The 72,089-nt window shown below is 45.0% G+C and overlaps 1 long non-coding RNA gene across 2 annotated transcripts; it reads right to left on the reverse strand.

The window, feature by feature from the left end:
* Positions 1–23,521: 23,521 nt before the first annotated feature.
* LOC115835080 lies at positions 23,522–34,827 on the reverse strand. Of its 2 annotated transcripts, XR_004029997.1 has the most exons (4): positions 34,731–34,827; positions 30,101–30,227; positions 25,403–25,592; positions 23,522–25,183 (listed from the first exon to the last, which is right to left on the reverse strand). It is a non-coding gene; the product is annotated as an uncharacterized LOC115835080 (long non-coding RNA). The 2 variants fall into 2 exon arrangements; XR_004029998.1 differs by lacking the exon at positions 25,403–25,592.
* Between the last annotated feature and the right edge of the window lie 37,262 nt (positions 34,828–72,089).

Here is a 72,089-nt window from a genome sequence, read left to right on the forward strand (position 1 = left end):
TGCTTCCCTGCCCTGCAGTGACGGTGGCTTCAGTTCCGCTATGAGTCCTGGAGTCCTTGGGCTCCTCCTTCCCTTCTTTTTGTCCATTGCTTCTGATTGTGGATAAAAGGGGAAGTGAAAGAATGATAAGGAAGATTGGGCAGTGGTACAAACTGCTAGGAAAACCATGATTCATCTTCCTGGAGACAGTCCCTCTGGCCTGGGTGGGCCAGCCACAGATCCATGATGATGTCGCCATGCCAATCATGCCAGTTCAGCCTTCCCTTCAGATGCATAGTCCTCAAGTGTTTTCTAACAAAACACACATATGTATGTTTTTCTACTTTGTCATCTCCTGTGAATTTCTAAGAAAATGTAATTCTTTTTTTTTTTAGACAGGGTTTTGCTCTGTTACCCTGGCTGGAGTGCAGTGGCATGATTGTGGCTCACTGTAGCCTCTGGCTCCTGGGCTCCAGCCATCCTTTGGCTTCAGCCTCCTGAGTACTTGGGACCACAGGTGCACCCAGCCACACTCGGCTTCTTTTTGTTTTAATTAAAAAATTTTTAAAATTGTTTATTTATTTATTTTGAGATGGAGTCTGGCTCTGTTGCCAACACTGGAGTGCTGTGGCACGATCTCGGTTCACTGCAACCTTCACCTCTCGGGTTCAAGCGATTCTTGTGCCTCAGCCTTCCGAACAGCTGGGATTACAGGTGCATGCAACAACTCTCAGCTAATTTTTGTAGTCTTTTGTAAAGACAGGGTTTTGCCATGTTGCCCAGGCTGGTCTCGAACTCCTGACCTCAGGTGAGCCACTCACCTCAGCCTCTCAAAGTGCTGGGATTACAGGTGTGAGCAACCATTCCCGAGCTTTTTTTTTTAAAAAAATTTATTTTAATTTATTATTTAGTATTTTGTAGAGACAAGGTCTCACTATGTTGACCAGGCTTGTCTACAACTTCTGGCCTCAAGCAATCCTCCTGCCGCAGCCTCCCAAAGTGCTGGGATTATAGGCATGAACCACTGCACCTGGCTGAAAATGTAATTCTTATGGCCTTGAGTCTTTGTGTTAAGCTCCTCAAACTGTGTGTTTTAAAGAGCTTTTAAAATTTTAGGCTAAAAAATAATCATGACCTGTTTGTTCTTGGCAGACCGGGTGTGTCTGTACCTACGTATATAGCATGCATATCCTCTATTACTGCGGTGTAAAGATTTGCCCAAGTGTCATTAGTTTTACAGTTCTATACAAAGTTTACCGGTTTTAGCTCCAGGGCTAGGTTGTTGAAGGCTTGACTGAAGAGTCTTTCCAAATGGCACACTCATGAGCCATTACCAGAAGCTTTTATGGGTTGAGGTGGGCCGATCACTTGAGGCCAGGAGTTTGTGACCAGCCTGGCCAACATGGCGAAACCCCATCTCTACTAAAAATACAAAAATTAACTGGGCTTGGTAGCACACGCCTGTAGTCTCAGCTATTTGGGAGGCTGAGGCAGGAGAATCACTTGAACCCGGGAGGCGGAGGTTACAGTGAGCCAAGATTGTGCCACTGCACTCCAGCCTTGGTGACAGAGCGAGACTCCGAAAAAGAAGCTTTGATGGAAGGGAAAACAAGCAGGCATACAAAATGATCCCCTGAAACACTGCATTTGCAGAGGATGGATTCTAAGTCAAATAACAGGGACTTTCCTTCTTAAAAATTATCATGACTCCTGCAAACATGCCCATGGGTTGCTATGCAACAGGCACATCCAGTCAATACAGGGCACATAAATAAGCAATAAACGTGAGGGCGAAATTGCTTTCTGATTTGTTCCACCCGAAACCTTCTGGAAATGTTCAAACACTTCCTGCATATCTGTGCCACGCCTGGAAAAGTGTCCCTCTCTGTTCAGTGGGCACCAGCTCCTAAGAGCATTTAAAGATCTTGACTTTGAAAGTTTGGCTGCTTGTCCTAGGCTGCTCATTCATCCCTGGGTTGCTGTCCTCACCAACTAGACCGTGTATGGGAGAAGAGTGAACCAGGTCTCTTCCAGAATGCAATGCCAGGACTTTAAAATTTCTATCCTTTGTCCCCTTTGTGTTCATTATCTTAATGACCCATTACTTACCTCATCTTACCCTCTTCCTCTTATCCTTAGCATTTTTGCAGTGTGCTTACTTTGTCTTTTAATTAGGTCTGATTCATTGGGTAGCCAAGGTGATGCGCTCGTCCTGCTGAGAAAGCATTCATCCATGTGGTTCATCCAGGGCATCTGGCTAAAACCCAACACACAAACCACTGCTAAACCTCAGCCTTCCTTGCATGGGAAAGCAGCAGAAAGTTCTCTCTCTTTTTTTTTTATTTCCACAAAATCTACATCCCCAAAGCACGCAGAGAAGCAAATGCTGGCTAGAAGTGTCATTGTTTACTCAAGACACTGTACAAAAAAAGAGGAAGGAGCAGACGTTTGGCCATCAAAGCGAAATCTGAAGGAATCTTCGAAGGAGGAAGAGTCTAAGAATCTAAGAGGAGGCCATGATGACACGACCATTTTTTGCATCTTTAGGCAAGTCCTGATACTTAATATCCCTTATTTAAGCCTTTTATGCACAGACGTCTTGTCACCTCCACATCACAGCTAGTCCCAGCAAGGAGAGAAACTGGCCAAGATAGGCGTTTTCAGGGAGTTTCCTAGGGAAATGAGGAAAAGTGTGAGTAGAAGGAAGGAGCCATGCAGGCTTGGTGGACACTCTGGCAATGCTCATGCCAACCCATGTGGGGAGCCCTTTCTGAATTCATCCCTCCAGTCCCCCAAGTACCACTCCTGTTACCATGCCACACAGCACAGAAATCCCAGCTTGGGAAATAGTGTCCTCAACTATTAAAGAATTGATTTTTTTTCAAAGACTTCCGGAAGAGGAGACTCCATAGCCTCCCATTCCAGTATGAAAATCATGACTTATATCCAAATAGTCTCTTTCCAAATGCTCATTAATTTTACTTCCTGGGAAATCTCCTCTTTCAACCTAAACTAGGATAGTCGCAGATAGTTCCTATAAAAACTCTCTCTAGATCTACTGCAAACTTGGCCCCCAGAACCAAATACAGACTTGAAGTCATTGTATTCTCTCTCTCTCTCATCTGCCACTTCGCCTTGGTGCACCATGTTATCCCATCTAACGCCACACAACCTTGGAAAAACTATAGATGAAAAATTTCCATTTTAGTTTTGATATTACAAGCCTGTTTTGTAACTCTGAATTTTTAGCCCTAAAAATGGTACTATCTAATAGATGTTTTGATACTTTTCTGTCTAATGGACCAAGATGGCTGTAAATACAATGCAAATAGACCAATTAACTCCACATTTCCTCAGAAGTCAGGGTAATAGTGAAAAACTGCTTTAATGGATAGAATCCATTATCATCGAGGGCCATAAACTTGAGTCTTTGAAAAAATAATGAATCAGATAGTTTCATACTAATATTGCTCCTTTTTCTTGCCTTTTAAGGTACCTTCTAATATTACCCGAATCTCTTGATAACGAAAGAATTGAACAATTAGATTCATCATGAAAGGTTTTACAGTACCTTTTCCTCATTATACCTATTATAAGGGCCTTGTCTAATTTGAAGGACCTAGATTTTTAAAATTGGTATTATTGTTTCTAGCTGTCTGATTTGTACCAATATTCAGATATCACTGATAATTCTGATGGTGAGTGTTTATCTAGATGTCTTTGAGAAAGGCATTTTTCTTGCCACTGTCTGTTTCTCTCTCCACTCCTTTTTTTAGTACCTATGCTGCTAACAGGAGCACTATCTATTCCTCTTTTATGTTCAGATCCTTGGTACATGGTGCAAATCACCTGTCTTAACAGATGTTGGCATTTTGGTGACTTTCTCATTCCGTTTTGGGACCATTCTTGCTGGTGCTTGGTTCATCCTTCCCTTCTCATATACAAAGGACTTGAACACTTTCAGTGGACAAAGTTTATCAACTATATTTGCATAAACCCCTCGTTTTGTCTTTCAAGCTACAAGACCTAGGTTTCTCTGCTTAACATTTGCTTCATTTTACTAAGCCTGACCACATATTGTATTGAATGCGACTTGCTTGTTTCTGAGTGATACCACGTCCTCAGGGCCTACTTATGAGGCTGGCTACATAATTTGTAAGGCCCAGTGAGAAACAGAACTTCAGAGCTCCTTGTTAAAACATTATTAAGAATTTCAAGTTGGCGACAACAGGGCATCAGACCAAGAGTGGTGCCCTGTGTAACTGCCCAAGTCACACCTCCATGGAGCCAGCTCTTCATACATGTATAACTTCATATGAGTAACACTAGGCATGATCTGCAACTTAGCCTTAGTTTCTTTACTATTTTTAGTTTGTAGACTAAGATCATTGCTTATTTCTCAGTGCTTTGAAAATATTCCACTGACTTCTGACTTCTATTGTTGTCATCGAAAAGTCTGCCATCCAAAAGAAACTATCAACAGAGTGAATAGATAACCTATAGAATGGGAGAAAATATTTGCAAACTATGCATCTGACAAAGGCTTAATATCCAGCATCTATAAGGAACTTAAATGTATAAGACAAAAACAACCCTATTAGAAAGTGGGCAAAGAACATTAACAGACATTTTTCAAAAAAAGACACACATGCAGTCAACAAGCATATGCAAAAAACTCAACGTTACTGGTCATTAGAGAAATGCAAATTGAAACCACAATGAGATACCATCTCATACTGGTTAGAATGGCTATTATTAAAAATAAACAAAAACAGATGCTGGCAAGGTTGCAGAGAAAAAGGAACACTTATACACTGTTGGTAGGAGTGTAAATTAGTTCAACCACTGTGGAAAGCAGTATGGCAATTCCTCAAAGAGCTAAAAACAGAACTACCATTTGACCCAGGAGTCCCATTACTGGGTATATATCTAGAGGAATATAAATCATTCTACAGTAAAGACTCATGCACGTGAATGTTCATTGCAGCACTATTCACAATAGCAAAGATGTGGAATCAACCTAAAGGCCCATCAATGACAGACTGAATAAAGAAAATGTGATATATATACATCATATAATACTATGCAGCCATAAAAAAGGAATGAGATCATGTCCTTTGTGGGACCGTGAATGGAGCTGGAGGCTATTATCCTAAGCAAACTAATGCAAGAACAGAAAACCAAATGCCACACATTCTCGCATATAAGTGGGAGCTAAATGATGAGAACTCATGAACACAAAGAAGGGAGTAACAGACACTGGGGTCTACTTGACGGTGGAGGGTGGGAGGAGGGAGAGGAGCAGAAAATACAACTAATGGATACTGGGCTTGATACCTGGGTGATGAAATAGTCTGTACAACAAACCCCCGTGACACAAATTTCCCTATATAACGAACTTTCACATGTACCCCTGAACCTAAAATAAAAGTTTTTTTTTTAAAAGTCTGCTGTCAAGCTGTTGTTTCTTTGAAAGTAATCTTTTCTTTTTTTTTTTTTTTCTAATTGATTTTGCCCTTTGGCAGCTTTTCCTTATAATGCCTCTAGATTTTTATATCACGTTTTGAACTAATTATGCTACCTGAATCTGATTTTCATCTTGTTCTAGAAAACTGTCAGACACTATCTTAAAATATTGCCTCTTACCCCATTCTTTCTTTCTGGAGCTCCTATGTAATGCATGCTAGAGCTTCTCATTTCATCTTCCATGTATTTAAGTTCTCTTTCATGTAAGAAATATCTTTATCTTTCTGTGTTGTATTCTAGGTAATTTGCTTCCAAATCACTTCCTGGATTATCAATTCTCTCTTTGGCAGTCTTTGCCCCATTTACTAAGTTTTTATTTTTAATGTTACACATTTCATTTCTAGAGGTAACATATGGTCCTTTTTCAAATATGCCTGGTCTTTTAAGTTTATTTTCTCAAAATTTTGATTTCTCTTTTTACATTTCAGTTATTTTAACAACAATTCGTATCCTCCTTCTGATAGTTCCATTAGCTGATGTTCTGGGGGTTCAGGGGACTCATTACCTGTGCTGCCCATTGTGTCTGTTTATTCTTGTTTGTAGTGCACTCTTGCTCATGTCTCTAAACGCATTTTGTAATTTTCGATTGTGAGCTTCTATTTCAAAGAATATGCTCACTATGGGAATCTTGTGTGGCAGAGGTTGAAGATTGGTTTCTATAGAGAAGTTTTTTATTTGTTTTGGCAAGTGCCCTTGTGATATTGGGACTCCTTTTATGTTAATTAATTGACGTGGCTTTCCTAGACCATACAGGTGAGTAAACTTAAGCTCCAAACCCATGTGAAGTGTGGTCTGTGGTTATGAAGCTTGAGGTGACCTTGTTTTCCCTCAGTGGATCTCCCACTGCTCAGGCAGCCGAGTGTCAGCACTTTTTCTCGTGCTCAGGCCTTCTTTATACTCAGTCTCTGGGATTTCCTTCACTCATTTCACCTGTGCTTTTAACACCACACTTATTATTTTTGTACAGCATATTTAGGCGTTTTTGTGGCCAGAAGCTTTTCAGATTCTCCTCTAAGATATTGCCAAAATGATAGTTCTTGTCATCCTGAATTTCTGAACACAGAAAAAGTTTTCCCATGATGATTACAGATTTTGAGATCTCTCTAGATGCTAGGGACATCTTTAGAAAGCAGGCCAAGAGCCTTGACCAAACTTATGGCAATTCTATTGTACTGATTAGAAAATATCATTTACTTTTGCATGTAGATTTTATTTAGATGAGAGTTAGGTTTTGTTCTGCAAAGAAAACAGCTAATGCATTCTTTGCTAAGAATGACGGTGATACACAGAGGTTGGATTTATTTAATAAAATGTGAGATGTTTCAAAAAAATCTTAGGAATTTGAAGACACTGAGAGTGTTCAATGCAAAAAAAAAAAAAAAAAAACAAAGGGCAGAGAGAGAGGGTGTTTCAGTTGCCTGCACCGTACATACTCGCTGGTTCCTAATAATGCAAGGATTTCTCTCTTCTGTTCCGCTCTTTTGATGTTGAGTTTCCTGCCCCTTAAATATCTGCTTTACCAGAAAATGAGAAAGCCTTCACCCCAAAAAACAGCACAGAAGTGAAGCCAAGTGACTGTAAGAGGTTTCACAGCCTGGTCAACAGGGAGGCAGCTGGCGGTCACTTCCTGCCTCACCCTGGAGGAAGGAGCTACTAAGGAAAGGGACGTCTAAGCTGAAACAACTTCAGGTGGTTCCTGTCCCTCTCTAGAGACTTGAAAGTCTCACTGCATGGAATGCCCTTGATATCCAGACTGGGAAAATCTAAGCCTGTGGACCAGGAAGAAAAGTCATTCATTTATTCATTAATTTATCACTCTTACTACTCATGAGAGTCAAGTGAGGGCTGTCTGGGGACTTTGGGTGGGAAACTTTCAATATGGCTAGATATATGCACTTAACTATTTCTTTTTCTTTTAGATTGACAGTCTTATTTCCTCTGAATACAGGGCATTCATAATGCTCATTGTTGCTGCTACTATTCTGTGAACACATGTTTAGAAAAAAACGTGGTGCAACGGCATGGGAATTCTGAGTCCATTTGTTCATCCATTTTTTTCTTCAAATAACATTTATCCAGTGGTATGTTATACAGAGCTTTGTACTGGGTGGTGTGGGGCTAAAAAGATGAATGATAAATAGTTCCTACCCTTAGGAATCTCAGTCTAATACCATGTGGGGGATGGGGCAGTATATTTACAGAAAGAAATGCTACATGGGGCATATTTAACCCACAAATAATCTAACTGAGGAATCAGAATAAATATTTCCATACATTTTAATTGTGGTAAAATATACACAATATAAAACTCACCATTTGAAGCTTTTTTTTTTTTTTTTTTTGGAGACAGAATCTTGCTCTGTTGCCCAGGCTGGAGTGCAATGGCACGATCTTGGCTCACCGCAACCTCTGCCTCCCAGGTTCAAGCAATTCTCCTGCCTCAGCCTCCTGAGTAGTGGGGATTACAGGCGTGCACCATCATGCCCAGCTAATTTTGTATTTTTAGTAGACAGGGTTTCTCCATGTTGGTTAGGCTGGTCTCGAACTCCTGATCTCAGGTGAACTGCCCACCTAAGCCTCCCAAAGTGCTGGGATTACAGGCATGAGCCACTGCACCTGACCTATTTGAAACATTTTTAAGTGTACCATTTGGTGGCATTCATTAAGTACATTCACATTATGGTGCAAACATCACCATCATCCCGGAACCCTTTGCATCTTCCCAAACTGAAACTGTACCCATTAAACACGAACTTCTCATTCCCCTTCCCCTAGTCCCTGGCACCCACCATTCTACTTTCTGTCTCTCTGACTTTGACTCCTCTAGGTGCCTCATATAAGTGCAATCATTCAGCAGTTGTCTTTTTGCATATTGCCTGTCCAAAACTTTTTGAATGGAAAGAAATATGTTTTACAGAAACAGGAAAGTCCCAGCCTTGTCTCTGACTCTTCACCCCTTGGTTCAGCCCAGTGAAAGCTGGTCAACTTTCCTTAATGCTCTGAGATCCGTAATAGCACAACCATTTTAGTGTCTTTCTCTGAAGACTGCAGCACGGTGTCATGATATTAGTCAACTCAAGTCAACTGACATTATTATAGTGCTTATGAGGCTGCTCCTGCCTGAAAGCCCTTCACTGCCTCCCTGGGGTGTGGGTGGAGGATGAGATACGCAGCTCACAAGTGGGACAGAGCCCTGGCTCTGTGGAAAGCCCAGCTGGCTGCCACGGGTGGCATGTTTCTCGGGGCTTCCTGTGTGAGCACATAGACAGCCCTGCTAGTCCCTCAGCCCAGATGCCTGCCAGAAACCCAAGCCCCGAGGACGCCCCTCCAGATGTGTGCTGTGAACTGAGCTTTCTGAAATCCTTCTCCTGGGGCCAGACACTCATCAAAGTGCCAACCCTATCACAGACTGCATTTGAGTCACCTGTTATGTTTGAGATCTGCCCTGTGTTGGGAGCTGAAACCTGTTGGCTGTCTTGCTGGGGTTAGGGAAGGGCCTGAAGTCTGGAAGAGGACTAGGTCAAGTTTCCTGCTGTACTTCTGAGGTCCTGGACGCGAAGTCCAAATGCTGCAGCTCACAGCCAGTGTGGTCAGCCGAATGGGAGTCAGCTCTGGGTGGCTTATTGCCATGAACAAAGGAGCTCAGTTGCTGGGGTTCACCTCCTATACCATCAGAATATAAGCTGCACTGGGTCTAGACGTCCATGGCTGTATCCTCAGCACCTAGAAGAGAGTCTGGGACCAAGTGTGAACATCTATAAACCGGAGGAAACATCTGTTGGCAGGATATTTAGTATAGCAATATCTTTGGATAAAATAATCAACAAACAAAATTATGTTGTTGGAAACCAGAAAACGACACCACTGATGAATGTACTTAGGCTACTTAATCAAGAAATAGTCCCAGTGATTCTACTTCTGTCTTCTTTTTTTAAAAAAATTTAATTAGTTGTTTTATTTTAAAATAGCATTACTGATTACCTTTCTTCCCTGGAAATTAACACATTTCATAGAGACTTAAGGATGCATCAATGAAATACTTAGAATTGAAAGAGGAAATGAATTACTTGATTTCTCAGGATGTGTGTGTCTATTGGTTCTCTAGTACAGTTAAATGCTAATATTGCCACTGAAAACTGATGCAACTTTTGTGAAGCAACAGCTGTAACAGGGCCTCTGTGTAACACTTCCTTGTGTAGAATTAAAAAAAAAAAAAAAGCTTAGGTTTTGGAAAATATCAGAAAAGCGCCTCTTTATAGGCTTACCACATAAGTACATTGTTTTCATCCCCCAGTAGACTGCAACTGGCGTTGACTGGGGAGTTCCTCATTTGTCTCTGGGGTTGGGGCCCACTTCTGTTTTCTGACCACTGACCAGCTATGCTGTCTTCATAGAAGTTAGGCAGTGGGCAGTGACCCGGTTCTTACTAACTCTTGTGACACCTCACACAATGTGATGTCTGTCACCAGCATGCTCTCCTCTCCTGAGAGGGTGTTAGAAAATTGTGTGGTCTGGGAGTGCAGGGGTTAATGAACAGTTTGGAGATTAATGCTTCCTCTCCTTGTGGCCCCAGATGTCATCTGGGAATGCTTGAATCCTCTCTGTTTGCATCTTTTTCCTTATTTGTAGGGTTACCTGTCACATCCCTTTTGAACTTGCAGGGACCGTGTCTGGACAAGTTAGCCAAAGACTATACCTATGTTTGAAGCAAAATTTAATATTCCTCCAAAATTATGGCTTTCCAATTCTCCATGGCCCATGAAGAGGGCCCCTTACTCTTGGACAACAAATATTTCCGAGCACTGGCCATGTTCCAGGCAGTCTGCTGAGATCTGATGATGCAGTGATGGTAAACACACACAGACCCCACCTCTGCTGTTTTGAAGCCTATACCTGGTGAATGGCAGAACCAATATTTCTCCATGCCTTACACTCAAAGAGTAACAAAGAGGAATCACAGTGTATTGGTGTAGCTCAAAAAATTTTTTGTCAGATCTAGTTTTGCCAATCACTATGACAGGGTCAAATCTATAAAACATTGGAAGCTTTATAGGAGATAAAATATCCTCTAAAATGTAGAGTATTTTTATAGCCCCAATTCCTATCCAGAGTCTCCAGCCCTTTTGGAACTAGACAGCCCCCTCTCGATTCTCAGGGAGCTCATCCCATTCCCCACTGGGCAGTGTGACTAGATAAGGGCCAAGGGCATGAGTCAGTGTGGGAAGTGGCCCCAGCTCAGCTCAGCCACTGTGGCAGGCAAGAAGGATGCCACGAACACCGCCAATGGCCTCAGGGAGGTGGGTGAGTTGAAAGTGCGGTGGGGGTCATGTTTGGTTATGTAAATATGACTCCAGGCAGAGCCAGTGCTGAGTTTGGTGATGGAGGAGGATTGGAGGTAAAGCTAGAGCTCTCAGAGGCATCCCTGGGATAGAGATTCCTGCTGACACTGCTGGCCATGATAGTCTGTCTGGGGAGCCATGCTCACCTTCAGCTCCTGTGCAGAGAAGGGTGGCTGGGGAGGTGTTGCATAGCTGGGGGCAAGCTAGGTGCATTGATGCCACTTGTTTCTCCACTTGGCTTCAGTCCAGAGCCCCACTCTGGGCTGGTGGCTGGGTAAGACCATAGGTAAACAGTAGAATTACAGTATGGTTTGGGGGCTATTTTGCTATGATAATGTGGGCACGGGCTTTAAAGCCTAATGGCCCTGGTATCTTGATGCTACTCTGTATCCTTTGAAACCTAATGGCCTTCTGGCACTGCCTTTTAGTTGTTGCATGACTTAGGGTAACGCTAGTAGCAGTGACAAATAAACCCTCAAATTTCAGGGCCTTTCCACTGATGCTTATGTCTCATTCAAGTCAGTGGGTGGCTTCCCTCCAGGTGGTGACTCAGGGATCCAGGCTCCTTCCAGCATGTGACTCTGCCATCTCCTAAGGCCCTGGAGACTTCTGCATGGAGGTGGAAGGTGGCAGAGAGGGCACGTCTTACCACCTTAGCCCAAAGTGATACATATCACTTCTAGTCATGTGTTGCTGAGGTAAGGCAGTGGCCCCCAAACGTTTTGGGCACCAGTTTCATGGCAGACAATTTTTCCATGGACTGGGGTGGTGAGGGGGATGGTTTCAGGATGATTCAGGTACATTATATTTATTGTATTTATTGTGCACTTTATTTCTATTATGATTACATTATAATACATAATGAAATAGTTACACAACTCACCATAATGTAGAATTAGTGGGAGCCCTGAGCTTATTTTTCTGCAACTAGATGGTCCCATCTGGGGGTGATGGGAGACAGTGACAGATCATCAGGCATTAGATTCTCCTAAGGAGCAATCTGGATCCCTCACATGCGCAGTTCCCAGTAGGGTTCATGCTCCTGTGAGAATCTAATGCTGCTGCTGATCTGACAGGACGCAGAGCTTAGGTGGTAATGCGAGCCACGGGGAGCAGCTGTAAATACCAACGAAGCTTCACTTGCTCACCTGCTGCTCACCTCCTGCTGTGTGGTCTGGTTCCTAACAAGCCAAGGACTGGTACCAGTCTGTGGCTCGGGGTTTTCGGACCCCTGAGATAGGGGACCAGAATGTGAAATCTCACAATTTCTACACTATGGAAAGAGCCACGTGAGTGTTGCTGAACAGTTAGCTTCTCTGCCTTGATAATGGGGTAAACTTCCAAAGCCTCAGTTTCCTCAACTGTAAAACAGAGAAAATAGAAGCTCTCACCAGCACCTCTGAGAGTTATTGTGAGGATCAGAGCTAATGTAGGTGATGTGACTAATCTAGTGCCGCCATGGTGGACAGTCGACTCATGGCTGTGATTACTGCCAGCAAGAGGGGCTCTCTTATTCACAGCAAGGGGGATCTAGTCTCATCCTCTCCTCCAGCTCCTTTAAGTACTCCAGATCCATGCCTGTGCTTCTGCCTACATAGGTTTTATAATGACTATTAAGCAATACGCGTCCTGTATGATGATTATTATGTAAATCTAAGTATATTTCATGATTACTATGTAATATATATTATCTATTGTGATTATTATGTAAATGTAAATGAGCATCTCACTCCAACATATGTTTCACAGACTAAATATTCCTGGGGCATTGACATAAGCTTTTAAATATTGCTCCATTGTTTGCTATCATTCAAAAAGGCTTTTGTTATAAAAGCAATAGAGGTCACTGCAAAAATTATGAAGGCACAGACAGCTATAAACTGGAGCTTAAAATCTGCCTGTCTACCCTTGGGTCCTCCTCCCCAATGAGCCCTACTTGGATAAGTAATTTTCATGAACAGTTTTGATAAATCTTTCCAGAAATACTCTATGTTTACATACAAGCATATGTAAATGCTTTTATTTTGCACAAAAGCAAATCATGCTAAAATGTTATTCTGCAACTCCTTTTTTTCTTTTTCCCTATTTCCATGTTTGGTCTAACTCATACTTTTTAATAGCCACACAGTATCCCATCGTAGGAATGAGCTACAGTTTATTAAACTAGAGGTGAGAGCTTTCGTGGTGAGTAGAAAGGCATCAGATTCTTCTTTCCTCCATGGGAGTAGATGGCTCATTCTCCAAAGTTACCTTCCTACCAGGCACCCCAAAAATCGCAGGCCCATATGGGTGCATCCAGAGTCCATGTGCTTCTTGCCCCTCATTGTCCAGGCAGTGGACAAGCTTGATTCAAAAGCCCCTGCTTGTTTGATCAGGGATGAGGTCATGGGATGGAATAAAGGGTCAAAAGCCTGCAGGAACCCCTTCTCTGTGCCTGCAGCCTCAAGCTCGTCCAAAACAGCAAAAATATATTATACTTGTTGCCCTCCAGGTCACTAGGGCGCTTGGTTCAACTTCAAAAATATGGGCCCTGAGCCTGTTGATTATAAAAGGAATCTCCTTCTGTTGCACAGTTTATTGTGGTTAAGTCTTCTTCTTCCTTCTTCCTTCTTCTTTCCCCTCCTCCTCCCCCTCCCCTCCCCTCCCCTCCGCTCCCCTCCCTCTCCTCCTCTCCCCTTCCTCTCCCCTGCCCCTCCCCTCCCCTCCCCCTCCCCTGCCCCTCCCCTCTCCCCCTCCCCTCTCCTCCCCTCCCCTCCCCCTCTCCTTCTCCTCCTCCTTCTTCTCCTTCTCCTTCTCCTCCTTCTCCTCCTCCTCCTCCTCCTTCTCCTCCTCCTCCTCCTCCTTCTCCTTCTTCTTCTTCTTCTTCTTGTTCTTGTTCTTCTTCTTCTTCCCAGTCAAATGTAGCAGTGGCTGACTGGGGGGTTGAACACCAACTTTAGTGACACTAATGTTAATAAGTTCTGAGAACCCACTACCATTGGACCAGCCCATTTGGGTTAAGACTTCTTAATGTGGTAAGAAACCAGGTAGATCTTGCAACATTGCTGAGGCCCCAGACTGTCAGTAAGTCTACTGGGACTATGAAAATGATTTTGTGTACCACATCACTGGCCCAAGCCATGAGAACCCATCTGGCTTCATCCCTAAGAATAGTATCTCCCAACTTTTAGCAATTCATGTGCTATCTTCTGATTTCATTTTACATCTTTGCATGCCACTTTTATCACTTTTATTTAGTACTTATACACTTGCACAATTGCACTTGTAAACTTAGAACATATTTTAGATCTATCCTAATTCTAACCAACTTGGAGTCACAGGTTGGGTACGCTAGCTATGATTTTCTTAATGCATAATACACATTACCATAAATACAGCTATTACCAAAAATTTATTCACTTATGTGCCTCTTAAAATCCTTGCCTATATCATACTTTGGGAATTGCCACCCTGCTACCTTCAAGGAAGATGTATCCCTTTGAACCATTTAACAGGAGATCCTTTAGAAATCTTTAAAACACCCAGGATTTGTGCTATGAGAGAGCAATCTCTGATTTTTTTCTCCTTCACCAGCACAGGATGGTATTTTTGGCCACAATAATCTTCACGGAGTGTTTTTCTCTTTTTCCGGAAAGAAAATAAATGCCTCCATTCCCAATTACCACTGAGGATAAGTAGTAAAGAGTGAGGAAGGGCCCAGGGGCTCTTACACCAGCAGATGCAGGGATCTTTTTATTGCTGACATGCACTGAGCCAGGCTCACATTAGTCCTATTTTTAGACTTTTGGGTTGACTTGGTGAATTTGGCCTCCTTTTCAACAGATCATATTAATGAACTGCAGATGGGTCCATAATTGATTCCTTTCTATCACAATTATTTCACAGGCAGGCAAATGTACTCAATGTCTCCTTGGTGAGTAGTTACCGAGTTTCTAAAACTCCTGCTAGGTCTGGGAACAGGTTTTCTTTTTGGCTTGGACGTCAGAGGACAGATTATTCAAGATGGATTCACTGAAGTACTTGGACGCACATTCAGTGTCCTTGGTAGTTATAGTAGGAATTTGGAGATCTTGGTGGCTCTGCATTCAGCATCGAGAGATGCTGATATTTATTATTTTGGTGGATGGAGGCAAGGGCTATATTACTGAGTGACATTTAGCAACATTTCCATCAAGTATCAACATACTCACAAGTGCTGTTATGCTGGTAATCTACCCAAATACATCCTCTCCTTTCTTGGCCACACCTGGAAGTATTGCCATGTGTCTGGGGGCTCTGAAGGAACTTTTATTTTATGCTCAGTGGACTTTCCCTTAAGATGCTCTCCATTTCCCCTTTTGCCCTATGTGAAATCTCAGGCCAGCTCGTTTAGCGCTACCAAGCACTGCAGGGGGTGGTGGCTGTGGGTTAGTATTGTGTCCTAATATAAAATAATGGGACATGCATTTACATACACAACAATGCAAGGTACTGTCCATCCAGACCTCAGAGAGCCACAGATGTTGTTGACAAAGAATTGCTGCCCTCCTTATACTGCAGAGGAAGTGGCTGGGTCAGGCTGGGCATTTACTCACTTTAATACAGAGAACCAAATGGAGTGATAGAAAGAGAAGACAGCACTTTCCTGAATGAGGTTCCAAATGAACATCTGTCCATTTCCTGATGAGTTGGTGGACTCCGGACTCTGGCGAGTATGTTAAATCTGTTTGGGTAGATCTAAATCTTGCCAGGAATACAGCTGGGATTGATCCACATTCTCCAACTTGGTGCATTTTCCAGGAAGCCATTTTTTCCTCTGGAGCAGAAGTCTCACTGCCACCCAGAATGCATGTGATCAACTCCTTTCCACATCAGCCTTTTTGTACCAGGAAACAATTTCCATGCTTCTCTAGATAAAAATATAATTTGAAAGCCATAGCTTCTGTATAAATTATTGCAACTTTATTTTCAGGTGAGAAAAATTTTACTGTCTCTAAACAGTACTGGGTTATTTGAGCTCCTATGCATGGTTGTAGATGACGGACGGTTACTTCTATTATTTCCATGTGTGCTGTTCAGCAATGATATTGAACTCAGGTAATTTCAACCTTTTGGAGTCAAGAACTCAGGTAGCCCAAATATGTTCTGGGATATCCTTCAGAAAGGGCCAAATCTCTGCTGTCTCACAATTCACTTGATCTCTTACAACAACTCCAAACTGACCGATTGCACAAAGCACGGTAGTAATGTGTCTTGCTGGCTCGGAGATGAAAAGACAAATGGGCAATGCAGTCTGGGGTTGTCCTGGTCTGTGGGACAGTTCAGCCTGGCTGCCCTCTTCAGGGGTGGTGGAGATGCAGGTGGAATTGCCAGCCATCTCCCTGCTTCTTGATCGTGGCTTCCAAGCCCACTTATGTTGGTCTTCATCATTATAGAGTCTTTTTCCAAAGGAAATGCCAGGCTCTACCAAGAAGTGAATGGCTATTTTCATTTTCCCTGAATTAGATTATTGGTGTCCCCAGCAGTTAAGTGTCAAGTGACTTTTGGACTCATGGTCATCAGGATATTGTGTTTGTTTACATTAAGTCAGTCCAGGCACTAGCATCTCTAAAGTAGTCCTACAATAAGACTCCAGGCAAGCCACTTGGCCACCCTAGGGCCCCACTTTCATCATCTCTAAAGGATGATGCTTATTGGGCTAACGTTCTGTGGTTTGGTCTAGTTAGGGGGTTTCTAATCTCTGAAGATAAAATAGTTTCTTTTTCTAGCACCTGATTTTGAGAGCTTACTGGCTCGAGAATTATAGTTGACCTTAGTAGACCTAAGACAATACTAGTTAAGAGAAAATGGGTAGGAGATAGTGAGGATGGGCTTTAATTATTGATTTATAAATACTTAATGATAGGCTCAATTCCTACCATTTATCCTTATTTATTTATTTTACAGCTCACTATTGGCTTCCATTTATTTGAAGTGAACGACGATGTCCCTGTATTTGAAAAGACCTTTCTTCCTCACCTATCCTTCCTTCAACCTGCTGTTGGAATCAGGTCTCTTAACTACAGAGAATTCAATGGTACCCCAATCCCATACACATCAAACTTTGATTAAAGAATGTCTTACTCTGACCAAGGATCTCAGAGCACCCAGATGAACCTCAAGGCATGGTTGGCCATTTTTCTTTACCATTTGTGGGATAAAAAAGCTGAAAATAGCCAGGTGCAGTGGCTCACACCTGTAGTTCCAGCACTTTGGGAGGCTGAGGCAGGTGGATCGTGTGAGCTCAGACATTCAAGATCAGCCTGGGCAACATGGTGCAACCCTGTTTCTATAACAAGTACAAACATAAGCCAGGCATGGTGGCATGTGCCTTTAGTCCCAGCTACTTGGGAGGCTGAAGTGGGAGGATTGCTTGAGCCTGGGGGTTTGAGGCTGCGGTGAGCTGTTTTCAAGCCACTGTACTCCAACCTGGGAGACAAAGCAAGACCTTGTCAAGGAAAAAAAAAAAAAGAGAGAGACCTGGTTTGGTGGCTCACACATGTAATCCCAGTGTTTTGAGAGGCTGAGGTGTGAGGATCCCTTGAGCCCAGGAGTTTGAGACTAGCCTAGGCAACATAGCAAGATCCCATCTGTATTATTAAAAAAGAAGAAGAAGAAGAAGAAAAAGCCTAAGGGTAAGTGAGCAAAGGGCCAAAGGCTTCTGGGTTTGTGGACTCTACACTTGGAAGACTGAAAGGAGCTTTGCAGATTAGGATCAGCATTCAACATTGCTTCTAGAAGTTTCTGAGTAGGTAGAAATTAGGAAGAGAGGCTTGCAGAAGTCTGAGTCCACTAGACTGTGGTCAGAATCCCAGTTTGACCTCTTATTAGCTGTTTGACATTAGGTAAATTTCTTACATTTACTTGAGCCTCAGTTTCTTCATCTGAAAACTGGGACATGATCATGCCTGTCTCATTTGTTGTTGTCAGCCAAAATGAGATAAAGTATGAAAATGCACTTTGCACAATGGCTGGAGTATTATCAGAATGCTAAAATATTCCCAGGTGCTGTGGTCTGAATGTCTGTGTCTCCTCTCTGAAATTCCCATGTTGAAAGCTAACCCTGATGTGATGGTTGGTATTAGGAAGTGAAGCCTTTGGGAGGTGATGAGGTCATGAGGGTGGAGCCCTCACGTTGGTGATTAGTGCCCTCATAAGTAAGGGGCTAGTGAGGACGAAGCAGGAAGCAGGCTGTCTGGAAGAGGCCGCTCCAGAACCCGACCATGCTGGCACCTTCATCTCAGACTTCCGGCCTCCAGAACTGTGGGAAAGATTTGTTATTTATAAGCTAGAAGCTTCCAGAGCTGTGAAAAACAAATGTCTGTTATTTATAAGATACACTCTATGGTATTTTGTTATCTCAGCCCAAATGGACTAAGACAACCAGTAAATGTTAGTTCATTCCCCTCTTTGCATGCAAAGGGAAAACTGCTTGACCATGATTTCACATCAAGAGCTGTGTCCACTCTTAGTAGGTTCATATGGCAAGCTTTGTTTGGGTAGAGACCAGCAGAACTAAAGCAGCACCCTGTCTCTGAAAATAGTTGTTCAGATCTAAAGACGCCACCCCAGAGCCGTGCTGCTTTATAGCCCCTGACAAGTCAACATCCTGATTACGGTGGTGTTAGGGGCCTGACCTTGATCTACTTTTCCTGTGGTCAGGAGAGGTTGACTGAACTGTCCCCAACGTGCCCATAGGAGCTGTCAAAACAAAGTTCAGAGAATAGGCTTGGTCCTTGAGCAATCTCTCTGTGCACCTCCTGTATCCATAGCAGTAATGATCAATCAACAAACAGATAAATACAATTCTTCTTCTCCTTCTTCTTCTTCTTCTTCTTCTTCTTCTTCTTCTTCTTCTTCTTCTTCTTCTTCTTCTTCTTCTTTTCTTCTCCTTCTCCTTCTCCTTCTCCTTCTTCTTCTTCCCCTTCTTCTTCTTCCCAGTCAAATGTAGCAGTGCCTCAGTGGGGGGTTGAACACTAACTTTAGTGACACTAATGTTAATAAGTTCTGATAACCCACTACCATTGGACCAGCCCATTTGGGTTAAGACTTCTTAATGTGGTAAGAAACCAGGTAGATCTTGCAACATTGCTGAGGTCCCAGACTGTCAGTAAGTCTACAATTACGATGTTTTCTATGTGCCAGGCACTATGTTACATGCTTTCCATGTATTAATTCATTTCATCTTAACTCAACAGTAGGTGCTCAATAAGAATATGACAACTTACAAATTTCTACAGCAGCCCGAGTTTAGGGCTGTTTCCATCCTCATCACACAGATGAGGACACAGTCATGTGTAATGCACTTTGTAGTTTACAAAGCATTGAAATAAAGTGCACATTTTCTGAGTATAAAAGCAGCACATAATAATAGTAAGAAACATGGAAAATTAACAGAATTAAAGAAGAAAAATAACAATCACCCTTAATCCCATCACTCACTGAAGCAGCTGCACCTGATTTTTAAATGGGCTCCCTGGATAGAGATGATGATGATATTGATATATTTTGTAGAAACAGAAACCAAAGCTTTGAGAGAGAAGTTGCACAGTGTGGAGCAGATCTGAGGCTTGAACCCAGCCATTCCCCATATTTCCCTACAACTCTGATGGGTTGCAATTTTTGAAGTCTGTCTCGATTGGATTTGCAGATTCCTCTTCCACCTTGGGGAAAGCTCTGAAGCACTCGGTCTGAGTGGAGTGGGGCTGGTTTAACCTGTGATGATAAATCACTCATTCTCAAGTTTCCGACCTGGGAGCCTTAGATCCCTGGGGTAGAGGGGCAGCCAGAGTTATTACAAGAGACCTGAGAATGCATGTGCCCTGCAAGTATTGCCTGAGTAGACTGAATAAATAGCACCTCCCATCCATGTGAGCTGTTATTTGTTGAATCTGTGTAGATGGCTATAATTAATAAAATGCGTGTTTATTCAAAAGCATAGCTAAATTCATTATAGACTTTTGTCATGTATTTTCTTAATCAAGAAATATTAAACATACAACCGCTATCACATGAGAGTCTGCCGTATTTTGGGGGTTTCAAAAGGATTCACAAATATGAGAATACAGGCGCTGCTACTAGAGAGGAAAGCCAAGGAAAGCTGAGGCTGCGTCCAGGGCTTGTGCAGAGCAAGGGGACAGTAGAAATGGGGATGGGCATCTCTCTGGAGGGACTTGGAAGCAGCCACTCATTTAGTAAGCTCCATGGTGTGGTATCGTGTTAATGAAATACTCACTCCGTTTGTTAATTTTTAAAATGGCTTTAACAAAATCTAAATCCATTTCATGTTGCGTAGACCTAGTCTGAGTTTGGAAGGGTAGCCCAATAGAAATGAAGGTGCTGACTTATTTTATGGCTCTAGTCTTTCAAGAAAAAAGAGTGACATTGCCTTGTGTGATTCTGGGAAGTAGCCTCCCACGTCCCTTCTCTGGGCGAGCGAAAAGGCCAATCTAGGTGCGTAGTGGGGCACCATGCCTGCTTCACACCACCTCTCACCTGTCACCTGGGACCCTTCCTCTCTGCCTTGTGGTTTACAGTCTCATGCCCATTTTCTCTGCTTTGTGGGTCCAGGACTATGCCTGCTTTTTTTTTTTTTTTTTTTTGAGACAGTGTTTTGCTCTGTTGCCCTGGCTGGAGTGCAGTGATGCGATCATAGCTCACTGCAGCCCCGACTTCCCAGGCTCAATTGATCCTCCCACCTCAGTCTCCTCAGTAGCTGAAACCTGGCTAACGTTTTTTATTTTTTGAAAAGACTGGGTCTTGCTGTGTTGCCCATGCTGGTCTTGAACTCCTGGCCACAGGTGATCCAACCATCTCGGTGGCTGTAAGTGCTGGGATTATAGGCGTGAGCCACCACACCTGGCCCTACATCTGCCTTGTTAACAGCCTTATCTCCAGGATCCAGCACAGAACGTGTTGAGAAATGTTTGTTGAACAAATAAGTCAGTGGCTGGATGAATACATGAATAGTTAGGTGTGTCTTTAATTTTACAAAGTAGAGATGAAAATGTTTGAAGGAGATTTAAAAAGTACAGATCACTATTAAATATGCCTTTTTCTTTTTTCCCCTGCATGGATTTCTAGGTCAGAGTGTTGAATGGAAAACCCATTTTTCCCCTTGATTATAGAAATAATATATGCTTGTTCTAAAAACAAAATAAAATGAAAAAGATAAGGAAAAAGCTGACCCTCCCTCCTAATCGCGTCTCCATGCACCTCTGGAGCACACCCTCCTGGTTCTCCTGAGTGTGTTCTGTGTAAGTATCCATTGCCCTTGCCATGGAGCCATCCTTTGCCTTCCGCTGTGCCTGGGAAGCTGACCCCCTCGGGGAATAACGCAGGTTCCTTTGGCCCCTGGCTTCCTGTGAGTTCAGCTGATGAGCAGCGCCTGCAGGAGTCAAGCCTGTGGGCAGAGAGAAATCCTGAGACAGCCGCTCCCTGTGTCCACGTTCTTCTCTGTGTCTGTGCTTGTCTGTCTGTCCGTGCTCATCTCTGCGGCTGCTTGTCCTTCCTGGCTTCAGTTTCCACCACTGCCCCCAACCCTGCATGGTTCCAGTCCTAGCTAGGCCCAAGAAACTCTCTCCACCTGCTTTGTTCTTCATGGGCATGGGGTCCTGAGGGCCCCGCCTTGCTAGCCTGGGTGTCGCCATCCTGTCTGTTCATTTCGCTCTGCACACAGCTCTTGAAGGGGTCCTTTCACTAAAGCTTCTTCCTATGGACCCTATTTGATAAATTCTTCTTTTAGCCAGGACCCTGATTGGAACAAGATGCATCTATAGTCACATAATTGGAGTTGCCCTATATATTCTATTTTATAATCCGCTTTTTAAAGTTAACTATACACTATTATAGGACTCTTTTAAATCCAGCAAATTTAACTACAGGTCCTCATTATTTTACTTGGTAAGATTTTCAACAGGATTTAATGAAATCCCACAAATATTGATTGAGCACCTGTCACGTACAGGATGTAGTCCTGCCCTTAGGCGGGGTACAGAGCCACATGGGCATTAAGACAGATGTGGAAATAATGTGGATGGAAAATACAAGGTGTCATCAGGGAGATGCTAGCTAAGAACCATGGAGTTCAAAGGATAGAGAGAGAGAGAGAGAGAATGGAGGCATCAAGCAAGGCTTCCTGCAGGAGGTATTGTCTGTGATACAACAGGAGGGTGTGGAAGACTTAAAACAAAGCGACCTGGAGCAGGAAGACACCCCAGGCAGAGACAGAAGAGCCAGCACCCGGAGCTGAAAACCTATGGTTGTTTGATTAGTGAAGAGTTGACTTTCTTCCATTGTCCTTTATTCATCTCCTTGAATGCAGTTTTCTGGAATCAATACCGTTTTTCTGTTACCTCTCTAGATTATAATCTGTGGGAGGCCAGGGATGATTCCTTCACATCTTGCTGGAAACCTCCCAGCTAGCCTATGGTAGGGATTCCAAGGACAGGTTTGTTGAGAGAATTTGAATGGCCAACCTATGGCAGGCATGGAGATTTGTTGCCATCTTGGGGTAGGTGTTGAGGGCCAGGCTGAGTGGTTTGTGGGAAACTCTCTGAACCTGGTTCCTTCTGATGATGTCCCCTCTCTCTTTTCAAAGACTTCCTGCTCTTTCAGGCTGAGATGGAATCATAGACGTGAAAATGATTTGACAACAGGGAGGCTATCTCCTGAGAAAATGGGTCCCTTTTTCCCATCAATTCTTTTAAGTGTGGATCGGGAGTGGGAAGGCCACCCCTCTTCATGGAAATGATTCAGGAGGAAACTCAGATGCTCTGGTTTCTTGGCTGGTGTTCACTGGGGAACCCAACAGCAAATGGTTCTGCAGGATCAGGCTGGTCTTTGAGACAGAGGGTAAAACCAGAACTGAGTTGGGCTCTTCTACCAAAGTTAAAAGTTCGGGGAGCTCCTCTTTTCCTGCTGCCCCTCCCTCTCCTCTGGCCAACCCAAGAACAGCCAGAGACCACCAAATTTCGCCTTGAACTCCTCCTTTCTCTCTTGCCCTCCACATCCTACCTATTTCATTGTACTTGGTGGCTCAGGGTCCTGGCAGTTGGGCAAGGGATTATGGCAGAGTTTGGGATACCTGTACAGCGCTCATGTGTTTAGTAACTAGGTACAGCTGCTGATGGTGCAGCAGCAGCAACAACACGGAAGCAGAAGAGGGTATGCCCAGGCATGCACGTGTGCTCTGCCGCACACTGACTGTGTAGATGCCTTTGCCATTCGGCAGCTTCCTGCTGTTAGTTTTAGTGTCCCCTCTGTAAACTGGAGATGGGAACATCTAGCGACCCTCACAGTGTTATTGTGCAAACAAGGGAGAGAAAAGGCAAGTGGAAGCATATAGGACAACACTCCACATGGAGACTTAGCAGATTTTATTATTTTTCTCCTTACACACAAGTACTCTATGTTTTAAAATTCCAAACTCCTGTGGGAATGAAATGTGTTTCTTTGTGAATGGGTATCTGTTACTATCACATGCAGCGCAAATTCTCATGGAGGTAGGGATAGCAGACATCCAGTTTGGGAAGAGGTGTTATAGTTGGGGAGGAATCAGGTTTATGTAGCATTTATTTATTACTCATTCATTTATTCATTTATTTGAGACAGGGTCTTCCTGCTCTGTTGCCCAGGCTGGAGAGCAGTGGTGCCATCCTAGCTCACTGCAGCCTTGACCTCCTGGCTCGAGTGATCGTCCCACGTCAGTCTCCAGAGTAGCTGAGATTATACGTGCATGCAACCATGCCAGGCTATCTGGCTTTCAAAGCAGGTCTATGGAGACTTGCTCTGATGCTATCACCAGTTTCTAAAGTAAAATTAAAATGAAGAAAGGAAAAAAAAAGAAAAAAGAAAATGAAAGTCTTGAGTGTGTGGCTTCCATTTCTAAATCCAGTCATTCTCTTGTCTTGAGAGCTGCAAAATGTGCCATATGTGGTTGCATGACCCTCCCCAAGCCTGTGATACGCTTTTCAGGGAGGAGAGCTGCTCTGAATGCAACCAAGTGGCGTGGATGGAACCCCAGGGTGTCCTGTTATGACAGTCTTGTAAACATCTAGGAAAACCTGTTGGTGGCTGAAAAATTCAGACTCTAAATACTGTTTACTCCTGAATAATTTGTAATTCCTTTCCCAGCTCAAATAACTATAAACCTCTCCAAAGTGCTTTATAAACACTCATTAGAGTCTTACAAAAGTCTTTTGAGTGCCATATGATTATCTCCATTTGGCAAATGAGTAAACTGAGTCACAAAAGTTGAAAGATCTGCTCAAAGTTATGCCAGAAGCAAAGGCAGGGCTGGGCTGGAACCCAGACTTCCCGGCTCCTTGGCTGGTGAACAGCTCCACAGAATGTGCTGGAACTAGGCACGTCCAGGCTCCTGATCTTCCTGGGGCCCCATGGTGCCTCTTGCTTCTGCTAGTGACCCTTCATTCAGTTCACTGGGACTGGCCGAGGTCCCCTGGCTCCTGAGACCTCACTGCCCAAAAGCAAAGACTCCAACTCTGAATAGTCAACTGAGCCACATGCCTGACAACCACCTCTATCTTTTCCTCCTGAACAGGATTCAATTAAACCCCACAGCTGCATGTGGGGCTCTTCTCCAAAGCCTGCTTAGAAGGGCTCACAGAAGGATAAGCAGATAGAGCAGTCAAATTTGGGGTTTTCTGCTTTTCTGTTTGTTGATCAGCTGAAAATAGCCAGGATTAGGTGAGTGAGCTAAATATTTCCTGGTTTTTTGGCTGCCTTGCATTTGAACCCACTTCTCATATTGGGACTCTGCCATCCACCAGGGAAACAGGAAAGGCTGGCTACTAGCTCTCCGAGACCCCTGGCAGTGGGGTGTGGACACAGGACCCAAGCTTGGCCAGCTGGACCAAATGAGCAGTGAGTGAGGAGAATCAGCCCGGGGACACTGGAGACTTGAGCTGAAGGTGGGCGGTGGAGGTCCCAGCATCCCACACCTGTTAGCAGTGGTGCCATGGGGCTGGCAGGGTGGCCAGGGTCTCAGGGAAGTACCTCATCATCAGGTTGGACAGTGCAAGACCTCAGCTGCGGTGAAAGCTGACAACCCCTGGTGTGCTTTGCTTCCTGTTCATTTCCAGAAACTTCCGGGTTGACTTGTGAGTTACTGGTTAGTCTTCCAACTAATTTTTTTCTTGGTGACATTCACAAGAGTCAGGAGTTTTGTTTATTTGTATCTTCATGGGTACGAGTTGGAAAATGAGAAAGATTTTCTTTTTCCATCCTCTCTCAACATATTATTGAGAGATGAGCGCCCAGAGCTAGGATGTGACCGTTGATAAACAGAGATGGTGAAAATGCTGTTAAGAAAGAAAGGCAGTAAAGTTTAGGATGTGAGGTTAGAGGATGGTCTAGCTCATTGTTCTCCTGCAGGCCTGAACCCACATCAACAATATCGGTTGGCAAGCCACTATCACATCACATTGAGACCACCTGTACCACTGTCATCAGGACCAGCAGCACTGCCCGGCACCGTAACCATGACGGTCATGACTAAGTCAGCGTCTCTGTGTACTCACCTCCTGTCTTCCTCTAAGCTCCTCTCAACAGATTCTCTTTGTCCAGGGTTCTTAGCCAGCTTGGATGTGAAGCTGAGGTGGGACTGCTTACAGCCGTAAGTAGGGAGCAAAGACTATGCCCGCGCCCGAGCCCTGGATGTGGCTGTATCCACGCTGCGTGGGCATGTGATGGTGCTGTCCATCTGGAAATCTTAGAAAATGGTGTTTTTACCTGTGCTCATGGCCGTGGGCAAAAGGCCTCTTATAGACTCTTAGAAGAAGATAACATAATAAAAGCTAATATTTTTTGAGTGCTTATTATGTAAAATCTCCTTTAATTTTTCCACCATCCTTATGAGAAAGGTGTTATTATTATCCCTATTTTACCCAGTCTCGGTGGTGAAGACAGCCCGCCTCTGCTGCTACCTTGCTGCAGCGCCCTTGCAGGAGCCTACAGGCTCCTGGGTGGTTTCCAAAGCTGACTCTACATCAAAATTCCACAAAAAGACGAGACAACTGCAGATTTCCAGGGTCCACGCCCAAAGATTTTAATTCAGTAAACCTTGAGAGGGTGAGGGTGAGGGCTTGGAGATGGAATTATTGCAAGCATCCCAAGGGATTCTGAAGGAATCTGCCCATGGACAAGCCCCCGGGAACACTGGCTGACACAAGCACATATGTGGCCATTCCCGTTCTGTGCGTTTGGCTGAGAAGGTGTGTAGGTCACAGTATTCTTTCCTGCTAAGCCTCGACTTGGCCTCAGAATCTGTCTCAGTGCAGGCAGTGACTAGCAATCATTTGCAGGTGGCTTCAAGACAAAACCAATTTGTCATCCTCAGCCTAGAGCCTCCAGAAAGGGTACTGAAGAAGCTGAGTTTTATCAGCCCACCAATTCAACAAAGAAAATGACAGAGTATCTCTGCACCTCTGGCTTCTTTCTACTGTGTTATGGGGGGGAGAAGATCATCAAACTTTTCACCTTCCTGGAGAGGGCGGATTCTTATCTCTAAATTACTCTATTAGTTAGGGAATGCTGGCTATTATAACATTTTATAACATGTTATAGCTGTCATTGAAACTGTTCTGTGGTTAGTTTTTTTTTTTTTTTAAGCAATCAAATGATCAGGTTCTACCCCATGAATTGGATTAGCTTGCACATGTTGGACCCATTAGTTAGGATGGCTCTCAACACCAAATCAGTCACATTTAATCAGCAGCAGGGAATGGGGAAGGGGTCCTGTTCCATCCAGCCCGTCAGGTTCCAGGCAGATGAAGGCTCTGTCGTCCTTAATGTGTGTTTACTTGATCCCCCAGGTGTTGACCTCCAGGAGACAGATGGTAGTGAAAGATAGTGGAGAATTGCCCAGGAAGCTTTTTTATTTTATTTTTATTTTTTAACGGAGTTTCACTCTTATCACCCAGGCAGGAGTGCAGTGGCGAGATGTCGGCTCACTGCAATCTCTGCCTCCCAGATTCAAGCGATTTTCCTGCCACAGCCTCCCAAGTAGCTGGGATTACAGGCATGTGCCACCATACCTGGCTAATTTTGTATTTTTAGTAGAGACGCGGTGTCACCATGTTGACCAGGCTGGTCTTGAACTCCTGACCTCAGGTCATCCACCTGCCTCGGCCTCCCAAAGTGCTGGGATTACAGGTGTGAGCCACCGTGACCGGCCCAGGAAGTTTTACAGATCGTTGGCAGAGGGAAAATTGGCCGGAACCCCGTCACATGGCTATGCTCAACTGTAAATAGTCTAGGAAATAGAGCCCAGCTTGCCCAGGAGGAAAGGGAAGCGGGTTTGATGAGTAGCTAGGAGGAAAGGGAAGCGGGTTTGATGAGTAGCTAGCCAGAGTTCCCTTGGAGCTAGGGGGGTCTGTGGCCATGCCCTAGAAGGAGTGATTGAGTCCCGCAGAATCCACAGTGGGTAGTTCTTGTGTTCGTGACATGTAATCTTGTCACTCTTGAGTTGTTCCCATATTAGACAATTAAAATACATTCAATGGGACGGTTTTCAAATTTTGAGTAGTAAACACATACACGCACACACACACACAAAATCTAAGAACAATAAATACTTTAAAATTCTTTGGCGGGCGGATCACGAGGTCAGGAGATCGAGACCATCCTCGCTAACACGGTGAAACCCCGTCTCTACTAAAAAATACAAAAAAATTAGGCGGGCGTGGTGGCGGGTGCCTGTAGTCGCAGCTACTCAGCAGGCTGAGGCAGGAGAATGGCGTGAACCCGGGAGGCGGAGCTTGCAGTGAGCCGAGATCGCGCCATTGCACTCCAGCCTGGGTGACAGAGCAAGACTCCATCTCAAAAAAAAAAAAAAAAAAAATTCTTCTTCCTCATTTGAACACTCTATAGAAATATTTTTGGAGTTCTGGAATTATCTCTATTATTTAACAATCTCATAACTTTTGTGGAGCTCTTTGCAGTTATCATCATAGAATGCCTGTCCAGCTCACCTCATGGTTTTGTTTTTTTAGCTGTTTGTCTTCCAAACTGTTTTCTTCAGCTCTAAGGGAAGCCTGTCAGAATCTGTCCTGGTCTTCTCCATATTCTTAAATGAAGACTGGAGGGATAAATGGAAGTTTCTGGCTTCTTTGGAAAAATGTTAATCTGGTTCTTTAATCTTGGAAGCAGGTGTCCGTGGTAAGGAAAATGTGTGCTCTGAGGCCACCTCTGGTGTGTGTGTGTGTGTGTTTGGGGCTGGAGGGTGTGGGGTGTCACCTGGCCAGAGCATTGAACCTCTTATTGTTTCCATTTACACAATGAGGATAATAACACCAACCTCACAGATGGTAGTGAGGTGTAGGGGAGGCAGTGCCTGATGTATGGTAGGCATCCAAACTGGTAAGTGTTGTTATTCCTATTGTTAATGCCAGAGTCAAAGCGCTCAGACATGGCTCGGGATGTGTGGGTAGAATTTATACGTAGGGATAAGAATCTGTACATATAGACGCAGAACAAAAGTGTGGTCAGGGATGTTCTCCCGCTGGCCCACCCCCTGAAGGGCTTCTAGTGGGGGTGTCTCCCAGAGCCCTCCCTTATAACAAACCCTGTATGCCCTCCAGCCCTCGCTGCACAGTGACTCAGTTTCCCCTGTGATAAAAGGGGATTCGACTACTTCTAAACTTGCCTGTAAAACACATTGAGAGCCTTGAAATAAAGGTGGTATTTAGTGTGAGTTCAAAGCGTTATGTAATTATTTTATTGCCCCTTTTATTCCTGAGTTTTCTTTCTGTTTGCTCTGCTTACAAACCCAAGCTACAGCCATAAAACCACTTTTATGCCAGCGCCTTTCACACACATTGTGTACTACCCACACACGGCCATCAAGGTGCAAAGTGCTCAGGAGGATGAGCGTGGAGAAGCAGAACAGGAGCGCCGGCAATTTCCGCCTAATTGAGGCCATTACTGTGCACTGTCACTGAAACTGGGTCATGGTTGATGCTTTTTTTTTTTTTTTTTTTTTTTAGCTATCCAAATGACCAGCTTCTGTCTCGTGAATTGGATTAGCTTGCTCATGGGGGACCTGTTAGTGAGGATGGCCCCCAACTTTAAATCAATTCTGTTTCTCAAGCCATCATTCCTTCTTGTAGATTCAGAGCCTATGTCCTGCCACCATTCTTTCCAGAGTCCCATTACCTGAAACCATAGGATTTTGTTTTTGTTTTTGAGACAGAGTCTGTCTCTGTAGCCCAGGCTGGAGTGCAGTGGCACAATCTAGGCTCACCGCAACCTCTGCCCTCCAGGTTCAAGCAATTCTCTTGCCTCAGCCTCCCAAGTAGCTGGGACTACAGGTGCAAGCCACCACACTCAGCTAATTTTTGTATTTTTAGTAGAGACAGGGTTTCACCATGTTGACCAGGCTGGTCTCGAACTCTTGAACTCGACCTTCCAAAGTACTGGGATTACAGGTGTGAGCCACCGTGCCTGGCCTTGAAACTATATGATTAAAGAAGCTTTGAGTTGGAAAAGACCCTAGAGGTCTGCTGACGTCACCGCGCACCCAGGTGGGAGTCCCTTTTACAGCATCCCACGTGGACAGTGGCACAACCTTTGCAGCAAGCACAGGGTCCACCCTCACTATGTGGAGAGGCCTCCCATCCTATCATTGGGTGGATGTGGTTGCAAAATGTTTTTCCTTACACCAACAGAAACGTGACTAGACTCAGGTGAGTCCCATGGAGCAAGAAAGGCTTCGGAAGCTCTGTCAGTCTCAGACCTCTTTAAACCCCTGAGCGGGAACGGAAGAAATTCAGGATCCGAGGGGGCATTTCCATTCTGGTTCTTTCTGAACTTGCTTTTACAAACCCTGGCAAGTGGCAGCCCATTTAAATGAGGCACTGCTTGGGGTGAATTTAACAGGATTGAGCCTTCAAGGGCAGCATCTTTGTTGCTGTTCTGATCTGTGCCTTTCACTTTTAGTTAAAATAAGGAACTGCAAGCCAACATATTATGGAAGAACAAGGGAAGCCTCTCTGGCATCTGCCTAACCCAGCAGGAGCTTAAAGGGAATGATCCAGTCCTCAAATTTATGGACTAAATCATTTATTCAGTTGCATTCAACACATTCCTACTGTGTGAACAGTCCTGCGGGATAAGAGAATTCAGATCCTTACGCTTGAGAAACTTACAAACTCCTTAGGGAGGTGGGAAACTTTAGCTGGACAAGATCACTGTACACCTCGCCCCTACGGAAATCTCACCTTCAGACATTGGAGAAGTGCAGTGGCCATTTGGAGCATCTGTTCTTCCTCCCTCCATTGGTCTTTGGGTCACACACACCCCAGAGAACAACTTCCTTCTGTCAGTCAGCCATCTCACCGCATGGACCTAGAGAGCAAGGAGAATGTGAGTGGGTGTGGCGCTGCAAGGCAAGAAACCTGACTCTGAAGACAGGTCCAGCCAGGGAGAGCTGGTTCTGCGGCCAGACAGTGACAGCCAGACGCTGGGGTTGGTGGTTAGATGCTTTGCAGGGAGCCCATGAAAAAAGCTTTGTAAAATTGTATGGAATAAATGAACACGTGAGGGAGTAAATGAACCTGTAATCTACGCTATGTCTGCCCATGGTCCCAAAGTATTACCCAACTCCATCCTCATTCTTCTGTGCCATATGCTTTAGTCCAGATGGCTCAGGGAAGGAGATTTCTAAAACCAAACAATTCTAGACATCTCTTGCATCTGAGTGCATCCTCACACTCCTTTCCTAAGAGACTTTATAGAGCAGAGGATTCTAGAAGCAAGGTCTTGTGGGATTCTCCCTTTTTTAATCTCTCAACAAAGATAGGCAGAGGAATTTATTATTATCCATTTAAGTTGACTGGTGTCCAAGAAAATCCAGCAGTGAGTGCACTAACGTTTAGGCAGAGCCTTTTAATGTGAGCTCAAAGCACTTGGGAAAAATTTTATATTCATAGTGTTCAAGTGAAGCAAGTAGATGTCAAGAATTATTATCCCATTTAATAGGTGGAAAATCTGAGGCCCTCATTCATAGAATGAGTCAAGAATACAGCTTGGGAGAGATGCCATGTCTTTCTCTGCCTGCACAAGTAGGTGAAATACCACGCAGATATCTCTGTAACATGGGTTTTGGCATATTTGCCTTCTCTGAAGTCGGCTTTCCCTGGTCAGGGTTCCTGCAGGAGCCAGATGGTGGGGGATGGGTGCAAAGTCATCTATACCTTTGCCATGTCAGTCCCTGGGAGGGGAGGATGGTGGGCTTCTCTCCAGGGGGCCTCTGCCAGTGTGTTCCTGCACTGTCTAGAGTCTCTTGGCAATTCATATTTCTTGTACACTCTTCATTCTTGCCCTCTTCCTCCTGGGACACAGGGACATACCTCACCTTCCCCAGTGAGTCCCAAACCCAGCTTATTCTTTTCTGCTGCATCTCCTGGGAATTCTCAGTGTCTTCAGCCTCAGGGTGTCCATTCCTGAGCTAACCACTCACCTTCCTCATTGCCTTCTTTGGTCACACACACGGCTATGCCTACGGCTATGCTCAGAGTCACACAGAATTGTCTCACTTCAAAAATATTGGGCCCAGAAGTCTCCCTCTCTGACTACAAACTCTTTCGCCACTTGCCAAGAAATGTTTCTGACTTTAACCATCCTCTACTCCACTGTAGGCCCATGGCCTACCCATTTCAATAGTGCTTCCTCGAGCCTATGAACCCCCTCCTGCATCTCCTAGAGTCTTTACTGAATATTATGTCAATTCTCAGCCTCAGCTCTAAATGCTCATGGTTTCCAAAAACATACCTACAACCCACATAGGTCCTGAGCACCAAAGCCTGATGTCCAGTTGCCCAGTGGACAGACATCTCCACTGGGACATCTCATAAGCACTAAAAACCTCAATGTACTGAAACCTGAATTTATATTTCTCTCCCCAAATGTGCTCCATTTCCATGTTCCCTTTCTCAACATCCATCCAGTGAAAAGGTTGCTCAAGCCCAAGTCCAGAGCCACCCTCGGCACGCTCATCTTCCTGAGCCCCCCACTTCCATCGGCCACCCAGGTGCTTGTCAGTTTGCCCACTTTCTCCCTCTCCACAGCCCTTTTCCTGGTTCAGATGTTCTGTCTCCCTTGTTGGGATCATGTCAACCTCTTCCTCACTTGACTCTGGCTCTGGGCTTGTGCCTTCAACTGATTCTCCAAACCGTAGCAAGAGGGATGCCTCAAATCACAGATCAGATCCATCTCTCCTTAAAGCCCTGCAGCAGCTTCCTGTGGGCCCTCAGGATAGAATTCAAACACTTCCAGGACCTGGACATCTCCTGTCCCTCCGCAGCCCTGCCTCACCCTTCATTCCAGAGCCACCAAACCACAGTCAGTCCCTTCTATGGTTTTGGGTCTCCTGTCTGGGAACTTTGCACCTGCTGTTCTCTGCTTGAACTCTCACTTTCACCCACGTGACCTGGCTCACTCCTCACTCTCCCGCATGTCTCAGCTTGGAAGTCACCAATTCCTGAAAGCCTTCCCTGACCCTCACGTCCAGGTTAGATCCCCCACCTGGATTCCCACAGCACCATGTTATTCCCCTACCACAACCCTAGTCATGCCCTTTAGCGAAGAGCCAACAGTTATTAAGCACCTGCTGTGTTAGGCTGCTTCTTAGGACTTTGTAAGAATGATCACATTTAATCCTATGAAGTAGGTACTGCTATTATCCTATTTTTTAGATGAACAAACTGAGGCAAGAGCAGTCACACACACATAGAGTCAGTAAGTGGTAAAGTTGGGATAGAAACCAAGACAATCTGACTCATGGATGTTACACCGTGTGTTAGAATTAGCCTTGAAACAAAGACACAAGCTCGTGCCCTGTGCCAAGAAAGTTTCCGATGACAGTGGCAGTGGTGGTGGTAGGATTTAATCCGTTGGCAGAAGTCTGTATTTCTAACAATCTCTGATTCAAATGGGCAGCACCCATGTCCATTTCTGTTTATTGCAATTGTATGATGTTTCTTACCTTCACTCTGCAACAAGCTTGGTGAAGACAGAGAACATGTATCTGAGGACCTTCATCTCCCCTCAGTTCCTAGACCAGCACTAGCTCATAGCCAACCCTCCATCAAGGTAGAGGGAGAGAGTAAGTGGCTTTTACCCTGTGCTTTCTGAACTCCTGGGATGCTAGAAAGAGCCAGATAACCTTGTCCACTGAACCCACAAATTCACTCTCTTCATCCCTTCCTCACTCCACTTCCTTCCCAGTAGTTGTTGGAGTTTTTGAATTTTCCCTCTGTGAGCCCTTGCCCTCCCCTGCCATGTTCTCAGCAAAGGCCCTGGCCTCCAGGTCCATGAGAACAGGATTCCCCAGAGCAAGAGCTCTTCCCTAGCCTCCTCTACTTCCAAAGGGGCTGGAATCTTCACCCCTTGAACCCTTCCCTTTGTAGAGCACAGAAGAAGCGGAGCCCTCCTCCTGCCCTGGGCTCCCCTGCCCCACGTGTTCCTGGAGAGCGCCCTTGTGCCACTGTTGTAACCACAAGGTGACTTGCTTGTTCTCATCCTTCATGACTCCCCCTCCTCCCATGCCCCACTTTGTTAATTTCACTCTCCTCTCAAAACTCCTCACAGTACCAGTGATGGGGTATAAATGCAGCTGGACATCGAGGCTCCCACAGACAGACCCAAACCTATCTTCCAAGTGGTAACTTCTTTTCTCTCCTCTTCTTCAAATAGGTCTCTTCCTTACACATTTCTGCCGTTCCTTTCTCTCTCTGCCTTGCCTCTCCCTTTTCTCCCGCCACAGCCTTATCCAACCTCCCAGCCCAGCTTGGACTCAGCTTTCCTAGGAGGCTCCCAGACAGTCCAGTGGGCTCTCATTTCTTTGAGTGTATTCAGCAGTTGGCTGATGCCGCATCTCCAGCAATTGCCCTAGGTTGTCTTATCTCCCTAATGGCCCGTAAACCCCTTGAGGGCAGGATCTGGACTTTGTACTCTAAAAAGGTCTTCATACTAGAGAATGCTCCACACATGTGTGATGCTTCGGGGAGTCCCATCCTTCATCAGAGATTCCCACTGGTGCCAGCTCATAGCTCATCATGACGTGTCCCAGATGGTAACAGGGAGTAGCCTATGACAAGCAGGAGTTTTTCCCTGAAGTCTTCCTGTTTATTGCACCGGGCTGGCTGCAAGACTTTGAGGATGCTGCCCCAGGGGTCAGCAGAGTAACTGGGGCAGGAACCATGATCGCTGTGCCTGGATGCTGGCCAGTGTGGCCCCACCAGAAGAGGCCGGGAGCCAGAGCTGCATGCTTCTGTCAGCACCAGCCTCCTAAAAACACTCTCGACTTTCTCCAAGCATGGATTGCCTGAGCTCCCCTCCTGCTCCGCAAAGAGTCTGGGGAACAAGTCAGACAGGCTCAGCTGTGGGAGGCTGGAGCAAAAAGACCAATAAAACTGACTTTATTTGTAATGTTCCCAAGTTTGTGATTTTGTTATTTCTACTCTGTTTCCTGGGAGCAATGAAACAAGGAAACGGAACAAAAAATAACAAAACCCTGCTCTAAGTATACATGAACTTTAAGGCCTCCCTCCGGCTCCCTCTCTTCCTCCTTCCTCACCAGGTTTGCCTGGCTGACCCTTCCAGCCAGTGAATTCCTTTCCCAGATTGAGTGTTTTCCATTTTAATTTTTATGGCATTTCCCTGGATTAATGGTTAACGCATTCATTTTCTCCCCTCCACCCTCCATTATCAAAGAGTGCTTTGAATAACCATTAACTCTCTGGTTAACCGAAAGAAACACGTTAATCATCTACAAGTCCTGGGGCAGGAAAATTATTCTTGGTAACCTTCTCCCATTGGCAAGAGAACCACTGTCCCTGAGCAGCTCACCTTCAGCCACACCTGGGTCTAGAAGCTTGCAAAACCCCTCCGGTAATCTTGTTACGAGGACTTAGTAAACCGAGGTCATAAACTGCTGAATGGCTAAGCGCTGTGCTTTTCAACCCAGCCACCACTGGTTCTCTAGGACCCTATAAAGAGACAAGGCTGGGCTGCTTCTTCTTCCCCTCCTTTTTTTTTTTTGATTGTTTTGCCAGTAAAGTCTCATCTATTGTACATTCCTTGTTACTGGGAAACTCAAGTGGCTGTACAGGCTGTTCTTGGAGCTACAGTTAAAAGCGCTTTGACCCAAACACACACGTGGCGTCATCCTGAGCTCTGTTTGCGTGGGGCCGGGACACCGGACTAGGAAACCTCTCCCTGCTCTAGCAACTGAGTGTGGCCAGGATTGAAGGACCACAGGGGGTGGCTCTGGATGCAGCAATCCAAGTCCCCTTTTCAGGGAGGGTGACCTCTTTCTGAAGTTCAGTGGATGGCCCCCTTCCAGGGATAGGCAGACAGGAGGAGGAGGAAGAAGAAAAGGAGGAGGAAAGCTCTCAACAGCCCCCCACCCCCAACCCATCCAGGAGAGAAGGACTGCAGTCCCCGAGACCAGCTGGAGGAGTGGCATGTGCACGGTGTGCCCGCAGGGTAGAGCGCGCCATCTTGGAGAGATGCCTCTTTCATTCACAAAGCGGATCTGTTGCAGAGCCCAGAGCCCCGGGGAGAGCAGGGCGGCGTCCAAGTGCTTGCTGGGTTTGGCTTGCACTCCCTCTCCCTTAAAGAAGACAGAGGCGGAAGGGAGAGGCTGTTCTTTGGAGGGGAGCCTCAGGCACTGCTAGACTTATTAGGAAAGATATTGCTGGGGTCTTGGCAAGCCGTGGGTGCAGCGCTCCTCATCGTCATTCTGGTGCGGCTGGTTACTGTCACCCTGCCTCCTCCCCGCCGGCCTGCGAGCCTCTCTGTTCCAGATCCAAACATTTCCACATTAGGCAGCCTGCATGTGCATTTCCCTGGCAGTGGAGGGAAAGGCACCCCTGTGACCTGGGATGACCGACGACGGGGACTTGCCCTCCTCCCCCACAGGTGCACTTGCTCTTTTCTGGGCCAGCCTTGTGATCTGGTGTCCAGGCACTTGGCAACATTTAGCAAGTGTTCCTCAGTGCTCTGTTTGGTAGTTAACGCTGTTGACACAGACACCTTTAGGAGCACGTGGGAGAAGCTGCTGCCTCCGTTTCCCCCTGTGTTACAGCGCCTGGCGCGGTCTGTTGCCCCCTCAGAAGTGGTGAGCGACTTTATCTCCTCTTTCATCCCTAGCCCTCTCCCTTGAAGCTGTCCTGATCTCTCTTTTGGACCCAGGAACGTGAGCAGAGGTTATTACTCACTATATATACACACTGCATCTAGACCCGTGCATGCCTTCTTGGTGTCAAGGACGCACCGCATTTCAAAGACTTCATGAAAAAGAACGTGAGGTATCTCACATGATGACATGATAAAGCTTTGGACAACGTGGGTTAAGATAAAAATAGGTCATTACAATTAATTGTATCTCTGTCTTTTGACCCTTCAGTGGCTCCTGAAATCCATCACACATGTGGCTCGCAAATATTTTGGTCGGAAAACGCTGCCGTAGATTGTCCCACGGTGAAATGGTTCCCTCTGGGCTTACGGGACTGCTATAGAAGGGTCCTAAGGTTCTGTGCCTCCCTGCTTTCCAAGTGGCTGCAAACTTCTCTGCCTACCGCTTCCTCTCACTGGATGTTTCCTTCCTGCCCTCCTCCCTAAGGAACTCCTAGTCCCTGTTCGGGATGCAGAGCTGGAGCCTCCACTCCAGGAAGCCACTCATGTTGTTGCCAACACAACCCCCTGCACACATGCAGTATTAGGCATTGTTGGTCTGCCTGGCTGTCCCTGGGCTGTGCTGTCCTTGAGGGAAGTTTTTGTGTCTAATTCCCAGAGAGCGCAAGAACACAAGCATGCTCATCCAGACGTTAGTAAGCGGCCCTAAGGGGTGGAGCAGTCAGACTCCGGTTTTATTTATTTTTCCCCTGCGGGGAGCAATCAATTATTAACCGAAGTCATGATACTTTGGTTGCTTTTATCAGCACATGAAAATATCAATCAAGGCTGGGTTTCAGACCTGCCTGGTACTATTCAAAGGAAATTTTTTAGTAATTCGTGTTTTATTAAGGGCACTAGTATATTCAGATCAAGTAAAATTTCACATATAACAGGTTCACTCTTCTATATGAAATGTTTGTGGGAAATCTATCATGCATCAGGTGCTCTCAAAAGGTGGCGAGGTGTAAATGTCAACCTCAAAGCCCGCAGTGTCCAACACGGCGGCTCTTAGCACCTGAAGCATGCCTCGTCCACAATGAGATGTGCTGAAAATGTAATACACATCCAGATTTTGAAGACTTGGTAAAATATCTCACTAGCAATTTTTTATATTGATTACATGAAGAAGTGATAATATTTTGGGTTGGTTAAGTTAAACGTATTATTAAAATTCATCTCACCTGTTTCTTTTTAAAAGTGGCTTCTAGAGAATTTTAAATAACATGTAGTTCACATATTTCTATGAGACAGTGCTGCTCTAAGGTGATTATGCTTTGTTTGTTTTGAGACACTCACAGGTGTATGTGAGCATTTCAACCGGGTTTATAACAGCTTAGGAAACTGGGAACTTTGACTTGGAACTTTCCCGCCAAGTGACAAAACATCCGTCCAGTGATAGAAGTTTTAATTCTACTTCCTCCAGCTAGATCTTGCCTGGAGGACCCACGTTGACTTACTCTCTCCAGAAACGGCCCCACTGGCTCTCTGGGGGAACTCCTAGGTTCTGCAGGGACTTGCTAGGTAGTAATTACAGGTGTGTAGAGACCCTCCTGCTTCATACGCTCAGTCATCATTGTTTACTTTTAGCAGGCACCAGGGGCGTGATGCGAGCTTAGCTGAGAGGAGAGAAGACTCGGCAAGCATATCACCTTGAAGCTGACCTGTCAGCCAGATTTCACAGCACCTGCCTGTTCCAGCCTGAGGGGCTGCGATTCATTCCTTGGGAAAGAGAGCTGCAAATTCCCTCTCTAGGCCACAGTCCAAATCCTTGCTCTTCTCTCTCCGGTTCTGGAAGACAGAATGGAGGCATCTACAGAGCAAGGACATGTTTTCTACCTGAATTAGCTTTTCTGACACCTTCAAACCATCTCTAAGAAATTGATTTTTTAACATACACATATACAGGTAAACATTTAAATCTATGCCATAATGTATTTGCACTTCGAGTCCCCCCGAAGTCCTAAGTCACATGCTTCTCTTCCTAGGGGTTCTGTCTGAAGCAGAGACCCCTGGATTGGAGCAGTGGGAAGAATCCTGATGAATCAAGTGTTTCTGCCTGTTTACATTAACTAGGCACCCTGCCTGCCCACCCCACATGCTGAATACTGCTGGGGAGAAGAGAAGAAACATTTATTAAAGGCAAGGAAAAATTAGGGCCTTTTCATTGAGGTCAGAAGATTTTTGAGGTTGGATCAGCTGGCCAGGTGCATGACCAATTTTCTTGACTCCTTAGAAGCGGCAAAGTATTTGAAAAATAATGGAGCCCTTAGTCCTACAAGTAAAAACCCATTTGTCTTGGGAATTTTTTAAAAAGTGCTGGCGATGGAAAATTTCCGATGAGATGCATTTCTTCCTGCCTGAATGTCTCGAATGCCTGCTGGATTCGTCTCCCTGCTAAGACACTCACACTTGCAAATCTGTGCTTTTCAAGGTGGGGAGATGAAAATAAAAAGTCTGTGAGATGTATTTCTGGGAGGCCTGAAAACAGGAAGCAAATTGGAACCACAGCATGTGGGGCACGGATGCTGGATTCTGGGGGATATTTGCTTATTTGGAAAGGCTGCAAACATTCCATCCTACCCACTGCTAGGAGCTCTGCACTTTGCTAACGTCCCATGGAAACCAAGGTTCTCTTTGGGACTCGACAAGACTGGGTTATTTTGCTCAGCTTAAATTGTTTTTATATGGTTATCCTCAGTACTCTTGTCTGTTTTGGGATATTTTCATACTTTTTATTTTTTAAAAACCCCAGAACATCTTGATTTTGAAAAGGTACAATCACCCAAATAAGGTGCCCAGAGCATAGACAAGGCTGCCTCAATATTTCATGTGTCAACAGCCAATGCCCCCAGTACGTGCAGAAAAGCCTGAGAACAAGGAAGGAAGAAAAAGGTCTGGTCCTTGCTCTGTGGGTATTTAAGCATCTCTCAGCCCCCTCCTCTGACTTCTCAACTACGTTCACCTCTGTGGCCTCGAATGGAGAGAACTGGGGTTATAGAGGAGGATATTAGGTATGCCTGCTATAGAATGAGGAAGGCATTTCAGGATGCGCTTGGGGAGGAGATGGAATGAATGGCAAAGGGGATGTTTGTCCGTGAGGGTGGTCTGTGATCTCTGGGCAGGGGATGTCTGTGCAGCTCCCTTCATGGCCTCTCATGGCCCACACAGTAGACAGTGTTTGCCACAGACCCTGGACAAAGTCACAGAGTGGTGTTGGTACCGTTTCATAGGAGGGGTCCTAGGGGACATTCTAGGAAGTTCTTCATCAGCTTGGGAAGGTGCAGGCTCTGCAGTCATTAAACACAGTCTACCAGCGAGAGAAGCCCCAAAGCTGCTGCTCCTGCTGTTCTGCATGGTGTGGGAAACTACGGCACTGGCACAACTTTGGGAGCTCTCTTTGACCTCTTGTTTGTCTGCATTTCTCATACTCTTCCAGTCACCAAGTGTCATCATCCTTCCCTGGGTTGTCTCTGTCTCCCTTCCTTTTCTGTCCCCATGACTCTTACCTGTGTCCAAAACTGTGGCGTTTAAGGTGAAAGAGCCAGTCTGTAGGAGCTGCTTCGGGGAAAGTCTTGCAAGACTGCCTTCTTGAACTTGGTGCTCGAACTCCCCTCTGGCTTCACAACCTGCATAGTTGCCTGGGTCAGAAACAGGTTCTCCAGGAAACTTGGTGTTGCATTAAGTCCATAGGCCTTGGAAGACACTCAGTGACTGACTATTAGAGATCATCTGCCTCTCTTTTTGGGGATGTGAAGGTTGAGACTCAGAGAGGTCAGGCAACATGTCTGAGGTCATTGAGCCAATTAGCGGCAGATCCAGAGTTGTCACCCAGATTTCCCAACTCCCCATTCATTCCCCAAAACCTACTCATGGGGAATGTTCTGCCAGGCTGTTCTACATCACCAGTAGAGAGAAGTTGCCTTGAGTACTCGGTTTGGTTTTGAAGTTAACTTATTCAGACACACTTGAGCATGCAGTGAGTCACTGACTGGATTCATTCCCAGACCTATGGACTCAGCGCATCACCTCACCAAGCCTCCTGCACCCTCTGCTTCTACCCTGGACAACTGTGCATTTTGAGAAGCTGGAGGAAATTGTTTGGCACAGTGTTCTAGGCCAGCAGTCCTGCGATACCGAGCTAGGCCTGGCTCCTATAGGCTGGTGAAAGCCAACTGTTAACTGTTCAGGATTTTTTTGAGTTGGTTAACTATTGATAGCTTCAAAGCGGCCATGGCAGGGGTATTTATACCATAGAAATTGGTACATGTTACAAATTAGGGTTTCATTTTTCACCCTCCAGAGATCTGATTTACTAACTCACTACTGATTCTGAGGTAGGACCCCAGCTTAGGAAGGCACTTTCAGGCAAGACTGTTCTGCGGTAATTAGAAAATGAAGAGTGGCCCTGTCAGATGCAAAGGAGAATATCAAATTTGGAAAAAAATACTGCCTATTGCACAAGAGGTAAGAGTCACTGAGACATCTCACACCAGACCCAGGTGAGTTCCAGAGAAGAGCAGAGCTGTCCAGCTTTATCAGTGGCAGTGAGGGATGGAAGGGGCCCTGATGGTCATCTTGGGACAGCTTCTTAGGGTCACCCAGTAGCCCATGAGCCAGGTATGCCACTCTGTGGTGGGACAGAAACCCCTGTAAAGAGCAAGCAGACACTCAGTCACCCAGGACCCTCCCCAGCACTCCCATTCCCTGCAATCTATCAGCACATCCTATCAATCCCATCCGCAGTAGACATCTGATCATGCCTTCTCTCCCCTGCGACTGCCGTGACCCAAGTCCAGGTTCTTGATACATCCTTCCTAAAAGGTCTTCCCCTGCAAGCTTGCCTACCTCAAATCGACTCTCCCCACGTAGCGGCAAAAGTGGTCGTTTGAGAAGAAGAAGGAAGAAGAGGAGGAGAAGAAGGAAGAGATGAAGAAGGAGAAGATGAAGAAAAAGAAGAAGAGGAGGAAGAAGAATAAAAAGGAGGAAGGGGGGAAAAGAGGAGGAGATGATGTGATGTCACCCCTTCACCCTTTCCCTGCACATACACAGACACACACAGACACACACACACAGACACACACACACACACACACACACACCACGAAAACCCTTCAAGAGCTTCCCATTATACTTAGAATAAAATCCACGCTTGAGTAAAGCTCTGCATGATTTGGCCCCTGCAAACCTCTCCAGCCTCCTCTTGCTCGGGAGCCTCTGTGCTCACAACACTCCTGCCACTCTGGTCTTCTTTCAGGTCCTTGAATGCTGGCTAAGCTCTTTGCTGCCCCAGGACCTTTGCACCTGGCCTTCTGGTTGGCAGGAATACTCTTTCCTGAGTCTTCCCCTGGCTGGCTCCTTCATTTCCTTTAGGTCTCAGCTTGAGTGTAACCTCACAGGGCCATTTCCTGCTCACCTGGTGAAAAGTCAGGCCTCGTCTGTACTCTGTTTTAGCTCCTAAGTTTCCTTATGACAATTATTTCAGCCCACAGTTCTTTTATTTACTTGTCTGCTTACATTTTGTTTTAATATTTTTTCTACTTCCCCCCACTTCAACAGATGCTCCATGGAGAAATGGGTTAACCAGTGCATTGCCAGTGCCTGGCATATAGTGGTGCTCAAATAAAGACTTGATGAGTGGGCTGGGTGCAGTGGTTCACACCTGTAATCTCAGCACTTTGGGAGGCAAAGGTGGGCGGATCACCTGAGGTTGGGAGTTCAAGACCAGCCTGGGCAACATGGTGAAACCCTGTCTCTACTAAAAATACAAAAGTTAGCTGGGTGTGGTGGTGTGTGCCTGTAATCCCAGCTACTCTGGGAGGCTGAGGCAGGAGAATCGCTTGAACCTGGGAGACAGGGATTGCAGTGAGCTGAGATCGCACCACTGCACTCCAGCCTGGGAGACAGAGTGAGACTCCATCTCAAAAAAAGTTGACGAGTGGTTCATTCTCCTGCCACCACCTATGGGAAGACGGCTCAGGAATGTTGAAATGAAAGAAGTGCTTGGCTTCCTCTGAGCCCCAGCTGGACACAGGCATCTGTGATGCATCCAGATTCAGGTTGCTCATGGACCCTGAGGACTCAACGATCCTGGAGGGCTAGCAGGGAGCTTTGCACACATACAACCAGTTATCACCAAGCAATTGGGGATTAATGGTGCAAGGGGTTAAATGGGTTCAAAGTGTTCCTCTTAAGCTCACCAAGAGGTAAACCGTACTTCAGAGCTGCTTGAAAATTCTTACTTGGTGAGCATGCAGTTTTGTGTCCCTTTTGGGCAGAGGATTGGGAAGGCAGCCACCAAGGCTGCCTGCCGAGTGAACAGGGGGAGGGGGCACTCCAGGTGATGTGTGTGCAAAGACCCGCTCACGCCTGACCCGCAGTTAGAGCACGCTCACAGTGGTTCCAGTCTTGTCCTAACGACCCGACTGGCCTGGTTTGTTATTGGAACTAGAGCTGATGATTCACTTTAAATAGATCCTTAACCTCACAATTTGTTTTTCTTGAAATGGTCCTGAGAGGTGCTTTCCAAGAAACAAGGAAAAAACCGACTGCACAGTGGTGACTTTGAGTCTGTCTGCAGAAAGCAGTGTGAGTGGATGGTTCATTCCCATGGCAAAGACTTTCCCTGTCACCTGGTGTCAGGGACAGTGAAAAAAACGGGCTATAGCTTGGGAAACAGGGGTGCTCTGCAGTTGCTGTAGCAGGTCTTCAGGGAGAGCTTATGGGAACTCAGGGTGTAGGGGCGGGGGAGGGGGACTGGGTGTGTTCATTTCCCAGGGCTGCCGTAACAAATTACCACAAACTGGGGGCCTTAAAACAACAGAAATGTATTGTCTCGCATTTCTGGAGGCTAGAAGTCTGAAATCAATGTGTCGCAGGACCACACTTCTTCCTCGCCGCTTTCTGGCTCCTGGCGCTTGCTGGTGGTCCTTGGCAGTTCTTGGCTGGCGGTTGCATCTCTCCAGTCTCTGCCTTTGCTGTCGCGTGGCCATCTTCCCTCTGTCTCTGTCTCTGTCTCCGTATTCAAATCTTTTTCTCTTTGTGAGAACACCAGTCATTGGATTTAGGGCTTGCCCTAATCCAGTATGATCTTATTTTAACTTGATTACATCTGCAATTACATCCTATTTTCAAACAGGGTCATATTCACAGGCATCAGTTAGGACATCAACATATCTTTTGGGGCTGGGGACTCAATTCACCCCACCACAGGAGAGGTCCCCTTGCTACTAGGCGGGTAGTCATATTGCACGCACATTTCATAAACATGCTGAGCAGATGATAACCCCAAATCTCCGATTTGGGTAAGATGTGATTCCAAAATGTAGAGCGCATAATTTACTAAAACGTTTTGAGGCTTAGAGTCAGAGACTGCTGCAATTTAGGAAGACTTCCTCATTAAAAGTTTCCAAAATACATATTCCATGAGTCACCAGGGTAGACTGAATAATGAGAGCTCAAAGATGTCCACGCTGTAATCCCGGGAGCCTGTGACTATGTTACCTTGCATGACAAAAGGGAATTTACAGATGTTTTTAAATTCAGGATTTGAGATGAGATGATCCTGGATTCTCTGAATGGGTCTTCTAAGAATCACAAGGGTCCTTATAGGAGGGAGGCAGGAGGATCAGCGTTAGAGAAGGAGACGTGATGGCTGAAGCAGAGATCAGAGCGCGAGGGGTTGGAGGATGGAGGGAGGATCTAGGAGAGGAAAGCAGGCAGCTTCCAGAAACTGGAACAGGCAAGGAAATAGATTCTCCCTTCAGAGCCTCCGGAAGGAGCTGACCCTGCTGGACGCTTCAATCCTAGCCCAGTGAGACTGATTTTTCCTTTATGACAAGTCAGTTGATGTTGTTTTAAGCCCCTAAATTTGATAATTGGTTACAGCAGCAATAGGAAGCATTGCAGTCACATAGCCCAGTTTAGCGTCTTGTGTTATTTTAACAAATTATCCATCGATCCACCTGTGTTTCGTTTTAGTCTGCTAACACCGAGAACAATATGTTGCATGTGGCAGACCTTAATAACTACTTGTTGGATGAATACTCTGAGAGCTTATTATACACTCGGTAGTATGCTAAACCCTTTGGATACATCCCTGTCCTCCTATCTATCAGTGTGGAGGAGAATTGGACATTGAACAAATAATTTTACAAATAAAACAGACATTGATTTATGTGACAAGTGTTGTCACAGAAAACCACAGGGAGACGTGACAGAGTCGAGTCGGGGAAACCTAACTTCAATGTGGGGTCAGGCAGAGCCTTCCAGGGCACTCCCAGCTGAAGCCAGACTGGACATACCCTTGCTTGGTTCCAGTTTTAAAGTCAAGACACTTTGCCCAAGGAGGTGACCCAAGTTGGGCACTCAGAGTGTCCACCATCTTTTCTGAATGGCATGAGGTTGTATTTTGTTCATGGAGCTCGTGTGGTGTAGGCCGATCCCCGGTCTGAACTTGAGGCGGTGACATATTTTCATCTTGGTTCTGCCGTGGGTTTAGTAAGTGACCTTTGATACATCACCTGCCCTTCCTGCACGCTGTTTGTGCCCTGGCTGACAAACAATGATCTCACCAGCCATCAGCGCTCCACAGGAATGAAGAGAGTGAGTGACTAGGACGGGGAGGGCGGAAAGGAGCAGTTGCCTTATTGCCACGGCCTTAGCAGATGCGCCTCCATGCCTTGGGTCACCCCTGGGACTACTGGCACCTTCTGAGACAGAGCCAGGGTTGAGGGCCAGATTGTCATTCACTGAGCACCTCTGCACCAGGGAAGGGGACAGGAGCTGAGGAAGGGGCACTGAGCAAGGCAGAATCCTTATCCCCAAGCAGCTGCTGACAGGTGGAGAGACAAATGCAAACACTCAGAATGCAAACACACAGTGTCCAAAGCAGAAGCAGCAGGAAGGTCGTGGGCTTTGCCCCAGGAATTCAGGTGCTGAAGGAGCTGGGCCTGCGGGGATACTTCGGGGTTTGGTAAATGAAGGCGGGGTCGTACACTCTGCAGTGGACAACAAGAGAGAAGCCTCCCCACACATCAGGGTTATGCATGGCTTGGGGTATGGCTTGCTACCTTCTCCCGTTTCTCCCCACATGAGCAAGGGTGGCATCTATTATTTCTCAAGCAATTCCTATGTCCCTGGCACTGGTAGATGCTGGACACATGATACCTCCTCCAGCCTCAAAACAACACTGTCACATCGTCACCCCCATTTCTCAGATGAAACTCAAAGACGTGCCATCACTTGTCCAGTGTCAGATGGCTGTGAAGATCCCAACACAGTCTCCTTGCATCCAAGGCCCTGGCTCTCACCACATTGTTGATCCTGGGTTGATGGTGAAGGTGTTAGCTGGGGTTCCTCCCCAGCCCCTACTTGTCGTGTGCACACCTGGCCTTCTCTGGGGGTGCATTTCCTGGCTGAGGAGCCTGTCTGCGTGTGTGGCTCAAAAGGAAGCCTAGCTGGTGAGTTCAGAACAGGCCCCGTGTGTGACTTGGTGACCTGAGGTCACAGGATACAGACTGTGTCCCAGGAGCACCTGCCATTTCAGGGGTGGCTCAGGAAAGCCTCTGAGCTCACCAGAGGAAGTTGTCCCCTCTCCATTGCTGCAAAGGAGAGTTGGTCATGGGGCCCGGCAGACACTCTCTGGACATGCTCGTGGAAGAGCTCTTTGGGAGAAAAGCCACTCGAGCATGCCAACAAGAGGACTTGGGGGCCAGAATGTTCTGCCACTTGCCACTCGCCAACCTGAAACCTGCACCTCCTAATCACCTCCTCTCAGCCATGCCTCTTCAAGTGGGGTCTTGCAAGAACTGCCGGCAGCTCGGCCACCATCGGGGAAAACACCCCAGTCAAACACAGGCTCTCCTGTGCCTTGGCATAGAGGGAAGAGCCAGCCCCGCGCCCACCCCTGCCCTTTATGGTCTCAGGATTCACTCCTTGCTGAAGCATTTACAGGGGAGCCAAACGCCCTCTCACCCTAGGCCCTTCCAAGGCCCTCCCACGTCCTTTGGTTGAATCAGTTTCAGGAGCACCCATCTGAGGGAAAACTTCATCCCCAGGAGAAATGGCAACAGAGAGGTGAAGGGGTGGAGGTAGGCTTTGGAGCAGGGCCAAGCACATGGGGGTGGGCTCCAGCCTTGAGCCTGTCCTTCTCCATGATCCTGAACACCCCTCTTCTGGAACCTGGCTGGAAGTTGCCCCTCAGGAGACGGCGGGGGAAGGAAGTTGTGGTCCGGAAACTTCAGAATGCAGGGTCCCCTTCCCATTCAATCAGGGAGGCTGGTCCAGGCCAAGAGCATCCTCGGCCTTTGTTTAAGCTCCTGTGAGTTCTTGGTTGGCCTGGAGAGGCTGAGAGAGACTCATGGGACCTCTTTCCTTCTGACCCTTCATTGCCTTTGGATCCAGCTCACCTCAGTGCAAGCCTGTGGCCTGCAAGGAGGCCCTGAGGTAGAGGCACTCTGCCCTGATACCATGAGGGACCCTTGAAAGTTTGTGCTCTTGTTTATGGTCTCAAAGACAAGAGGCCAAATTCCTCAGCTGACGTTTTTACTGTCAGGATGTGCCAATGTTGTTAACTTTTTGTTTTGCTTTGCTTGTGATTGTCTGGCACCTTGAGATGATGCTGAGTGTGCCAGGCTGTAGGGTGGAGATGTGGATGGGAGCAGGCAACAGACTGGCCCTGATCTTCCAGAGCTGACCACATTCTCTGACGTCAGCTGTCTGTCTGTTCATCTCTTTTGAAGGGCAATGGGCTTCGTGAGGGGAGAGCCGAAGTCCGTGAATGCCCAGCTTCTGAGATACCCTCAATACTGTTGACTGCATGAATGGATGAATTGCAAGTGAGTTGTTGAACACAGTGGCAAGGAGGCTCCTTACTAGCTTGGAATCCCCTCCTCCAGCAGGGAAAGTGATTACCAACCTGGAGGTCAACCAGGCCAAGAGGGCTTTGAGATCTACGACACCATCCCCATCCACTGGGTTTGGGTTACATGTTTTAAGTGGCTCGACCTTCTTCTGAAATCATAACAATAGCAATGAATGATGGCTCACCAGGCACTGGCCTGGTTTTTTTGCACACACTATCTCTCATCCCTATAAGGACGATGTGGGATGGCCATTGTCATGTTCATTTCACAGAGGTGAAAATTAACACAGAGAGAGTAGGCATCTTGCTCAAGGCTAGAATGAGGTAAAGCCATTCATTTAATTTATTTATTCAACAAATACTTATTGCCAGCCTGCTATAGGCCAAGCTCCTGGCACCATTCCAGGTGTCAGGAGAATAACAGTGAGCAAAATGGGCAAGAATTCCTGCTCTCCAGGAGCTTCACTTCTAATGGGGGAAGCAGAGCAACACACAAGATAAAATACACAGCATGCCAAAAGTTGTTAAGTGCCAAGGAGGAAAAGTGGAGAAGGTGGAGGGGAAGGGCTGGTGGGCAGAGGGATATGCCTACTGCTGAGGAAGCTCCAACCATGAAGGTGACATTTGTATACAAACCTGAAGGAGGTGGAAGACTGGCCGAGCAGAGACCTCAGGGAACAGGGGCTAGGCTCAGACGCAAGCATGAAGGTGGCCAGGGTGTTCTGGGAACACGAAGACCAGCACTGCTGCAGGTGGGAGGGGATCTGGGGGAGATGAGATGAGACAGAGTAAGGGTGTATTGGGGGGTGACAGATCATGGAGGGCCCCAGAGGCCATTCTGAGGATATGGGAGCCATTCTTTAAGCAGAGAAGTGACATAATCCAATTTCAGTTTCTGCAGGATCCTTCTGGGCTGTAGGCTGAGAGTGGACTGAGGGATGAGGGTGGAGTCAGGGGCATGGATTAGGAGGCTGTGGCTAGTCTAGGCAAGGGGGATGGCAGCCTAAATCAGGGCAGCAGCAGAGTCAGGTTTTGGAAATGTTTTGAAAATAGAGCCAGTAAGATTTGCCAACATTGGCAAAGATTGGATGTGAGGTGCCAGACCAAGTGTTGTCCTCAGCAACTGGGAAAAAAGAGTCAACATTCTGCATTAGGCTGTCCCAGCATTGCCATAAAGAAATACCAGAGACTGGGAAATCTATAAAGAACAGAGGTTTAATTGGCTCACGGTTCTGCAGGCTGTACAGGAAGCATGGTGCTGGCATCTGCTTTCCTTCTGGGGAGGCCTCAGGAAGCTTCCAATCATGGTGGAAGGCGAAGGGAGAGTGGGCATGTCACATGGCCAGAGCAGGAGCAAGACAGCAAGGGGGGAGGTGTCACACACTTTTAAACAACCAGATTTCATGAGAACCGTCTCATCATCTGTAGGATGGCACCGAGAGAGATGGTGCTAAACCATTCATGAGAAATCTGCCCCCATGATACAATCGCCTCCCACCAGGCCCCACCTCCAACACTGGGGATTACAGTGAACATGAGATTTGAGTGGGGACACAGATACAACCCATATCATGTTCCCTGAGATAGGATGGCTGGGGGTAGGGGGTGAACCGCATTTGGGAGGGAAAATCAGGGACTCTGTTTTGGACACAATCCATTGAAGTTGCAGGTAGACATTCCACTGGAGAAGACAAGTGGCTGGCTGGCTCTTGGAGCCTGGAGTTGAGGGGGTGATGTGGGCTGGAGATTGGACTTTGGCATCATCAGTGTTGTTGAGGCATCTATAATCATGACTCTGGATGAGCTCATTGATAGGGGCAGCAAGTGTGGACAGAGAAGCAGGAATTCTGAAGACTGAGGTCTGAGGTGTTTGGAGAGAAGAGGAGGAAACTCCAAAGGAGATAGGGAGCAAGCAAGAAGGCAGGAGGAGAGCCGGGCAGGTGGGCTGCAGCCAAGCAAGGAGACGGGGAGGAGGAACGGGGGAAGGGGAAAGGCGGGGAGGGGGAAGCGGGTAGGAGGGGGAGGAAGAGAGGGGGAAGAGGAGAGTAGGGGGAAGAGGGGGAGGAGGAGAAGGGGAGGAGGAGGGGGAAGGGGGGAAGGAGAGGAAGAGGAAGAAAGGAGGGGTAAGAGGGGGAGGAGGAGAGGGGAAGAGGGGAGGAGGAGTGAAATATACCTGTCATGGGATTTGACCTATATTAGAAAATCACTGTGCAGTGCACCAAGTGGCACTGGAGAAGTAATCCCAGAAATAAATTGGATTGTGTGACAAGAGGTGGGCTCAGCAGATGCAACTGACCGGGAGGAGGGAAACTGGACCAGCCTTGGCTGTGGATTGGCTGCGCGATCTTGGACAAATCACCCATCATGTTTTCCTTCCGTATTACATGGAAATGTCTCAGATATCTACTGCTCTTACCTCACAGAGTAAAGACCCAAAGGAGATGTCATGAAAGCATTTTGAAATGCTACTGAACACTCAGCACAGTGGCTGCCACAGAGTAGATAGAACTCAATGGTTGGAAAATGTACTTGGCTGTTATTGTGCCTTTTACGTGAAAATATGAAAAGCTAAATAAACCTGAAACATGTTGGGGACTGAGTGAGGGGAGATGAGCACGTTCTGAGAGTCCTAGGATGGTGCACTTTTAGAGTGCCTTTGCTATTGTTTCACCTCCCATTCTACAGAGGAAGGGCTTAGGTTTGCTGTGAATTTCTCCCTTGCCTACCAGCATTGCACCAATTAAGGTTTCTACTTCACTGCACGTTTCAGCCAAGGATGCCGAGGGAATCCACTGCTACTCCAGTGAGACAAATAACATATCCAGCATCAACACTGCCATCATCATTAGCATCATTGTGGCCATTAGGACGGTTGGCAAGGCAATAGGTTGGCACTACTGATGGGCAGCACCATTAGTCTTCTTAGTGATTTTTCATAATGGACAGTCTGGAGCTAAAAGCATGAGCCCTGGAGGAGCTCATTTCATCAGACCTGCTGCAGGCAAACACTCTTCCCTTCATACCTTTCCCGCCTGTACGTGTGGGGTGATGCCTGTCTTGGGAGGAAATATAGATGCAATGCCTAGATATTCCAAAGCCCAGGCTCAAAATCTGTGTTCCCTTTGTTTTTTTGAGATTTCCCCTCCTTTCCTCCTGCCCTTTAGATCCTGTGCATTTGTGGGTTTTTCCCTTTCTGCTCAGCTCTGATTGATTATTTGCTTTTGTTTTTGGAGAGCTGTGTCCTCCCATTACTCACCCACCTGCTTCATTAGAGATTGCTACTCACCTGCAGTATCCATGCTCACCTTCTTTCACAATAATCGAAAGAGTGGCACACGGCTGTCTCATTAAAAACTGCTTTCCCTAGTATCCCTTGCAGCCTGGTGTGGTCACGGGACTAATTTCTGCAAGAAGAGTTTGAGCTTCAGTGTGGTGTGACTTCTGGACCTTCGAAAAGAGGGATTTATTCCTTCCATTCTCCCACCTTTCTCTTCCTTCCTCCTTGTTGGAGTGTGGCTATCATGGTGATGGTGAACCATCTTGGACCACACGGATGAGGGCCACACACTCAGGATGCTGGAGCAACAAGGTGGAAGGTACCTGGGTCTTGACTGCTTATGCTTGTGAAAGGTAAATGCAGTTCCATCTTATCTGAACCCTAGTATTGTGAAGTTCTGTTAGAATTGCTGCACCCGTATTCTAACTAATGCCTTCTTTAGGCTCTTTGACCCACTTGCCAGATTGCAGGTTGCAGGAAGACAGAACATGGTTTTGCTCACCATTAGGTCATCGGGGCTGGCACAGATGGCTCAACACATAATAAATACTTGTTGGAAGTGTTAATGAGTTACAGTTTTACTCTGGTATCTGGACTTCTGCTTTCCAAAGGATGAGTGGCCCTTGACGCATTGTTCCCTTGGGCGACTGCAGCCTCTGTCATGGGCCAAGTATGGAATGTCCCCAGGAAATAAAATCTCAGAGGAAGAGAGCTCCTGCCCAGCCAAAAGTCTCCCTGGAATTGTGAGCCTCCAATTAGGCTAGAAGATACAGTCTTCCTATCTGTTGTAGAAACAGAAAGTTATTTAAAGGATTAAAACAATCTCCTGGCTTCATGTGTGAAGCCTCTTTGAAAGTCAGAGGGTTCCAGCAGAGGCAGGAGGATCATCAGATACACCTGGAGCTCTGGGGATGAAAGAACCCATGAGGGCCTCATAGATTACAGAGCTCTGACTCCTCCAGGGAACCATGATCCAGTGTTCTGGCCTATCTTGGCCTGTGGTTCTTTGTGATCCATGGAGTGAGAGTGTCCACAATCGCCTGCTGTGCGGTATTTCCCTGACTTGAGCCTTTGCTCATAACCAGCGCAGCCCACAAACACCAGCCTTATCCCTCAATTCCTGACTCCTGCTTTCCCGTCTTTACAGATGAACCCCAGCTGTGCTAATGGCCCTGTAACCTCTCAGCTCAGGGCCGTGCGACCTTCTCTCTGCATGAATGTTGCCTCCTCTGCACCCCACACTTCCATACCACTTCCTCATAAAACATGTTATCTGACTACACAGCCCTGGAACTGATATTCCTCCTGAGTGTTCCCAAGCATTTTTGCTATTCTGCTTCCTCTAGAAGCCAGGGAGCTTCAGGTGGCCAGGTTTGTGTCTTGGGCACCTGCCTTGGTGAGTGACCTCTGGGAATTTCTCACTAAACATTTGTTGAATGAACTAGGAGATGAATAAGTGAATGCCTCTTCTGCCTACCATGAGCATGGCCTTAAGTGTTATCTTTGTTGCTTGGCCAAGTCATGGCCTTGAGTCCCAAGTGAGGTGCCCAGCCCTTATTCCTGATGAATAAATACTTTTAGATTCCTGATTATTTTCTTGCTTGCTGATCTATTCCCTAATCTAGTTCTCTGATATCCCTACTGAAACTTGGCTCCATACTGAGTTCCTTGCCCTATATCCAGACTTGCATGGCCGCTGTTTGCCACCCAGAGTCCCTGTGCTGGCAAATTCAACACCTGGAGAATTATCATTTTGGTGCAATTCCCGGTCACAGCTTGCTGACTCTTCGGTACTTATTGTTTCTATCTGGAATACAAGAGGGAGTATATTATGAGGATGATGGTAAACCCAGATCATGGTGCTCAGAGCAGATCTGAAACTCTGGCAGCGTAACACCTCTCTCCAGCATGGACAGATAAGGGTGATTATTATTTAGTTAGACTTTTTATTTTGAGAGAAATTGTAGATTCACATGCAAAGGTAAGAAATGATGTGGAGATCTATGTACCTTTTATACAGTTTTTCCCAATGGTAATACCTTCAAAACTTTGTATGATTTCACAAACAGGACACTGACATTGATAGAGTCCAGATTCAGAACATGTCCGTCAGCACCAAGGTCCCTCATGTTGCCCTTTTGTGGCCGCACCTGCGTCCTCTTACTCTCCCCATCTCTGCCCCATCTTTAACTCCTGACAACTACTAAACTGTTCTCCATTTCTATAATTTTGTCATGTCAAGAATTTCGTATGAATGGAATTACACAGCATGCAACCTTGACTTTTCTTACTCAGCACAACCATCTGGAGGTTCACCCAGGTTGTGGCATGTGTCAATAGTTTTCTCTTTTGTTGCTGAGTAGTATTCCATGATAGAGATGTACTGCAGTTTGTTTAACCACTCACCTTCCACCTGAAGGGCAGCTTGGTTTTTCCACTTCGGGGTTATTACAAACAAAGCTGCTACAGACATTCACATGTGGGTTTTTGTGTGAACCTAAGTTTTTTTGTTTTTTTGTTTTTTCCTGGGATGAATGCTCAGGAGTGCATGCTGGGTTGCACGGGCCTTGCATGTTTAGTTTTATAAGAAACTGTCAGACTGTTTTCTACAGTGATTTCACCATTTTACATTCTCACCAACAATGTATGAGTGATCCAGTTTCTCCACATCCTTGCCAGCATTTGTGGTTGTCACTCTTTTAGCCATTCAATAGTCATGTAATGATATCTCATTGTGGTTGTAATTTGTATTTTCCTAATGGCTAATGACTTTAAATTACCTCTTCAGATGCTTATTTGCCATCTGTATATTCTCCTCTTCAGTTAACTATCTCTTCATGTCTTTTCTCAGTTTTTCTAATTTAAAAATTCTTATTTTTTTTTACTATGGAGTTTTGAGAGTTCTTTCTGTATTCTACATACTAGTCCTTTGTCAGATAGCCAGTTTGCAAATATTTTCTCCCAGTCTGTAGCTTGACTTTTCATCCTCTTAGCAGGGTCTTTCGTAGAGCAAATGTTTTAACTTTGATGAATTCTAATTTAACCATTTTTCCTCTTATGGCTCATGCTTTTGGCATCAAGTCTAAGAATTCCTTGCCTGGCCCTAGCTTTCAAATATTTTCTCTTTGTTTTCTCTATAAGTTTTATCATTTTATGTTTTACATATAAATCCATGATCAATTTGGAGTTAATTTCTGCATAAAGCATGAGATTAGATTGAGGTTTATTTATTTATTTTTTGCTTCTGAATATCGATTGCTTCCACACCATTTGTTGAAAAGGGTATCTTTCCTCCTTTGAATTGCCTTTGCACCCTTATCTAAAGTCAGCTGGAAATTTTGCATGGGCCTATTTCTATTAACTTCCATTGGTCTGTGTATCTATCCCTTCACTAATACCATGTAGCCTTGATCACTGTAGCTATGCAGTAAATCTTGACATTAGGTAGACTAATCTATCCCATTTCATTTTTCTTTTTCAAAATTGTTTTAGCTATTCTAGTTTCTTTGCCATTTTATATACATTTAGAATAATCTTGTCTAGATCTATGCAACAATATTGCTGGGATTTTGTTTGCAGTTACATTAACCCATATATCAAGATGGGGAGAATTGACATCTTTACTGTTGAGTCTTCTGATTCACGAATTTGTAATGTTTCTTCGTGTATTTTAGCTCTTCTTTGGTTTCTTTCGTAGGAATTTTAAGCACACAAGTACTGCACATATTTTGTTAGATTTACACCTACGTATTTCATTTTTCTTGAGTGACTGCAAATGGCGTTGCATTTGTAATTTTGGTGTCCACTTGTTCATTGTTAGTATACAGAAATAGAATTGAGTTCATATGTTTATCTCTTATTCTGTAACATTGCTGAACTCATTAGTTCTAGGGTTTTTCTTTTTTTTTTGGTTTGTTTTATAGATTCTTTGGGATTGTCTATGTTCACAATCATAGGGACGGTTTTATTTCTTCCTTTCTAAACTATCTGCTTTTATTTTATTTTCTTATTTTATTGCACTGGCAGAACTTCCAGTAGGAGGTTGAACAGGAGTGGTAGTGTGGTCATTCTTGCCTCTCCTTGATCTTATGGGGAAAGCATTCAGCCTTTCATCATCAAGTACAATGTTAGCTATAGGGTTTTATAAACCCTTTTTAGCAAGTTGAGGAAGTCCCCCTCTATTCCTATTTTTCTGAGAATTTTTCTAATGAATGGGTGTTGAATTTTGTCAAATGGAGGAAGAGGGTAGTAATTCTTCATTATTCCTTACTGTAATTAGTCTGTTAATGTTAATGAGCATGCTATTATTAAGCACCCATTGGATGTTCAATGCTGTGCTAGGCCCCGTGAGACATATAGGAACCTAAAAATTTGGGCCTTGCCCTCAAGCACTAAGAAAACACACTTTCTAAACCACAATTTAGCATATACCATAAGTGCTGCAGAAGGCCCCAGGCAGTGGAGGCCAGTGTTGCCCTGGCCAGAAGGTATCACTTAGATTGGCCTTTGAGAAGGAGTAGAACCTAGATACACAAGAGAGGGGAGTGAATTAGAGAAAATTCAATGGCCTAAAATTCTATTTTCTAACAAGGACAATGGTAAGTTGATAATTAGTAGGATACAGATAGCTTTTGATTAATGAAGTTGGATTATCTCTGTTCTGTGGATTATCCCTGACAAATGCTTAATCCTGAACTTCCTCCCTTTTTGAGCATTTGGGCTCTCTTTTCTGCCATCCGTCAACATGTTCAGGGGAATGCAAACTAATATTACTATTAGCTAAAGAAAAACATAATTAAGGATGGCAATCTGTTGTCCCTAAATTGTATCATCTCTTCCAAACTAAATATGAGTGATATTGGTACTATCTTTTGTTTGGAGATATCCACACCACTTCTCTCCCTCTTAAGGCTCAAGAAGAATTGACTGTGACCATGATATACACAATACATTTATTAAGCTGTTTCTCTAAAAAGTTAGCTAAACACTTGGGAACTAAGAGTAATGCCTTAGAGATTTTGGAACCCATGACATCTGATTCATTGGTCTTGTCCATATTTGTATGTGTTTAATATAAAGTAATAATATGATAGTGCTGTCATCTGCAAAATTAAAAATCCTGACACATTACTCATGGGTCATGCTTTGGGTTGTCATTCTAACGGGTTTGATGGATTTGTTTAGATCTGGTCCTCTATCTCACTTTGTCCTGCTGGTGACCAGTGGCTCCTCTTGGAGGCAGATGGCCAGGGTTAAGGGTGGAATCTGAGGCCATGAGGGAGAGTGAAATTAACTGCTCCCTTCACAAGGGGATTGAACCCCTGACCTTCACCTCATTAGCACAGCACTCCAATGCAGCAATTCCCAACCACAATTTTATATCACCCCAGGGTGTCTCCACTTATCTCAAGCGGGAGCTGCAGAATTCCTCCAACAAAATTAATTTTAATTCACTTTAATTCAAACATTAAATATGGACTATGAGGCAGCACCTTGAAGGAGTGGGGAAGAATGGCTGTTGTTAATAAATCCCACCACCACAATGCACTGTTATCCAAACACCCCAAAACACCCTCTCGAACCCACTGAGCCAAACAGTGTGGGGAGGAAGAAGTCTATAAGTAAATAGCAGGCATGGAAGGCTTTTAAATTATGGGGGAAGCAACACTCAACCCTACCAAACATCTGCATTTCATAGGGACTGTTTCATGTGGTCAGCTGGGGTGCACTCTGACATTCCCTGGGCCAGATGGGCATATTTCAGCTCCCGTCCAGCCAGCCCAGCCCTTTTTCCTCCTAGGGTCTGTGATGCTTTGCATAGTCCCAGGAATCTGCTGCAGGAACATTTTGTGATTTACTAAGAAAATAAATTGGTCTTTGTTGCTGGGGCTTTCTCCTGGGTCAATACAAAAGATTTATCACCTCCATGCCGGCCCAGGGAGAGTTTGGCTCAAAGGATTCTCTGGCCACTGGCTTAACCTGGAGACAAGCAGGGTCCCAGCAGAAACTTTGCAGGGCAGGCCAGCAGCCTGAGTGTAAGGCAGGGGAAGTAACCGGAGGAATCAGTTATTGATGAGCATCCTTAAAACTCTGGTTTTTTGTTTTTGTTTTTTGTCTTTTTTTGAGATGGAGTCTCGCTATGTCACCCAGGCTGGAGTGCAGTGGCACGATCTCGGCTCACTGCAAGCTCCTCCTTCCAGGTTCACACCATTCTCCCACCTCAGCCTCCTGAGTAGCTGGGACTACAGGTGCCTGCCACCACGCCCAGCTAATTTTGTTTTTGTGTTTTTAGTAGAGACTGGGTTTCACCGTGTTAGCCAGGATGGTCTCGATCTCCTGACCTCGTGATTCACCCGCCTCGGCCTCCCAAAAGTGCTGGGATTACAGGCGTGAGCCACCGCGCCTGGCCGAACATCCTTAAAACTCTTCATGGTAGTTTACTGATAACAACATCCACATGCATTTTTTTAAAGGAGAATAAGCATAGTTCCTTACCCTGGCAGGGCACTTTATATAATTTGTCAAAGAGTTTCACATGCATTGTATCTCAATTGTTCTTTACCTACCCAGAATTACCATCTTCATTTTATTGAAGAGCAAATAGACTCAGAAAACCTAAGTGACTTGCCCAAGGTCACATAGCTAGTAAATCATGGTTGTAGCACCAGATCCCATGTCTTCTCATATACTGCACCCTTTTCTCTATACTAATCTTATCTTGGTTTATTATCAACATCCATTTGCTTTTGGCAGGGAAGGGTCCAGAATCTTCATTTTACAGAAGAACGAATTGATGTAAGTAAGCGTTTTGGGTCCTGCCTCTTTTTCTGCTGGCACCATGTGCCTTTCTTGCTGAAGGGCAAGGAGTTCTTTTGCAGGCACATTCATTTCTGCTCTCAGAGGCCAGGCTCTTAACCGTCATCATCAGTGCCATCCTGGTCATTGGGCCCCACCCTGCCCTCTGTGTCCAGTGGGGGCTTGCATCTGTGATTTCTGGGCAGTGAGGGGGTCATATGTGAACAGTTCCTTCGCATCCTCTTAAAATTGCTCTTTCAGCTCCATAAGTTCAACTAGTCAAAACACTCTCCTTCACACTCCTTCAAAGATGAGCATTTGTTCTACGTATTTTTTTGTAGTCATATTCTGCGAGTGCACACTTTCCCTCTTGGGTCCTTAGACACACCCTTTTACGGGTATGATTCACTTCCTCAAGCTCCATTCTGGACACATACAGCTGGTGCCACCCGACCTGGAAGAGGGCTTATCAGGTCCTCCCACCTGGAATACAGCTTAACCAGAGTTGATTTCTAAGGCATGCAACCAAGAAACCGGAATGATATAAATGGGATATTATTGATTTTATCTGCCTGAGTCTATAAATTTCTGAGAGCCATGGAAGGAACTCTATTTTGTTGCATTCCTCATAACATCTAGAACGGTGCTTTGCATATACTGAGTGCTCAAGGCATATTTGCAGATGGTGACGAGGATGATTTGATGTTGTTTTAAAGGCCAGACATCCAAGAGAGGGTCTGTTCTCTACGTGTGCATGCACGTACACTTACACACACTCTCTGACTTGTAAGATGCCCTTTGCAAGAGTCCATTTGGGAAATGCAGTGGGCCCACCGAAAATTGGAAGAAATTCAAGGCCATGGGCCAGCTACACCACGGAAGCCCCACACCCAGCCAAACGTGCTCACTGGCAAGTCAAACCCAAAAGCTGTCATCAAATTCTGCTTCCTGGCAGTCCTGATCCAACAATGCTCTGAAAGACAAAAGAAGCAGAAACTCAAATGAAGATCACCAACGTGTCTTTTTGGGCAACTGGCAGATTGAGCAGAGGGTCAGCACAGACACCAGCAGAGAAGAACATTCTCCTGGCAGGACTCTGCCTCCAAATTCGGCACCACTTCACAGGATCTCAGCCTCACACCTTATGGGATTTATTTTTTTTTTAAAGATCCAACATTTGTTCCTAATTATTCTTAGTAAAACTGCCTTTCTTGATGTGGCACCCATTCCCTCATTCATTCACTCACTCAATCATTCATTCAATGAAACCCCTGTCATCTATGCTCTGGGCTCTTTCTATGGCCCCATGAGATGATCAAGAACTCTGGAAAACAGGTAAGCCATTATCATCAGTGTATATGAAATTATCATCAGTGTATACGAAATATGAAGAAACCCAATTAGGTGGAGATATCTCCTACCACACATTAAAATCAGAACTCAGACAAGACTCAGATGTTCTGACTCCAAATTCTGAGCAGTAGCCCCTGAATAAAGGATTATGGAGAAATACTGACCAGAAAAAAATACTCTTAAATGGCATATTATGGTGTTTTAAGGCAAGGTTATTGGCAGTGCTTGTAACCCTCAAAATACTGTTTTGGAAATTTGTAGTGATTTTGCAGAACTGCTTTGAGTTACCTCTGGGTGTTATCAATCATTGGATAGTTTTCAAAAGAAATCCACCTTAATCTGAGTTAAATAATATGTCATTTAGCCAGATTTACCCCTGCCCCCGATCCACATAGCAGTGAGAAGCCGTGGCTTGGGGCATTATCTCAGCATCATGGGAATTGCAGAGAGGGTACCACAGCTTTAGAGTTTGAGGTGTTGAGCCTGAAAAAAAGGAAAGGGTAAGAAACTTGGGGTGGATAGAACGTGGAACTACTATTAAGAGCTTATTGCATAGAAAAAGAGAAATTTGAGTTTAAAAAAAAAAAGGAAGAAAATAAAGGAAGCCCAAATGGGAACAGTTACCAGAGGAGATTCCCTGGAATTTGAAGGAACCAGGCTGAAGGATGGTTTCCCAATTTGAATAATTATAAGAATCACCTGGTTCTCTTTTTAAAACTATAAGTTCCTAGAGCCCCAGTCTTAGAGATTGCATTTAGTGTGTCTGGGTTGAGAACCAGAAATCTGTATTTTTAGCAGAAACCCAGGTGATTTTTATAATCAGGAAAGATTTGGGCCATGTGTGCATTTGAAGATGCTGTCTCTCAAAATGAAGAAATAACTGCACAAAGCCAAGTCCAAGAAAGGGGCTCTAAGTCAAAAAGGCAAGAGCAAAAACAACATGAGTCTTTACAAAATGTGAATTGGCAAAAAAGCAGCTGTAGCTCATATTTAATAACCTCCCATGGCTTCCAGAGAAGCAGCTGGGTCTGCAGAGTCCTGTTTTTGCACAGGATGAATGGAGTCTGTGTGCTACTCGGGATGCCCCCACAATACCCACATTATCACTGAGGTGCTCCAACGAGGCATTCATTATGCACTCCCCTGCCACCCGAAGCCTCAGGTCAGGTTTGCCTTGGACACTCTCCCTTCTCCCTTCTCCCTTCTCCCTTCTCTGAGGCTCAGGGACTGCAGGGGCGGGTGCCTGAACTCCCTCCCTCTCTCAGGGATGCCTCAGCTCTATGGGACTTCCTCCGGATCACATGATTGCATTTTCCTGCCTTGGGGCATCCTAAAGGCCTGCCTCTGGGAAGCGGGGTCTAGGGGCATGAGCTTGTCTGGACAACAGAAGCTCAATCTCAGCATCCTAAAGGCTGCCTCTGGGAAGGGGGTGGCGTCTAGAGGCACGAACTTGTCTGGACAACAGAAGCTCAATCTCCATCTCCAAGCAGTTCGGTCCCTCAACACTCTTGGCATTAGGAGGGGAGCCTCTGCAAGCGTGAGGACGAGGGGCCTCTAAACACGGTTTTTTTCTTTTCTTTTTTTTTTTTTTTTGAGGTGGAGTCTTGCTCCTTTTTCCAGGCTGGAGTGCAGTGGCACCATCTCCACTCACTGCAACCTCCGCCTCCTGGGTTCAAGCAATTTCCGGCTAATTTTTGTATTTTTAGTAGAGACGGAGTTTCACCATGTTGGCCAGGCTGGTCTCAAACTCCTGACCTCAAGTGATCCACCCACCTCGGTCTCCCAAAGTGCTAGTATTAAAGGCATGAGCCACTGCACCAAGCCCTAAACACAGCCTGAGGCTGGTATCCCAGGATGCCTTGAAAAATCTCGGGTTTGCTACTGACAGGTGTGCCAGGAAGAGACCTGGCTGCTGTCTGCAAGTGGCCAAACCCTGATAATCCCAGAAATAAACAATAAAATAAAATCCTCAATGGTGATTATAAAGTACTATTGTTTATTCAGCCAGGACCTGTGCTAAGCTTTTCACCTACATTATTTCATTTATATTTCAAAGCAATCCTTTGAAGCAGTCATGCTTATATCAGTTTTATGGAAAAGGTCAGAAACTTCTGCTGGTTAAGTACCTTGCCACGATCACACAGCTAGCTAGTAAATAAACTTTAAAAAATTGAAGTATTATGTACATAAAGACAAGCATAGTGTACAACTAAATGGGTTATCATAAAAGTGAACATACCTGTGTAACCATCCACCCAAATCAAGAGCTAGACTATTACCAGCCTCAGAAAAATCCCAGACCCTCTCCAATAACCTCCTCTTCCCCAGTGGTGACCATTTTTGTCACCGAGTATTAGATGGCTAGTTTGTGAATTTTATAAAAACAGAATTCTAAATTATATGTTCATTTTGTCTGACTTTTTTTTCTCCACTCAGTATTATGTCTGTAAGGTTGATCTAATGTCATTCATGTACAAGTAGTTTGGTCATTTTTAATGCTATAAAGATGTTCATAGTATGAATGTATCACAATTCACTTATACATTTTTCATTTTGCTGGTTATTTGAGTAGATTTTAGTTTTGCCCCATGACAAATAATGCTACTTGGAATGTTCTTGGATAGTTGGCCCTTGAACAACCAGGGTCGGAGCAGTAAAAAATTCATGTATAACTTTTGGCTTTCCCAAAACTTAACTAGTAATAGCTTACTATTGACCAGAACCCTTACTGATGACATAATTGATTAACACATATTTTAAATGTATATACTGTATTCTTACAGTAAAGTAAGCTAGAAAATAGAAAATACTTTTAAGAAAATTATAAGAACGAGAAAATATATTTACTATTCATCAAGTAGAAGTGAATCATCATAAAGGTCTTCATCCTCACCATCTTCACATTGAGTAGGCTGGGGAGGAGGAGGAAGAGGAGAGGTTGGTCTTGTTGTCTAAGGGATGGCAGAGGTGGATGAAAATCTGTGTATAAGTGGAACCACGCAGTTCAAACCTATGTTGTTCAAGGGTCACCTGTACATGTGTTTTGGTGTACATATTTCAGTGTGGGATATACAAAGAAATGGAATTGATGGGTCATAAGGTGTGTGGATTTTCAGCTTTAGTAGATACTGTTTACATAGTTTTGCAAAGTGGCTATACCAGTTCACTTTCAGCTATGAGAGACCTGGGAATCCACGTCCTCACCGACACTTGATAATGTTGGTCTTTTTTTACTTTTGCCATCCTGATGAATGTGTTTCAGTTTGCATTCCCCTGATGACTAATGAAATTGAGCAGCTTTTCAAATGCTATTGGTCATTTGGATATCTATTGGCTTATTCAGGTCTCTTGCCCATTTTTCTATTGGGTTTTCTGTCTTTCCCAGTGATTTGCAGGAGTTCTTTATATTTTCTAGCTATGAATCATTTGATGGATTGTAAATGTCTTCTCTATGGCTTTTCTTTTTACTCTTAACTGTATCTTTTGGTGAAAAGAAGACCCAAATTTTAATATAGTCCAATTTTTCAATGTTTTCTTTTTTGATTCTGTTTTTGTTTCTGTTATATATAAATACAACTGACTTTATATATTAATATTTCAATCCAAGAAACTTGCTGAATTTACTTATTAATTCTGCTTGTTTTTCTATAAATTATTTTGTATTTTCTACCTATGCAATGATATAGTCTGTCAATAACGGCAGTTTTTTCTTTCCATTTCTTAAAATTTGTATTTGTTTTCTTGCTTTAATGCAAAGGCTAGGACCTCCAATACAATAATTAATCGAAGTGGCCATAGATAGGAAGCATCTTTCTTTTACTCTCAGTATTAGAGGAAAAGTATCAATATTTGAATATTTATATGACATTTGCTGGATTTTTTTTTGTAGATACTCAATCATGTTAAGGCATTTCCCTTCTAGTCTTACTTTCCTAAATACTTCTTTTTTCCTTTTATTATCACCAGGAGTTGAATTTTATCAAATGCTTTTTCTGAATCTATTGAGTTGATCAATGATTTTCTTCTTTATTCCATTACTGTGGTAAATTACATGGACTAATTTCTGAAGACTGAAATAATCTTGCATTTCTGGAAAAAAATATCATCTTGGTTGTGATGTGTTGTCCTGTTTATATATTGCTGAATCAGCTTGATAACATTTTGTTTAGGATTAGCATCCATGTTCAGGAGAAAGAAATCACCATTTTCTTTCCTTGTCAGATATTAAGGTTATAAAGCTCTCAAAAATGAGTCAAGAAGTCATTTTTATTTTCTAGAAGAGCTTTTGTAAAGACTGATGTTATTTCATCTTTAAAGGTTTTGAAGAATTCACTGGTGAAGCCATCTGGGCCTGGAGTTTTGTTTTTGTTTTCGTTTCGGTGAAAAGGTTTTTCATTATGATTTTATTTCTTTAATAGATAAAAGGCTATTATATCAGATATTCTTTTTTATTTGGGTCAGTTTTAATAAGTTGTGTTTTCCAAAGAATTTGTCTATTTCACCTAGATTTAAACATTTATCACCATAAATTGATTCTGAACAGCTTTTTATCTTATTTAGGAGCCACAGATTCTATTGTTAGGGCTTCCTTTCCATTCCTGCCTGATAATATTTGGGGCTCTTCTTTAAAAAAAAAATTAGTCTTATGGGCTTATCGATTGTATTAGTCTTTTTGTTTGTTTGAGATGGAGTTTCGCTCTTGTTGCCCAGGCTGGAGTACAATGGCGTGATCTTGGCTCACTGCAACCTCAGCCTCCCAGGTTCAAGTGATTCTCCTGCCTCAGCCTCCCAGGTAGCTGGGATTACAGGCACCCGCCACCAGGCCTGGCTACTTTTTTTTTTTTTTTTAGCAGATTTCTCTATGTTGGTCAGGCTGGTCTCGAACTCCCAACCTCAAGTGATCTGCCCCCTTCAGCCTCCCAAAGTGCTGGGATTACAGGCATGAGCCACCACGCCTGTCCCTGTATTAGTGTTTTTTACAGACTTTTTTTTTTTTGCTTTGTTGGTTTTCTTTGTTGTATTATTGTTTTCTATTTTATTAATTCCTGCTATTTATTATTTCCATTCTTATACTATCTTAGGGTTTAATATGCTGCTCTTTTATTAAAATATTGAGACGGAAACTTAGTTCATTGTTTCTTCATCTTTTCTTCTTTTCTAGTAAAGCATTCAAGGCTATAAATTTCTCTTAAGCATTCTTTGGCTGCATCCCTTACATTTTGATATGTTTTAGTTTTATTACCTCTTTATTGAAATATTTCCTAATTTCCATGGTGATTCTTATTTTGACTCATGGATTGTTTAGATATGTATTAGTTCATTTTACATCACCTTAATCTAACCAAGCACTGAGCTCTTTAAAGATGATGCAGGCTTTCTGCAGGCTGAGTTCTTCCTGGATCACCCCTTTGTGGGGAGTCTCAACAGAAGACCAGTGGTATTTAACCCAGCTCTTCCTCCTTGCTGGGCTCTGAATTCTTTTCTGTGTCTCAGCCCCATAAGAGTCCTGGCAACTCTGCTCAGCTTCTCAGTTTCCGAGCCACTGCTGGGGAATCCACGCACGCCAAGGAGAAAAGTGGCTGGCACCTCTCCGCTCACGCCTTGTTTCTGGGATCTTAGCGCCTTAGTTTCTCATTGCATTAGCAGTTTTTTTTTTTTTTTTTAATTCTTATTTATTTATTTAGGAGACAGAGGTCTTGCTATGTTGCTCAAGCTGGCCTCAAACTCCTGGGCTCAAGTGACCCTCCCACCTCAGCCTCCTGAGTAGCTGGGACTAGAGGCTACTATTAGCTGGTAGTTTTTGATGCCTTCAAATAGATTTTAAAAAGATGTTTTGTCCACATTATCCAGTGTTCTTGGCACAAAGGGTGTCTGATAAGCCAATCTATCCTTACCACCAGGGGACATCCCCTGGAACCAGGATTTAGGCACAGGTCTGTGCACACCCAGACTCCAGAGCCCACACCGCTGCGTGGCGGGGGGAGCTGCCATGTTGGAGTACGGGCCGCCAAATGCGGAGTTGAAAAGGAATGTGAAGCCCTCTTGCTCTCCAGCTCTCTTCTTCATCATCTTCATTATTCTGGATCTAGTCAAGCATTGCTATTTATCTAATCTCATTTCTAAAGTGTGTTGAATACAAATTTTCTAATTTCTTAGTAAAATTAATCTTTTAAATCACTTACTTTCTAATGGGTTGTTCACAGGGCATCTGGGACCTGTTTTTCAAGTTCACCTTCTCCTGGTCTAAAACCAAAATGAAAACAAATAGAATCCAAGTGTGCTGTAGCTCCTGACGTCCCTCTGTGGGCTCGGCCAGCCCCTGCGTGGAAGCCTCCACATGGGTTCACCAGGCTGTTCTTCGGGCTCTCCCAAAGTGGCTGCTTTTCCGTCAATATGAAATGGCATGACTGGCCACATCTCCCTTTTTTCTTTGGGTGCCAGGAAGCCTGGACTGTTGAGCTAACTTTATGGTCCAATCATAGCAACTATGTCAGTGTGCAGATAACTGAAAGTGCCTTTCCCTCCCTGGCTTGGCTTCTCCCTCTTACTTCTCTTCCCAAGCTCTCAATTTGCTTTATTTTTGTATATTTTACCACGATATTCTCTCCGTGTGTCTTTATATAAAACTTGAGTTACTCCAGTTCTGCCAATCTATGTAATCACTTGGCATTTTTATTTGTGTTCATAATTTTTCAGCCATGGAGACATTTGAAAGACAACAAAATTGATCCTGGAGAAACAGAGATGTGGACACTATTGCAATTTATAGAATTTATTGTGAAATTGGACTTTGATGAATCTTTGCCACACATATTCTGTTGCTTAAGATTTTTTGTAACAATTTATGTATCTATTGCTTTATGTGAAAGACACTTTTCAAAATTAGAATCACTAAACAGTGTTCTGTGATTAACCAGGAACACAAGTAGATGGACAACTGCTCAATGAACATGAAACTATGAAGATCAATTTTTCTTCTAGGTCATGGACAAATTAAAGCAGTTAAGTGTTAAAAACAGAGACCATGATGTCATTCCTCATGACTGCAATAGACCGATATTTAACTCTAAGTGTATTTCCTTTAAAAAAAAAGTTAACTAACAAAAATGTAGTTAAAGTTGTTAATCTACTACTTTTTTGGTACTGTAATATTTACTGTATTATTTATTTTTCTATTTTATGGGCATAACCATCCACAGAAGGGTCCGTAAGAGAGAAATATCACTGCTTTCCTCTTCTATCCATTATTTTTGTTGTTTCATTTCATGGCTATTACTAAAAATAATGTTGTCACAGAGAAGCAAGGTGATGAAAGGATTCTCTCTGGGGGTCAATCCACGAAGAAAGCTGGAGAAATATATCTGCTGAACAGAGTTCATGGCTTCGTGTTCTATCCGAGCAAGTCTCATCCTGCGGTCAGCTCTCTTGAGGCTGAGCCAGGTCTTTGCACACCTTTCCTCTGGCTGATGCTTTTAAATTCCCTCAGTCTTCGTCTCTGCTATTGAGTTCGGTCTCCTCCGTGAGTCCCCCACGGGGCCTGGTGAGGACAGGCTCTGTGTGAGCAGCTTTCTGTTTTGAGCCTGTGATGTCTGGCCAAGGAGTGCCTGTCAGCTGCCTAGGCTCCATCTCAGCCCAGAGACGTCTTGCTGTGTGGTCTTAAAGCAGGTCACTTCACCTCTCGGTATCTCTCTCTGTAAAACCCAGATAATAATACTTCCCAAATAAAGAAAGGGTTTTCTTTAAGCCCTTTGAGCTCCTCAGATGGAGCGCACCACAGAAATGCCAAATGCGGCATTGTGATCCGCGCTGCCTCCGTGTGATTAGGTAATGTGAGATTGTGGTTCATTATGCTTTGTCTGGAATGAATGTGAGCCCTGCCACAAAGCACTGGGAACTCTCAGTTACATAGAAACCCCATGGTAAGCTCGGATTGGCTTACACTTAAATAAAGCACACCAGAAAAGAGCAGTAGTTTTGACGAACCCAGCCCTCAATTAACACTCATTTGATTTCTTCTGCTGAGTGCGGGCGATAAGTAAGAGATGACCCAGTTACAGGTGCAGGGGGCACAACCAACACTGAGGTGACTGAGATGGGGGAAGGGCAGCTCCTCTGCAAAATGCTTCTGGCTCCCAAGGAGGCAGGCCCAGAGTGGGCAGGTCTGGACTTACCACTGTACAGAGAAGGGGGAAATTCAATAGCTACCATTTATTGAGTTTCTACTAGGTGCCAAGAACTCTGCAATGTATGTCATTCTTCTAAACCCTCCAGACAACGGTATTAAACCATATTAATATTCTGAAAACCAAAACACTCACTACACTTGATACATTTCTTTTTGTACCATAATTAAAACCTATCTGTTGTGGCCCACAGTTTCATCCAGAATTTTGACCTGGGGCCTCCTCACTGATCCTGAGGCTTTAAGACCACACAGCATGGGTCTGCGAATTGCAAATGGGAGGCTTACTTTTCCCATTCTCATCCAGGCCTCCAGAAGTGGCTCTGGAGCTAGATCCAGCCTCCTTTCTTATGAAGCCTTGGATACATCCCACTTAGCTTGACAAACTTTTACTGGAATCCTCTGATCCCATTTCACAGCTGTTGCAAAGATAGGGTCTTGGTTGTGTCTTCCTTCAAGCTGATTATGAACCAGGGGTGGAGACTAGGAAATAAGGAACCCTGGAATCAGAGAAGTCAGGAGCAAGCATCTTTTTGGCGTGAGGTTCTCCAGGCACCATAAACCAAGTAGTGTGCATACTAAGAAAACAAGCTGAACAACAAGGGGAGAGCAGGAGGGTCCTTAGGATTGGCTGCTTGTACCATGGCCCCCAGTGGCTCACTAGAGACAGGGGGAATCCCAGGTAAGTAGACGCCTTCGCTCCCCAGTGAGGAATCTATTGTGTCAATTGCTGGGAAACACGCTCAGTTGAACTGACCCTCTATCACCACATGTGCGTGTGGAATCCACTGTTAGGGAAACCATGGTGAAAAGGGAAGTGAGATGCTCTGGATGGGTGCTGAGCTGAATGCTGATGGAACAGGCCTTCCAGAAGAGGTTGCATGTTATCCAAGGAAATATCATTGCCTAGAGAGTCCTAGGCTGACTTGCTCTCTTGGGAGCTGATGTTTAGGGAATGGGAGAAGCAGCTGGTTTAAAGCATCAAACAATGTGAAATGAACTTCAGAATCTGCCAAATCCTAAACATTTATTGCCAAGCACCATTTTTTCTGTATTGTGAACTCATCTGTGCTTCAAAAGCAATTTTGTTTAAATGGCTTCTTCCCCTTACTCCTAATCCTTGGGAAGCTGTAATACACGGGTGGTAAAGGGGAGTCCCCAAGAGATACTCACTAGGGCTGCTGTGAGCCAGACACTGGGCTGACACTGCATAGCACCAAGGGTGTGGGAGACGAGAAGTCAGGAACCTGCATTCTCAGGGGTGGGACTGGGTCCCTGTAAGGAAACAACGTGTGGTGTGTGTGTGTGGCTTCACGATCCACTGGCCTAGGTCTAACAGCGGATCATTTCGCAAATTTCTTTCTCTCTCTCTCCTTTCTTTCTTTCTTTCTCTTTCTTTCTTTCTTTCTCTTTCTTTCTTTCTTTTTCCTTCCTTCCTTCCTTCCTTCCTTCCTTCCTTCCTTCCTTCCTTCCTTCTTTCTTCTTTCTTTCTTTCTTTCTTTCTTTCTTTCTTTCTTTCTTTCTTTCTTTTCTCTCTCTCTCTTTCTTTCTTTCGTTTCTGTCTTTCTTTCCTTCTTTTTTTTTCTTTCTTTCCTTGCTTTTTTTTTTGATGGAATTCTGGTCTTGTCACCCAGGCTGGAGTGCAGTGGTGTGATCTTGGCTCACTGCAAACTCTGCCTCCCAGGTTCAAGCGATTCTCCTGTCTCAGCCTCCTGAGTAGCTGGGACTACAGGCAGGCAACACCAAGCCTGGCTAATTTTGTATTTTTAGTAGAGACAGGGTTTTACCATGTTGGCCAGGCTGGTCTCAAATCCCTGACTTCAGGTGATCCTGACCTTGGCCTCCCAAAGTGCTAGGATTCCAGGCGTGAGCCACTGCACCTGGCCTGCAAATTTCTATTTCTAATTGAGCCAGCATTTCTTCCCAAAGGTTCACTGGAAAATCACTGACATGAAGCAGATTGATTAATAGGAAAAAAGGCATACACATTTATTTAACGTGTATACACAGGAGCCTTCAGAATGAAGGCCCAAAGATAGAGGGGAAATTGTCCACTTTTACACTTAGGTTCAAGACAGTATGGATAGTCATGTAGAAATATGACTGGACAAAAAGGGTCTGATGGAATGCTAGACTGAGTGGGAAGCCCAGCAAGGCTTGTCTGCCTAGATTCTTCCAGGCATGCATGCAGCATTCCTTCCTTCTGGGTATGGGACAGGACCCTTTCTGGAATGGGGGTCTTATGACCTACAGTCAAACAAGATAGGTTAGATGAGGTCTTTATGGCCAGTTTTTACACAGAAAGGTGGAAGGAAAGCTAGAGTTGTATTTTAGGTTTTATGGCTGGCTTTGGAGAAAAGGAGTACTGGTTTTTATACCCGCCTTGGGGAAGAGGGATTCTGGTTTCTATGGCTGGCCTTGGGGAGAATGAGGGGCAAGAGATAGGAGGGCAGGAGAAGATCAGAGAAAAACTTTTGCTTCTGAGGCTAAGCCTTCCTTTTGGGGTATTGTTTTCTGAGTCCCAACACTTGTTATTTGGAACAACTCATTAGAATGTAGGGACTGGGGCTATGTTATGTATTAACATCTCCCAGGGAGCTGTCAGCCTCCCTCAGCAAATGCTTCCTGAATGAATGAATGAACCAATGAGTGTTGGCCATGCAAAGTCAGTAGTTTTCTGCCAACCCCATGAGTTCCACGAGGAGTCTCCAGAGATTCCTTGCGAAGAACTTGGTACTGGGGCATGTACTTATAATGTCTCCTTCTTTTTGCTTCTATTCTATCATCCTGTGTCTTGTCCAGACTCCAGGAGTTCAGTGAGAAAGAAAACACACACACACACACCACAAAAACCAGGAGAAAAAAACCATTAAAAAATCCCACTGCAGGAAGATTCTGCTGCCTGTAGACATTAGGAAAACCGCTGGCCTAATTCATTTGCTATGGTGGCTTTTTCATCCTCAGGACTGGTGCTGCCTGTGTAGTTCAGCCTGTGAAGGCTCCCTTTCAAGTAGGCCAGCTGCATGGTATTCTGGACTTACAATGTGCAGGGCAGATGTAGTGTCCCCTTGAAATATACTTAATGGTGGGCAACAAAATCCAAAGGCAAACCCCCACAAAAATCTAACTGAAAAAAAAAACAAAACTTTCTAGATCTCAGTCCTCGTCTGGATACTTCATTAGGATCCTGAGACATCTGGGGACCAGCGAAGGAAAGAAGGAAACAGACTTCCATATGTTGAGAGCCTATTATGTGTTCGCATTGTGCTGAGCCCTTTCCCGTATGTTATCTAATGTAATCCCCCACAAAACCCTGCCAGAGTGGAATTATTCTTCTCATTTTACAAATAAGAAAACAGTAGCTCGGAGATGCTAAGTTACTAGCCCAAGGTCACATAGACGGTAAGTGGTAGATGCTGAATTTGAATCCAGACAGTGACATTATCAAGGGGTGGTTTGGGAAGCTTCGTTGTAACCATCATCTGTAGCAGCCCCCTTCTCCACAATTATCCCAAATAAACATACAATCTAAGTTAGAAGAGCCTACAGGAGGCAAAAATGTAGCTTCAATATGTGCTTCCCTGTCATTTCCCTTTCATTGAGATTATTGCTGCCCCAAATCCTGTCTACACAGGCATTCTGGAGTCCATGCTAAATCAAGATTTGTCTGGCACCAAAGACCATGTTCTTTCCAACACAACCAGGATGCCTCTTCTCTTAGATTCCTACCAAGAAGACCTTGTCTTCTTGAAACCCTTACCTGGAAGAGCCAATGAATCAGTGTAGGATTTCCCTAATGATGGCTGGCACCACAGGCTCCAAAATGTCACCACCAGCTCTAAGTCACCAGCCCTTTAAACGCCTCCACACATCCCGGGGTATACTGACGCGAGGAGTCACGGTGGGTAAGAATCACTAGGTTGCAGAAGCACTGGGCTAATGGTGTGGATGAGGGTTTCAATTTACTTGGAAACATCCACGGGCCAAGGTTCAGTTCATTTTAGGTTTTGACTAAGTTTTTCCAGGCTCTAAATGTAGAGAGCAGGGGTGTTTAAAGAGACTGTCCTGACACAGGCTGTTCCCTAGGGGCCACTCTAGCTTCCTTCTTGGAAGTGTGATGTGGGTCCAGAGTTCAGGCCAGCCACGGTCTTTGATTCCAGATGGGAGTTCATTTTTAGAGACCAAATGGTCATAAGTGAACATGTCATCTTGGGCTAGCTGGAAAATAGGAACACCAGCTCAGAGTCCAGGAATTCAGGATTGTAAATAGGTGGAAGCACCTTTCACCTTCTCTCCTCCTTCCCTCTAGGTGGTTCACATACAACTACTAGCAGTTGACATTCATAGCTCTTGTACTTCACAGTATTTTCATGCCTGGGCCTCTGCTTTGATCCCTGCAAGTACAGTGTTATGATACTCCTTTTATGGATGATGAATTGGAGACACCAAGAGGTTCAGAGCTTCTTCAGTGAGTTGTGAAGATGAGGGGCTCAGTCTTCCAATTTCATGCAAAGGGTTGATGTGACATTTTCAGAGCCTAGTTCTGGCTTCATTGTGCTGGAAAGTGGTCTTGGTCTGAGGACAGCGGGGTGCTTCAGAGTCCAGTCTGATGCCCTTTGGCAGCCACACACCCTCCTGTGAAGGCACCGCAAGCTCCTTGGGAGGGAGGCGCGTTCCAGGTGTGGGTGTCGCCTCTAGAGAAAAGGTGGCTTCTTCTAGTGAGCCACATGCAAGGTGTCTCTCTGGCCACTGTGAAGTGGAGAGAGATGCCTGGAGCAAGCCATGATCTCTGCCAGCACTGTAATCACCAACATCCTTGAGCTTCCTTCAGTCTGAAGTAGAACCTGAGGATGTGGCCATCTCTGGGTGGTGTTCCGGGAAAGCAGGAAGTCTTCAGACCTGATTGTCTTCAGATTTCAGCCAAGGGCTCCCTTGTGAGCCATCTCAGGGGTATAGGGAACATGGATGCTGCCCTGGAGGCAGCTCTCAGGTATGCATCCCCTGGTGGCCCGGGCCTGGGCTGGTGGCTGAGGCTGGAGGGATAGGTGCTGAATGAGGCTATGTACTAGATTTCTCCCCTTTCCACATGCTGGTCTTACTCAGGCAGGTTCAGGGGGTGCTCTGAGGGACAGAATGCTGTAGGGGACAAAGAGACAACATCCCCCTTCTTCCTCTGAAGGTTTGCTGAAAAATCAACTCACAAAAGGAGATTAATTGGAATAAAGGCGTACAGATCAATATGCACACGGGGGAGAACCGTGGAGTGATTACCCCACCATCTGCATCAAGGTATAGAAGCTTACCTCCCATCCTACAGTTACGGAGAGAATGGGGGCTCAGAGCATGGCCCAAACCAGGCTATGGTGGAACAGCCAGTTATTGTGGCAAGATAGATTATTGGGGGGAAGAAGGGGAGTCCTGGCTAACAAAGGTGATCTTGTTATGCAGAGGAAATTCCACAGATAGAAGCCCTCAAAGAGAATAGATGATAATTCTTTTTTTTTTTTTTTTTTTTTTTTTTTTTTTTTTTTTTGAGATGGAGACTTGCTTTGTTGCCCA

Source organism: Nomascus leucogenys, chromosome 5 (assembly GCF_006542625.1).
Source record: "Nomascus leucogenys isolate Asia chromosome 5, Asia_NLE_v1, whole genome shotgun sequence".
NCBI classification, from domain to species: domain Eukaryota; kingdom Metazoa; phylum Chordata; class Mammalia; order Primates; family Hylobatidae; genus Nomascus; species Nomascus leucogenys.